Here is a 72,089-nt window from a genome sequence, read left to right on the forward strand (position 1 = left end):
TTGGGGGTGCTGATGCACAAGAAGCTCAACATGAGCTCTTAGTGTGCACTTGCAGCCTGCAAAGCCAATCAGATCCTGGGCCGCATCAGGAGAAGTGTGGCCAGCAGGTCAAGGGAGGTGATCCTCCCCCTCTACTCAGCTCTGGTGAGACCCCACCTGGAGTACTGCCTCCAGTTCTGGAGCCCCTATTACAAGAGGGATATGGACATGCTGGAAGGTGTCCAGAGAAGGGCCACGAGGATGATCAGAGGGCTGGAGCACCTCTCCTATGAGGACAGACTGAAGGAGTTGGGGCTGTTCAGTCTGGAGAAGAGAAGGCTCCGAGGTGACCTAATTGTGGCCTTCCAGTATCTGAAGGGGGCTACAGGAAGGCTGGGGAAGGACTTCTCAGGATCTCAGGTAGTGATAGGACTAGGGGGAATGGAATGAAGCTGGAGGTGGGGAGATTCAGGCTGGATGTGAGGAGGAAGTTCTTCACCATGAGAGTGGTGAAGCCCTGGAATGGGTTGTCCAGGGAGGTGGTTGAGGCCCCATCCCTGGGGGTGTTTAAGCCCAGGCTGGATGAGGCTCTGGCCAGGCTGATCTAGTGTGGGGTGTCCCTGCCCATGGCAGGGGGGTTGGAACTAGATGATCCTTGTGGTCCCTTCCAACCCTGACTGATACTATGATACTATGATACTAAGGTGACTTTAGCATTGAGAAGACTGTGGACTATGCCATTTTGCCAGGAAACACTCAAGTATAGAGAGAATGTGGAACAGAACAAACCCTTTATTTTGTGCAAAAAACCACATACAGAAGAGCCCAAGATATTCCAGACCTACCTTGGAATTAATTTTGAATCTATCTTTCACAGAAGCCAAGCCATGCAAAATATGCTACATCTTGCTAGTGATGCAAAGAGCTTGTGAACAATGGCTAAAGTCAGGACAGACAAGGATGAGGTCACTTGCCTGAGCTGCAAGAGAAGATGGTTGCCTTGGCAGGGGGCCAACTGAAAAAGACAGAGCTCAGTAATTTTGAGGGTAATACCATTTCCAGTAGGTCACAAGTAATCTGGAAAAGCTTCTGCTGAAAGCTAAAAACAGGACAGCATCCACTCTGTCCAGACTTGACAGACTGCAGTCTGTCATGGAGTCCATGACAGACTTCACCTCTCATGGACACTTTCTGTCTGTGCTAAGGAAGTAGTTTGTGACTTCTCAGAGACCCATTTCAGTGCCTTCTGTAGTGAAAAGGGAAAGTTGTTCCACCCTGTTCCATGCCCTGGTGGCTTCTGAGAATCTGGGATACTGTTTACTTTTGTTTACCAGTGGTGGTCAGTCTATGCCTCTAGCATGACTGCATGATGACATGAATCATTTGATTTGGACCATAATGCAACATAGAATCAACCACAGAATCATAGAATGCACTGCTTCTAGAAGTTATAACATTTAAGGTTTATAGTTAGTACCAAGACTTTGGGTGCAAAACAGTTGTCACTTATACTCACTCCTATATAGACCAAAGTCACTGCTAAATCTTGTGTGCCAACATCATCTCTTAAAACCGTCCTTCCCTGTAAGTAAGAAGGATGTAAGGACAGCTCTCCTCATGCTTCTTTGCTATCAACAGGCTGTCCTGCATCACTTCATGCTGATGACCTCTGGCTCTAGATCAAGTTTGCCGATATTGCACCTTAAGTGAGGGTGTCAGTGTCTTAGGTCCCAAGCACAAAGATATAATGGACTCAGTGTACCCCAGGATCTTTGAAAAGTATACATGACTTCTCCTACTTGAAAGCAATTGAATATGACAACCCATTGGAAGAGATGCTGTACACACATCCTGTATAGACTGCCACACATCACAGAATCACAGGATCACAGAATGCTAGGGGTTGGAAGGGACCTCAGAAGATCATTTAGTCCAACATCCCTGCCAAAGCAGGATCACCTAGAGTAGGTCACACAGGAACGTATCCAAGCGGGTTTTGAATGCCTCCAGAGGAGACTCCACAAACTGTTTGGGCAGCCCATTTTCAGTGCTCTGTCTCCCTCACAGCAAACCCTCTGTGCCCCAGTTTGCACCCATTGCCCCTCATCCTATCACTGGACATCACTGAGAAGAGCTTGGCTCTGTCCTCCTGACACTCACCCTTTACATATTCATAAACATTAATGGGGTCACCCCTCAATCTCTTCTGAGTTAAACCTTTTCAAGCAGTTCTGGATACAATATTCCAGATGCGGCCTCACCAGTGCTCATGCACTGGCCTGGAAACCATGCTGCAGAAAACTAATAGTCAGAAACCAGCCCTTCTCTCCTATCCCCCTTCCCTTACACACCTTCAAGCCATGATGTTATGACCTGAGCTAGGTAGAGTTTGTTACACATACTCTTGCAGGATCACAGAGTGCATGCTACAGAGCAGACTGGGACACAGCAAGAAGCAGAAGAACTTTGCTGGAGATGTCAGTCCAGTGTAGTTTACTCTGTTTCACAACCTTTAAGATTTTGGGGTCACTACACACAATTCTTGTATCTGTGTCATCAGCCTGCTTGGAAGTCTCACGACACCCTGTCCTAAACCAGAGAACAGAGGCATTCCACTTAGTATGCTGCTCAGGTGACTGAAGTACCAGGGCTTTACAAAACAGCTTATTCAGGATCAAATTATGTATTTGTTGCTGCTCTCTGCAGTAAACAGAGGAAGTTTTATAGTGTGCTTGATAAAAAACTCCATTTTGAGTTAGTCTCTCTTATAGCATTTAACTAAAATTTTATGTTCGTGATTCTTTCTACAACACACAATGCAAATGAAATGTGGGGGAAATTCACCTCTAGCACCACAAAAACACAGGAAAGAAAAAAGGGAAAAAATAAAAAGGCTCTGCAAATAAAACAGATGGTTGGCACCTGGTGGTTATGCAGAGCCCTAGGTGAGAGTTAAGCTGTTCCTATGTTTGGGAGAAAGGAAAAAGGGAAGGGAAATATGCTTGTATCACTGTTGCACTTGCACTGTCTTAGGGCTCTTAGTTTTGTGGGGGTCTGGGGTTACAAGCTGTGCCTAAACTAAACGTTCGTCTGGTTCAACTGTCTACATCCCTCAATGCTGTCTTATTCCTACAGCCTAGAAAACATGCATGCAGTCACCATTACCACCATCAGGCATGTCTAGGGATCAGGAACCCTGAGCATACCATGGCACTTGTCACCTCCAAGCAAAGTCAGAACACCACAGCAGCCTTTGCTGCTCTGTCTTGCAGGCAGTTTCTCAGGAGTGCTGACAAGCACCCTTCTTGCTTCCGAAACACATCTAATGTAGATCCATGCAAGGTCACTGCATTAAATATAGCTCTCTGAGCAAGGGGACACCCTGCACAAAGGACCACAAAGGCTCCTCTGTGGAGAAATAATGTTGCAACTCCGTCTCCAGTGGTCTAGACCTCTTGTAAGGTTGTATGGCCATATGCAGTGTCAGAAACAGGAGGTCAGAGCTGTCATTCAGCTACAATTCATCTTTTCCACAAAGCTATTGAGTGTGACAGCAAACACTCATCTTGAGCTAAGCTCATTTTGAAAAATTACTTGAAGGCAAGTTCTTGAAAAACAGGCTGTTTCAGATGGGAACACTGAGACCAGTGCCTGCTTTCATTTGCCTTAGGTTTGGATACAAGGTCACACAGGAGGAGAAAGGAGGAGAGGAAAAAACCATATGCTGTATAATTATCCTAACAAAATTGCTCATTGTCATCTCTTATTCACAGATACTCATTCAGCCAGCCTGGAACGCTACCTCCTCCCTCCACAGGTGTCTTTAGCTTGCATTGGCACTTGGTAATGTGTATACCACATATAGGAAGTTAACTTCTCTGTCCAACTCCCAAGTAAGTATTACACTGAGCAAAGCAGGGGAAGGACAGGAGCTGGCACCACTTCTCTTGCCAGTGCTGTCTTAGGAAATAGGCTGGTTGCAATTAGCCTGCAAAGAGGATGCATTCACCCTCAAAAGACACCTGCAGCAAAGGAGCAACAGAGATCCAGATAAAGGAGCGATGCAGTAAGATTTGATAAGAAATTCCTGTGCCAGAAGTACGACCTAGAGGTGTTTAAGAGACTGGATGAGGCACTTTAGTTGATTAGATAGGGTGGGGTGATTGGCTGGACTTGATGATCTTGGAGGCCTCTTCCAACCTGGCTGATTCTGTGATTTTAGGAAAGCATCAAAATTTCAAAAGTGAATTGCTCCTTTAGTCTATTTCAGAAGAACTAATCCTGCTTCAGAGCACACATCAGGCTGCACACTCAAAAATTCTTCAAGGTTCATGAGTGAAGAATGGTCCAAAAGCACTGTGAAAATTATTTCACACACAATAAACATGCTCAGAAAAATCCATTAATTTGGGGGGGTAATAATGTCAGAAAAGATGCATCTGATCTCACATGCTCTCTCTTTGTATTTTTCTCTCTTAAACAGAGAAAAAAATCCCATACACTGCAATTCCAGACTCTTTCCTCTCCCAGTAGAGGACAGGATTGCCCAGAATTTGTTCTATTTTTAAATTCCCAAAGAATTTTCATACAAATCAAGTCAATTAGGGACTGGAAAACCAGGTAACTACAGATAGACAACGTTGGAAGTAACACTTCAGCAATCTCAAGAATAGCATTTTGTTAAAATAAGACGCTTTTAAATACAGTTTTAACTGATTATTGATAGTCAACTCCAGGTGTTTGCAGGGAAAACATTTTGTATGAATAATTATATGATTTGTTAATAAAAGAAAGATCCAGTCATATTTGTTTCTAACTGTGCAGTTTATTCAGTTTCAAATTAGGAAAAGACTTCTAAGTATTTGACAATTCACATGCATAAACTCAAAACATTTCAGCCCCAAGAAGTATTGATTTCCCTCATTCTTGTGTAAAGGTGTTCAGGAAATTCACCCAGGCAGACAAGTATCTGGATTGTTTTTAAAAAAGCACCAAGATAGAGAGACAAGCTATAACTCAGTTTTATTTCTGTTGACAAACACAATCAAAGCGAGTCCTGGTAGTATGCAGTTGCAGTCTTTTATCTTTTCACACTTGTGCACAGCTGATAGGAGTGAAAGTGATTGGGGGAAATTTCCTTCAACACTGTCTTGATTTGGAGTGCTGAATAAGCCATTGTAATGTTATGTCTGCCAGGACAGATAAAACAGTGAAAAACTCAACAGGCTGCTGGTAGGGATAACAGAACACCAGGTTAATACATTAAAAAACAGCCCCCCCCCAAAAAAAATAAAACCAACCCAGAAACCACAAGTTCTCATTCATATCCAATTAAAGATTTAGCACCTCAGACTCCAAGTGGGATATTTTCCTCTTTTAAAAATTGTTCTTAAATCATGTGCATTTTGTATTCCTGAAATATGATGACTGACATCAAATTCTCCAAGTTACAGATGAAGAACTGTTAAAAAGGCAAAGATTTAGGGTGACCATGAAATGAAGCGTGAAATTCAGACTGGAATGACATGTAGTGTGAAAGTGAAGCAAAACAAAAACTCAGCCAGAAGGAAAGAAAAGGGCAAACATCTGACAAAGCATTAAGGTGTCATTTAGGTAGGCTGTAGGAGTCCAAGGTTTCTGAAAGACATGCAACACTAGACTAAAATTTCATCGCTGGAATTGGTAACCCTCCTGATACAATGTGATAGATTGGTCTGAAAAGTGCAGCAGTTCACAAACTGATTCATGAGCAGATGAGATATCTTTTCCTCAAGGCAGTAACATCTGTCAGGGAGGTAGGAAGGATATCAGGGGTCTGCAAGAGCTCTAGCCCTCACATTTAAGTGTGTTGCTGTATCTGTCCCAGTTTCAAGACACCGTTCTATTAATATTGTAGCCAACCAGCTCAGGCACTGAGATGCAGACAAAAGCATCCCACGGCAGCTAAACCAAACCTAGTAACTGTTTACTTATCTTCCACCACCTCTCAGGACACAGAAACTGGCAGCCTTACACCTCCACCTCCTGATAAACGGAATCATAGGATGGTCTGGACCAGAAGGGACCTCCAAAGGTCATCCAGTCCAACCTCCCTGCAGTCAGCAGACACATCCCCAACTATACCAGGTTGCCCAAGGCTTCATTGAGACTTATCTTGAATATCTTCAAGGAAGGCATCTTCAACCACCTCCCTGGGCAACCTGCTCCAGTGTTCCACCACCCTCATAGTAAAGAACTCATTCCTGATATCCAATCTAAATCTGCTCTTCTCTAGTTTGAAGGCATTGCCCCTTGTCCTGTCACCACAGGCCTTTGTAAACAGTCCCTCTGCAGCCTCCTTGGAGCCCCCTTCAGGTACTGGAAGGCTTCTCAAGGTCTCCCTCAAAACATGGCACACAGTGCTCCAGTATGCCTGCACAGATGTATGCTGTTCTGCATTAATGATCATTCTTCTCTTTGTTTTCCCACTTGCAATTTTAGCATGCTTTCTTTGCATGCTTTTCTCCACCAGGTCATCCATATAATGAACCAGGATCAAACTCCATTTTGCTTAGGATTGTTTCAGAAATTAAACTGTTTTTACCAGTTTCTAATCACAAGTCAAAATACCACTTTTGAGATCCTTCACTGCTATCAATTTGATGAAGATCAATCACTGTATTTCTAAAACTTCAACCACCTTTTCTGCCCTTTACCTGTCTTGCCTTCCTTACCCCTTAGCTCTGAAAGTCTTACCTTCCTCAGTGTAACAGCATGTTCTGTGTATATTTCCCTCACTTGGAGATAACCATGGCACCTCAAGCTGCAGCAAACCTAGGCTCTGGCCTCCTTCAAACCAACATGCCCAAGATGAGTACACCATTTTTTGAGATAAGCCCTCACTGCTTAACATGTCCCCACGCATAGCTGGCATCTCACCCAGCCTCCTGAAAATCAGGTGTCATGGCATAATTTCCTCAAGAACTCCACTACCTGGTCCTCTCTTCCCAGGATGGAAATGTCCCCCACTGCTGGGAGCAACTAGCTTTCCTCTGATTCCTGCTCCCACTGTTTCTCATTCAGCTGAACCCACAGAGCTGCCCTGTTCTTCTAACAAGTCTGGCTTCATCAAGAACCAGGTATCAATATCTGCCCATGCTGTATCCCTCCCATCCAGCACCACTTGTCTTAGCAACTCAGCATGCAGGGAAAAAGGGTGGCACAGAGGCAGCAAGGCCCTAGGTAACTGCTGCTGCTTCACCCCTTTCTCTTGCTCTGTAAAGGGAAGGGGAGAACACAGAGGGAAGAGGGAAAAGAAAGTGGAAGAAAGAGAAGTAAGAGAGAGAGGAAAGGGCAAAATGAAAAGACAGATGGAAGCCTTCATGGGGCTTTTATAGGTCCTCACTGACTTCAGGATACACTTTTTGTACCCCAGGACAAAAGCATTAGTCCCTGAGTTTGAAGAATGTTACCATTCAGCCGCATGCATATAAGGCCTGATGTCAAAGTATAATCACCAAATTTTTAAAGTACCATCCTACAACTGGAAGGCCTTCATATCTAATTATTAGTTTTGCAAAAATAACACAGCTTTTGTGAAAGACTCAGTCAGTCTGGTTTTGAAAGGCTTTTCCAAGGCCCCTATCAAATTAATTTCTTAACTTTTCATGGAAGCAAATAATTCTTTAGGTGACTTCTAAATTAAACAAAATGCTATGTTAAAATAAAAAAATTCAGTATTTTCAACGAGTTCTTTCAAAGTAAATTAAGATTTTCAGTTATGTATTGGAGTTAGATGTTCAAGTATCATTAATCTTTTAACTTCTGATCTAAAGTACAAAGTACATACTGATGATGCTGTAAGAAGAAACAGCTTACCAATGTTATCCTTCTCTTTACAGGAAATGGAATAGCAACAGATTTCTCTGTCTTGAATAGCTGAGAGGTTTCTACAGAATCAAAAACAGTAAAATAATTAATTCTTCTGCTTTTTACTCTGTGGATTCAATTCTACCCTCAGGTATTTTTTCACATGCACCTCTCCTCACACACAATCTTTATTACTTAAAACTACTTAAAGATTAAAACATTGTACAGACATTTCAAAACAATTTAAATCTCTCATTAAGTCAGTGTAATAGTGAACAATAAAACCAGAGAAATTAATTCATTGAAAATTACATTTTGTAGTGGCAACCAAGTAACACTACCATGTCTTAGCATTGATCTTTTACTCTGTTCACTTAGAATTCAGAGTTTTGATCTCCAACAACGGTTATTATCAAGTAATGGTACTCAAATGATCACATCATTTATCTTTGGGATATTTATTATATCATATGTCAGTATGTCAAAACTGACTCATACTTAAAAGAATGCCTCTACATCTAGGAAGAAATTGATCCTTAACTAATTTCTGTTTCTTTCTGGGAATGTTCCAGTTCTGAGCATTTTGTGATTTTTGTCATTTATTTATCCTCGCTCATGTGACATGCAGGAAACTGACTATGTTCCTGGAGCAGATGGAGAGTGGAGGCACTAAGAAGGAAAGATTCTTGAGATCACACAAGAGATTCTAATTAAGGAGAGAACTAAATAGTGACCTCCCTGGACTTCAGGAGAGCGGACTGGGCATCTTCAGGGATCAGCCTGGAAGAGGCCTTGAGATAAGGCCACGTAGAGAGAATAACCCAAGAAAGCTGTTTAATATTCAAGGATTGACATCAAGAGCAGCCTCATCCTAAGAAGTCCAGATAAAAAAAAAAAAAAAAACAGGAGGCATAAGTAGATGGGCAACAAACTCCTGGCAAAACCCAGTTACAAAAAGGAAAGCATACAGATGGCAGAGCAGGTAACCTGGGAGGAATACAGAAACACTGTCCAATTACGCAGAAACTCACAATAGCCAAAGCCCAAAAGAAATTGTATCTTGTGAGAGATGTCAAAGGCAAGAAGAAGGGCTTCTACCTATACCTACATGACAAATAGAAGACTAGAGAAAAATGTGGGCCCACTGCTCAGTGACACAAGGGACCTGGTCCTGTGGGACATGGAAAAGTGAGAAGTACTAAATGCCACCTTTGCTAGCAAGATTGGCCTGCAGGAATCCTGAGAGCCATAGACCAAGGGGAAAGTCATAAGCAAACTGCACATTAAGCAGTCCATAAGCACCTAGTGGTTGCATAAAAGCAAAATCATGCTTGACTAACTCAAAGGTCTTCTGCAATGAAAATTACATCTTGGTAGATGAGGAAACAGCAGTGTACACTGTGTACCTTGAGTTCAGTAGGGATTTAGACACTGTATCCCATACTATCCTCATAGGCAAGTTGAGGAAGCATGGTCTGAATGAGTAGATGTTGGTATGAACTGAAAATTGGTTCAACAATCAGGCCCAGAGGGTGCCAAATCAGTGGCACGAAGGCTAGTGGGAGGCAGTAACTAGACATGTACCCCAGGGTTAGATACATGGTCCAATCCTATTGCACATCTTCACTGATGATCTGGATGATGGGGCAGAGTGGTACCCTCAGCAAGTTAGCTGATGACACAAAACTGGGATGAGTGGCTGATACACCTGCAGGTTGTGCTGCCATCTAGAGAGGCCTCCACAGGCTGAAGAAATGGGTTAACTGGCACATCGTGCAGTTCACCATAAGGAAGCACAAAGCCCTTACCTTGGAGATGAACAACCCCAGGTACCAGTATGTGCCAGTGGCAGACTGTTTGGAGAAAAACTTCAGCAAAGGACTTGGCAGTCTTGGTGTAAACCAAGTTGGCTGTGGCCTCTCAAGAGAAGAGGGCTAAGGAGAATCTTCTAAGGTTCCACAAGGCAAAGTGCAAGGTCTGGTACCTAGGTCAGGGCAACTGACAGCAATACAGGCTGGGGGATAATGAGATTGAAAGCAGTGCTACAGAAAAGGACTTGGGGACATTAGTGGATGAGAAGCTGGACATGAACCAACAATGTGCATTTGCAGCCCAGAAGGCAAATTGCATCCTGGCTGCATCAAAAGACACATGGCCAACAGATCAAGAGAGGCAGTTCTTCCACTCTGCTCTGGTGAGACCAACACAGGAAGGACATGGATCCACTGGAGGGGGTCCAGAGGAGGGCCACGAGAATGACCAGAAGGCTGCAGCACCTCTCCTACAAAGACAGGCCGAAAAAATTGGGGTTGGGCAGCCTGGAGAGGTGAAGGCTCTGGGGAAAACTTACAGCTGCATTTAATTATCTGAGAGGGACCTATGGAAAGGCTGGGGAAGGACTGTTTAGAAGGGCTTGTGGGATAGGACAAGGGGAAATGATTTTAAACTGCAGCAGGGTAGATTTAGGCTGGACCTAAGGAGGAAAATCTTTACAGTCTCCACCCATGGAGACATTAAAGGTCAAACTTGTTGGGACCCTGAGAAACCTGACCCAGTTGGGGTTGTACAAGGTGACCTCTGAAGGCCCCTTCTAGCCTGATGTATTCTGTGATTCTGTTTCCCTTGGGAAAACATACTAAAAAATAAGAGCCTTAGACTAACAGTAGTCCATCAGAGAGAAAGTTCATCTGGACAATACTTGGTCTAGAAAGTAGCTAACCATTAGTTTCTCATGGAGAGTATATGAGCAGCGCATGTCTGCTTCTATCAGGGTCCTGGGCTGCTCACAGGTCTCAATGTCTAGGACCAGCATCCCCTGGGACTTGCACTCCCCACCATCTGCTGCCAAAGGCCCAGCAGCCTGAGGCCTTCAGTCCCTGCCTGAGTAATGCTGCATGCCCATACTGTATGTCCATGCCTGGTCCCTGCCCCACTCTCCTGGACACGGTTGGGGCCTGTACTGCAGAGAGCTGCTATCTGGATCCTGGATGAAGATACCAGACCTAGGTCAGTGCTTGTAACACAAAACTCTAGGCACAGGGTAGACCAACTGTTCCATTCTATTCCATTTCAAGCAGTCACCATGAGTTAGAAAATTATGAGATTGTTATTTATTTGAAATGCCAGGAGGTTTTCAGCCCCAAAAACACTTTCAAGGACACAGAACACAAAGGTTACAAGTAGAAATAAGACTATGTTTTCCTGAATCTCTTTGAGAGCTGATACACAAATCCCGAATGTAGCCAGGAGAAAGCTGATGTGCTCTTCAGTTTAGCCTGGAAAAACACCCTTGGTAGTCTGGCAAAGGAAAGCCACAGAAAGTAGCAACAGGCACACAGGCCAAGTAGTCCCTGCTTCCTGAAGAGTAACAGCTTTGAAGAATGAGGATTGGAATCCACCACACACAAAAGATGAAGAGGAGGGGTGTCTTCCTAAGTATGATGTGACAATGACAAGTAGCAGACTTTTTGTCTTCCAAAATGTGCTCTGCTGCTGTGCTTCTCAGAGAAGACCATGGCACATGAAAAGTACTCTGTGCGTGCGCTTTGCTTGTGTTGCAGGCAGGGAGAGCTGGGAAACAGGCAGCTCCTGATAGAGCAGCATGTCTTGAGCCCTCCCAAATACAGGTTCCAGTGTTCAAGCAAGAACCATTGTGGAAATGGAGCCAAGGCAACAGCAGAGCTCGCTCCTACTGCAAGCTTGCACTGGGCAAGAGGGCCTGAGAGAGCCAGGGCACAAATTGTGTCTTGGAGGTGCCAGAGCAGCAGGAAGAACAGAGCCAAAAGGGCCTGAAGAAGCCCCGACAAGGGGCTGTGCTCAGTGCTACACAGAGGAAAAGAAGCAGGAATTCACAGGGAAGCCAAGAATGCATCCCTATACTAGAAGTCTAGAAAGCTTCCTCCTCACAGATGTGGGGCACGAGGGCCATTGTTATGGAGCATGAGCACAGGTTGCCCAGAGAAGCTGCAGAGTCTCCATCCTTGAGGTACTCAAAAGCCAGGACAATCAGTTCTAGGTGGCTCTGTTTGAGCTTGGGTGGACAAGTTGATCTCCAGGAGCACAGGAACCCAGAGCTGGCAGATGATAAGGTGTTAACCAGCTTTCAGACTTGTATGGGAGATGGACGGGAGTGTGGTAATAACAGAATGTCATATCACTGGAATGTGTGAGAAACAGGCATAGAAAGCCATCTGTGAGAGTGTAAGATAAGTGTAATTAACAAAGAGATGAATCTGAAGGTTGGCAGAATGTGGAAATGAAGTAAAGCATGTAAAAATCTCACTATAAATTGGCACTTGCCCACAGTACAGGGCCATTTGCCTGTCGGCAGCAGGTGACCACCTCTCCAAGAACTTGTGTCAGTGAGTTTGTATTCAGGCATGTTATCTTGGGCCGAGCCAGCTGGGCTTGTAACCCACAGAGACATGGCTTGTAACCCTTCCAATCTCAGCCATTTTGTGGTTCTGCATTTCCTGAGTCCCAGTTTAGTGGCTTACCCCTTGAACCATCCTTCCAACAGTGAAACTTCACTTCTTCACTTATTTAATGTCATTAGAGCATTAAACTGCCACTACAATGTACTCTGAAAAGTTTAAGTGAGACTCTTACTATCTATAACAGTTGGATCTTCAGTGATGGGAAAACAGGATTACCTGGAACAACTTTGTACAACCAAAATAATAATCAAAAGAAGTTCAAATCTAATGCAGTCAGTTACCAGCATAGATAACAATTTAAACTGCCAACAGAGGTCAAAGCAGAGTATCTAAGAATGTAAAAAGGAATGTCATAAATGGTTATTGCCACAGACTATTTTCTCTTACATATTGGATTTCACAGTGTTTCAGCTTTTTACACAGACTAGCTACTTACAATTTCTCAATTAACTGCTTTTCATCCAGTGCACCTGGGAGGTCTCTTTTATTTCCAAGGACTAACACCTGAAAGAAATAATTCATATTTTTGTTAAATCCATGACCAACAGAAGTTTATTTTTATCTTTAACCATTTGCTCACACTATTTTGGATCTTGCAGCAAAATGTTTAGAGTGAAATAATGCACATACTCAAAGAGAGAAATGACTGTAGGAGCATTATGGAAATCCATCTCCTCAGCCACTATAAAATGCTGAATGCAAATCCTCTGAAAGCTGGATCCAATTATTTCTGGGTGTATCCATATCAAAAGTGTCCTCTGGAAGTGCATCTGTCCATTCCAGATGGTATTATGGGAGGGTGTTGTATTGTGCTAGGTGAATTCATTTTGCATGCAACTAAATCTGGAGGAGAGCAGGAACCAGGTCCACTTAAGCCACCAACACACATTCAATCAGCAGTACCAGACAAAAGTTAAACAGAAGTAGGGCCCCAGAAGCACAGGCTGTGTCCTCAAGACTCAGACATGATTCTCTCTAGTTTTGCTCCCCTGCTTATTAATGTGGATGTTAAGTAAACAGCCATGCAGCCAAACTATGTATCACCCAAGCACCAGCCAAATGACTGGTACTGGTATCCACAGTAGAAATCAGAGTGTAGAAAATTCACTGAATAGATGTTGGAACTTGAGAGTTTCTATGCAATACTTCAGGCTTCAAGTATAAGTTAAGAACAGATGAATGGGTTGAGCACATTCAAGATCAAGTAAGTAGTGGAAAGTGTTTCTAATTTTGACTGCACTATTCTTTTCCAGATGTGCTACAATTCTGAGTCAAGAATGTCCTAGTATTTCCCTTGAACCTGGAACACATTAAAACTCAGTTGCAGTCTTAGATTAATAAAGCTACCTTAAAATCTATAATGCCAAAGCCTGAGTACAATAAATTGAAGGAAGTTCAATACTAGTTACTACTTATAAAAGAAGTAAACAATATATTACTGCAACTTGAAAATGACTCTGCTGGTCAGGCTAGGCAATTGGAATGGGGTATTACAACATATAAAAAGAAAAGAACTTAATTAAATACTTCTGGAGATGAGAGACTTATAATTTCAGGAAGGAAAAGTATGAAGAAAAACAGGATGTGAAGGCAGTACCAAGGACAGACAATGTCACTCACCATGAACAGCATGACTAGATTTCTAAGGGATTTGTTCAATATATACTTATCACAACAAATGGAAATAATAATAGCAAACCTCATAAAAAAAGATTGAGAGTCACTTGAAAAATTCTCCTTTGAGAACTGGTGTGTGAGAATGTTATTCTCACAATGATTTCGTGTTGGCTGTCTGTTTAGTCTTCCTCAGATAACTCTGATCACTTGCAGTAGCAAAGTGTCCAAATATTTGTTTGCAAAAAGAGGGTCCAAGCAAGAACCATCAATCAATTTGTGAGGAAATTCTTCCTGATTTTTACATGCAATTGCTTTCTTTCTTATGATCAAAGGTATGAGCTTGGTGCTGTCAGCATCAAAGATCAGTTCTAACCAATTGATTCCTGCTAGCTCTAAATTAGCAGATTACTTTTAATTAAACAACTTTAGTCTCTACCTCCATAATTCCTCATGAAACTTCATCCAAATATACTATTCTTTGACACTTCCTACTGGAGAACAGCTGCATACATGCGTTTAGTTTGAAAGACAAAATAACAGCTAAGTGAAAGACAAAGTCAAGCTCCTCCACTATCTCTTGAAGCAGAAGACGCTATTTGATCTTAGTGTCTGCCAGTCTTCAGAAAGACAAATCTCGCATGCCTAAAGATACTGCAAGAAACATATCTGGGTCACTGGTTCAAATCCAGCCAACAAGGAGACTGACTGGAAGTAATTACTGTCTGAGAATGCCACATGTGAAAATTATTATTTTCCCAAATCTATTCTGACCTTTAGACTAGAAAGCATGCAAACACACTGAAGCACTGAGAAGATGCTGAGTCCTCTGAAAAAATGTCACAGTAATTTCTGTAAACTGCTCCATGTATCAAGGCTGAATCATATTTAAGCTAGTATTTTCAAGAGTCCAAACAAAATCAATTCATGAGGAGGCAGGCTACATCATCTGCATTCAGGTAAGAATAACAAACAAATTACTTACTGGTATTCCATGCAGCTGTGGTTTATCTATCAAACTGTGTAGCTCATTCTTTGAAGCTTCTACTTTTTCCAAGTCTGCTGCATCCACCATGTAACTGCAATGAAAACATAGTTATTTATGGTATTCTCCATTATTCGAAGAAAGTTGCATTAAAAAAATCTGAAATGTGACAAATATATTTACATTGTCAACGACATCAGAACAAGCCTCAAGTTGTGTAAGTCCTGTATTTATCAGTCCAGGGAAATACAGGCTGGGGGCGGAGTGGCTGGAGAGCAGCCAAATAGAAAGGGACCTCGGGGTACTGACTGACAGCTGGCTGAACATGAGCCAGCAGTGTGCCCAGGTGGCCAAGAAGTCCAGTGACATCCTGGCATGCATCAAGAATAGTGTGGCCAGCAGGAGCAAAGAAGTCATTGTGCCCCTGTACTCAGCACTGGTTAGGCCACACCTTGAGTACTGTGTCCAGTTCTGGGCCCCTCAATTTAAGAAGGGCATTGAGACTCTTGAACATGTCCAGAGAAAGGCAACAAGGCTGGTGAAGAGGACTCAAGCACAAGCCCTACGAGGAGAGTCTGAGGGAGCTGGGGATTGTTTAACCTGGAGAAGAGGAGGCACAGGGGAGACCTTATTGCTGTCTACAACTACCTGAAGGGAGGTTGTAGCCAGGAGGTGGTTGGTCTCTTCTCCCAGGCAATCAGCACCAGAACAAGCAGACACAGTTTCAAGCTGTGCCAGGGGAAGTTTAGGCTTGAGGTGAGGAGAAAGTTCTTCACAGAGAGAGTTGTTAGCCATTGGAATGTGCTGCCCAGGGAGGTGGTGGAGTCACCATCCCTGGAGGTGTTCAAGAGGGCATTGGACATGGCACTTGGTGCCATGGTTTAGTAGTCATGAGGTCTTGGGTGACAGGTTGGACTTGATGATCTTTGAGGTCTCTTCCAATCTTATTGATTCTATGAAATATAGAAATAAGCACAGACTCTATGGGGCAAAATAGCCTGGAACATGCAATTGCTTATATGCCTTGGCTGCTGGATGTGTAACTCACACTACTTTTATCATGTTGGGTTTTATGTAAATGAGGTAACTTAGAGAAAAGTGCATCTATATTAATAACGTATACATATATTTTTATTTATTTTAAATACACAAGAAAACTTACACAACTGCATTGACTCCTCTGCAGTAACGCTCCCACATGCTTCGAAACCTTGGTTGTCCTCCAATGTCCCATACCTGGAAAAGGTAAAAAAACCCCAACCCCAGAATATTTTTGAACTACGCAGTACTAACAGAACCCTTACATGGTGCATGCAGGTTCTATTGACAATGCCTAGATGCAAGCATTTTTTTTTAAAGTGACCTTTCTCAAAAGACTGGTCTTCTCAGGCCCTTCCAGTCAATGGAGGTACATTCACAGGGGAAATTAGTCCTGTAACCACAGCAGTTCCAAATGTCCACCTGGAGAACTTGACTCACTGTATGAAAATAGGTATGATGTTGTGCCTTTGGGGACGTTAGGGAGACATGAATTAAGAGCATACGAGACCTTCAACAGGATAAAGACAGATATTAAGTAAATAATGAGTTGGTCAGAGAGCAGACTGAGTCCACAGACTCAATATATCCAAGGATGACATACTCTCAGGAGCTCACACACTTTCACAGCTTTCCCATTTGTTTATCAAATGTGCTTTAAAAGACATATGGATTAACTGATCAGAACCAGAAAAGAAACAGTGGTGTAGAGTAGGTCCTGAAGTGATTAATCAGTAAATCTTAAGGAAAGCAAGCTCAAATTCTGCTTGGGATTTTATAAAGCTCCAATCCTCTAAATACTTATGCATGCCATTAGTGTCTGACAATCTCACTGAATTCCTTATTGTTAAAAGACTAGCACATTATTTTCCTGTACAGGAGATACTTATTCTGCTTTGCTTGCAAAAAATCAGTATTTTTGGTGGATGACAATAATCTTGTTTCAAGAATGTTTCCAAGATCAATACCCCAGGGAAAAGATCTAAACCGTGTGGGGAAGGATTACGTAATGATGCAGCTGTTGTAGCTAGATCCAAAGACAACTGTGTTAAGAGAGACACACACCAATTAAAATAGTGATGAACATCAAAAGAAAAATAAATAAAAGGAATGGATTTGTTCCTATGTCAAGAACAAAAGGTAGTAATTATTTAGTATTTTAATCAGGTTCAGCTAGCAAAACAATATGCACTGTTTATTAGATCTAGAAGGCATATCCTCTACAGCGCAAAAGAAGTTTGAATGTAGCATACACAGAAGCAAATTTTCTTAAGTGCTGTTTTCATATTTGTACTTTCTAAATCCAGACATATTACATTTTCAGTGACTACAAAGCCTTGCACAGAAGACCAAGACTTAACAGATCTTTGAGATAAGTCCTTTTTCAACTAATGTGAACTATATTTTTAATTTCACAATCCATAAATCATATTTATATACAATTTTCTCTATAATTTTCAACACTCTATTTTCCTGTTTTTTAAAATAATTATTTCCCAGGTCACCATTTAAAATAATTCCTTGACTGGCACCTTACTGGTCCTTCTGTCATGAACGTAGTGTATTACCTACAGGTAGATTGCCTTTGACTCCCTTTATAAGATCAAGAGTTTTTCACCATGAAGAGAATTGAGTGAACTTCTGATCATAAACTGGGTATCAATTATCACCTGCTCTGACATTTGAAGTGCTGGTTCAAAAGCCTCAGTGAAATAAATAAAATATGCCTTTTATTTTGAAAGCTTGAAAGAGATGAGTACACAGTTCAGTATTATATTTAGATAACAAGCCTCACACCAACACTAATTATTCCAATAACTCATCAGGACCTTGAAACTATCCGTAACCATCTGGTGCACATCTGTGTGTCTGGAAAAAGAAACCAAATTATCTTCTTGATAGATCACAAAAGCAAGAAGGGGAAAGAGGACAGCAAAGACCAGTAGTAATATTAGACTTGGGGAGATGGACAGCAATTATTGCTGGTAGCCAGGAAAAAAATATATATATATACAAAATATATACAAGATTATGTAGCATGGAAAAATCAAAAACTAAGAAAAAGAACTTAAAGACAGACTGATTTTCACCTTGCCTGATGACACACTATAACTACACTATATTCAATTGCACTGCAGAACAGGTATTGACATTAGAAGAGTCACCTTGAAACAATGGAAAGTAATTTCCAGTCAGTTTCCCAAATAAGGCTTACAGCTATTCATTAAAGTACAAGGTGAAGGACACAAGATAGACTACATGTTTTAATAGTACATGGGAATCTACTTTACATCAATAAACTGTTACAACTACCTGAAATGGGGAAAGAAAATAAATGCATTAAATAAGAAAGCACTCACCCCTTTGCCTATAAAACAGTGCTACTAGTAACTTTCTAATACTCTTTTATTATATTGAATAGCCAATGACAGAATTAACTACTTCATTCAAAACACAAATCTCTGCCCCAAACCATTTCAGCTGTAAATACAGGCTCAGAACTGGGGGAATACAAGAGGCACACAGGAAGGAAAGAAGTCTTAAAGAAGTTTTGTCACCTTATGTGGTTTGTATGTTACCTGGCTTTGTATTCCAGTATTTAATATACAGGTAAAATGTACACTTTAGGTGTGAGCAATGAGAAGCAGGAGACTACACCTCAGCAGAACATACAGCTAGCTAGAAACATTCTGGTTGGTTTGTGTCTTAAAAAGTCTGGACTTCAGATTGCTCTCATGGCTTTTGTTGGGCCCCTCGATAATAAATTTTCAGCAATATTTAAGAGGTAATTTTATCCCTAGATCACCAGATGATCTTAAGAATCAGAAAATGCATGCAGCATGAACAAACCAAACAGAAAAAAAGAAAAAAAAAGCTTCTTTGATGGCCAGTACCATTGCCTCAGTGATTAAAATCTCAAGGTTTTTTTATGCTGAATCTCAAAGGCATGCATCTTATACCTACTGCTTGCTTTTGTCTGCTGTAAACTAGCAATTCTCATTGTGCTTGCAAGGTTACACTCTCATAAAACAATGCAGTGTTTTAATTTATAAACTATTTACCACACCTGTTAAATTCTCCTAAATCAAGAAACTCGATGGATGTGTCTCTTGCTCAGTTTCCAAACTTTGCATGGCTCTAAGGCTCCTTAAGACTGCAGCTATCAGCGACATTTTACTTTTGTACAAAGGTATCAAGAAGCTTTTAGTTACAGGAAGGTTCATTAACATTCCAGTTGGTTTTCTTTAGATTAGCTTATATTGTAGGAGGGCTTAACAGTTAGTAAGAATGGTGCAGGAAGGGAAAAGCAGGATTTTCTAGATGTCAGTTATATGTGGCCTTGTTTTTTTTCAGATATGTTTGGCATGGACTTGAGGGATGTACCACTTGATGGATAAGGAACTGGCTGGCTGGTCGCACTCGGATAGTTGCCGTCAATGGCTCAACATCCAAATGGAGGCAGCAACGAGTAGCGTACCTCAAGGGTCATTACTGGGACTGGTGTTGTTTAACATCTTTGCCAGTGATATGGACAGTGGAACAGCATGCACCTCCAGCAAGTCTGCAGATGACACCCAGCTGTGTGGGCCAGTTGACACACTGGAGGGAAGGGATGTCATCCAGAGAAATTTGGACAAGCTTCAGAGGTAAGAGCAAGCCAGCCTTGTGAAGTTCAACAAAGTCAAATGCAAGGTGCTTCACCTGGGTCAGGGCAATCCCAAGTACAAATATAGGCTGGGCAAGGAGTGGCTTGAGAGCAGTTTTGAGGTGAAATACTTGGGAATGTCAGTTGACAAAAAAAATCAACATAAGCTAGCAATGTGCACTTGCAGCCAAGAAGGCCAACCATGTCCTGGGCTGCATCAAAAGAAGCTTGACCAGCAGGATAAGGGAGATGATTCTCACCCTCTACCTTGCTCTTATGAGACTCCACCTGGAGTACTGAATCCAGTACTGGTGTTCCCAGCGTAAGAAGAACATCAAATTGCCGGAGTGGATCCAGAGGACGCCCACAAAGATGATCAGAGGGCTGAAGCACCTCTCCTATGAAGACAGGCTGTAAGAGTTGGGGCTGTTCAGCCTGGAGACAGAAAGGCTCCAAGGAGACCTCATAGCAACCTCCCAGTACCTCAAACAAGGCTACAGGAAAGTCAGGAAGAGATTTTTTTACAAGGGCTTGGTGATAGGATGAGAGGGAATGGATTTAAGCTTGAGGAGAGTAGACTTAGACTGAATATTAGAAATAAATTCTTTACAAAGCATGGTGAGACACTGTAACAGGTTGCCCAGGGAGGTTGTGGATGCCTCCTCCCTGGATGTGTTCAAGGACAGGCTGGATGAGGCCTTGAGCAATCTGCTCTAGTGGAAGGTGTCCCCATCCACATTGGGAGGATTGGAATTAGGTGACCTTTAAGCTCTCTTCCAACCCAAACCTCATGTGGAAAAGGATGTGTACAACAATATATTTGTATCTCCATGTCGATGCACGGATTCAGTACCTAACATCCCATCATAGTCAATGAAGCCTAGACAGCTATTCTCAATGAAGTCAGACACAAGTTACAATGTTGGGAGGATCAACAGATAAATTGTAAACAAGACACAAAAGCAAAGTCTGCCCTCAGAAACTTTTCTGAACCTGGCACTGCTTACCTCCACATTGTATTCTAAGGCAGGAGAGTAACAGGAACCCAGTTTTAAAGATAAGGCTGTAATCCTCTCAATCAAGACAACACCCCTCTAAAAAGACAGAATCAATCCATCCTAGCCTCGGTATTATGTCCTCCCCAAAGCAGAAAGCCCTGATTCTGCATGACTACATGCAACCCTTTACACCCTATTTTCACATGATCATGGATCAGTTTCTAGACATTAAAAGCCTAGAGATTCTGGGGAAAGTAGGCATATAGAAGTTAAAGTTGCAGACAGAACTTGCATTTAGAAGACTGAAGGCAAGGAGACCAGAGGCAAGCACACTGATAGCTCAAAACAGCCGATCAATAACTGCTGTAGTGATTATTAATTTTGCTTGTCCTTGACAAGCATATAACCTCAAAAACAAAAATGAGTATTTGCTCAATAGCAGAGAAAAGCCAGAAAGATGTACTACAGTGTGTATGCTGGTAAAAGATAACCTAATATTGTCAGATTAGACAAGAAAAAGACATTTTCCCATGACAGATTTAACCTCACAGAAAAGCTCCTTGGCACTGTCTTCACTGTCTTCCTCTCTACCTCACAAATCTCAGCAATCCTGACAGATCTCCAGCATTTGTCAATGAGGCAAAGCCTTGGAGGACAGAACTAACCACAAGCAGTATTTATGGTCCCCAGGTATCCCAAGAGAATGCTCAAATAGAACATGTATTTATATAATCTGCAGCTAACTTCAATCTGGGAGCTAAAGTATCCAGACCAAGTAAGAGGGGTGGTCTGAAATAAGGCAGCTGATTTACCACAGGCAAGTTTGGAATGCTGCATTTGAATACAGGGAACCAAATGCACCAGGGTAATAGTGCACTAGGATAATAACCAGGTAAATGTGCAAAACAAAAAAGCTTGAGCACTGAGCAGTTCACAAACTAAGTATGTGTTTCAGTAGTACTGCAGATCTTAAATCAGCAGCTACCAGCAGAGGCATACTGTGTGTAATTTTGGAAAGATGCACTCTTCTGTCCTCAGCATTGAAGGAAGCTCCTGTATCAGTTTTGAGCATCAGTCTATCTAACAAACAGAAAAACTTGCAGAAGCCCAGATGAGAAAAGGGTAAGAAAAGACTTTGAAAACATGACCTATAAAGAGGGGAGGAGCAAACCCGTAATATTTCCCAGGAAATGGCTACCAGATGTAGAAGAGAAGTAAAAAACAGCCCAACTTGTGAAGACTGCAACTCACGTGAGCTATTAGGAAGAAAATTTTCTAACAGAGTGGAAAAAGATTGCACAAAACAAACGATATTGTTGGATCTTCTTTATGGAAGAACAAATTTTAAGGAACAATTACCTAAGATACTTGGGTAAAAACCTGATTCACCTCAGAGCACAAATTTGGTTTAGCTGATTCCCTGAGATCAACTCTTAGTCTTCTTTTTTAGGACTCTGAATAGCTGGTGAGACATTCAGCACTGCCTGTCTGACACAGGACACTGGCTTCTGGCCCCGTGTGTTTGTATCAACCACTGTAGCAGTTCCTGTTTAATGCATGTTTTGTCCCATATTCTGCAGCACACAACTCCCAAGCACAGACACTCTCTCCAAGGCCTCTCTTCCCAAACTATCAGATGGGAGAGTGCTTTTATACTTTTCCTTCTTAGCTGATCATGGATTAACTTAGTTGATCTGAGTATGTTCCACACTTATTCTCTGAGCCACCCTAACCTTCATTAAACTCCTTTTACACATAGTCACAGAACCACTGAGGCTAGTGGGGACCCTTGGAGATTATATAGCCCAACTGACCTCAGTCAAAGCAAGGTTACGTAGAGCAGGCTACACCAAGGATGAAGATTCCAGAACCTGGTCAAGCTGTTCAATGTTCAATCACCCTCACAGTAAAAACGTTTTTTCTTATCATTTAAATGGAACTTCCTCATATTTCAGTTTGTGTTCATTGCCACTTGCCCTGTCACTGGGCACTACTGAGAAGCCTGGCTATATCTTCTGGCTACACTGAAGATCTCCCTGAGATCTCTCTCTGAAAGCCTTTGCTTCTCCAAGATAAACAGTCTCACATATCTCAGCATCTCCTCATAAAACAGACTATCTAGTTCCTTAACTATTTTCACAGCCTTTTGCTGGACTTCCTCCAGCAACTACACATCCTTCTTGTACTGAGGGGACCAGTACAAGAACAGAGACCAATACTCCAGGTACATTCTTGCAACAACTGAGTAAAAGGGAAGGATTGCTTACTCTGAATGGCTGTCAAAGCTGCTCCTAATGGAGCCCAGGATGCTGCTGGGATCTCCCCTGCAAAGGTACAGTGCCCATCAATGGTAAACTTGATGTCCACCAAGACTCCCAGGTCCCATTCTGAAAAGCTGCTTTCCAGCAAGGCAGCCTGTAGTGGTGCCACGGGTTGATGATTCTCAGCTGCAGGACTCTATACTTTCCTTTCTTTAACTTCCTAAGGGTCTTGTTAGCCTATTTTTCCAGGCTATCGAGGTCCCTCTGGATGGCAGCATAACCCCCTACTGCATCAGCCACTCCTCTCAGCTTTGTATTATCAGGAAACTTACTGAGGGTACAGCATGTCCCATCGTCCAGGTCAGTGATGAAGACACTAAACAACCTCTGAGGCATGTCACTAGTAACTAGCCTTCCTGTTGTGGATCAGAACTCTTCTGAATCCAGCTCTTCCTTACACATAACAATCATATATCACTGGAATAACCCACAAATGCTCTTCCTTATAGAATTAAGTATCTTGACTTGGTATCAGCCCAGACACAGCATGATCATAGCATCACAGAACCAATTTAGTTACATCAAGTCCAACTGCTAACCTAGCACTGCCAAATGCACCTCTAAACCACATCCCTAAGCACTACATCAACACATCTTTTAAATACCTCCAGGGATAGCGACTCAACTACTTCCCTGCACAGACTGTTCTAATACTCGACAATCCTTTTGGTAAAGAATTTCTTCCTAATTAATATCCAATTTAAACCTCCCCTGGTACAACTTGAGGCCATCACGTCTTATCCTATCATTTGTTACTTGGGAGAAGAGATGGACTCCCACCATGCAACAATCTGCTTTCAGGCAGCAGTAGAGAGCAGTAAATTCTCCCTTCAGCCTCCTTTTCTTCAGGCTAAAAAAATCCCAGTTCCTTCACCTGCTCCTCATACAACTTGTTCTCTGGACTCTTTGCCAGCTTTGGTGCCCGTCTCTGGACATGCTCCAGCACCTCCATGTCTTTCTTGTAGTGAGGGGAAAAAAAGTGAACACAGTAATCAAGGTGTGGCCTCACCAGTGCCTAGGACAGGGGAAATAATCACTTCCCTAATGCTGCTGGCCACACGAGTTTTCAGTGATCCAAGCCATTCAAAACAGCCACTACCTGCTGAAACACTGTTGGAGATAAACAGGCCATAGAATAGAATAGAATAAACCAGGTTGGAAGAGACCTTCAAGATCATCGCATCCAACCTATTATCCAACCTACCATAGACATAGAGGCTTATATGACTTCATGACCATGTGAGATGATAATATGACAGGTAAGATGTTTTTAAAATTATGACTATCAGGATAAGCATTATGAAGCTGAAGGATTCTGATCCTATGAGACTGTTTGGAGACTTGGAAACTCTACTATCCAGAGAAGAAAGGACTCCTGCAACGAAGGAAGCTGGAAGAGGAATGCAGAGCTGCCTCCTCCCTCTCTGCCACATCAGAGCAAATAGCAAGTAGCAAGCAGCTTAGCTTTGCCCTCCAGCAGACTGGCCTGTGGTGGCCCGTGCTGCAGCTCCCGTGGAAAGACGCTGGCCTCTAGTGGTGACAGCCGAGGTGACCACAAACCAACCTCGGCAGCTCCAGTGCCCTGAGCAGCTGCGGGCTCCAGCCTCTCAGCTGCAACATCCAGGCAGGGTGCAAAAATTGCCGGGCAGTTCTTCGAGACAATTAAGTGCAAGAGTAAGGAAAAGGAAGCTGCTGCATCGCCTGTGCATCTGCATGCCTTGTGTTGCTCTATTTCTTTTTATACCTGAGACTATCACTGTGAAAATTAAAAGTTCATTGGTTGGAGCTTCACAATCATTTAAAATAGTAGTTAAAATAATGCATGTCTTCCGATACCCTTCAAATCTAGTTTGCTAGAGTACATTTTTTAGCTTAATAAACATTAAATTTCACCAAAGCACAAAGGCTACTAATACTGTGTGGATTTAAAAAAAAAACAACAACAACAAACCATAAAAACACAACAAAACCCAGCAAAATCCCACCAAAATCAAATCACTCAGTAAAAAACAAAACTTAATTGAAATTAAACCCCCAAATTAATTCAGTTGTTTGCCAGGGAAAAAGTCACCATCATCAGTTTTGCTATGTATTTCAAAATTGTTTTAATAGATATCTAAGTTGTAGTACATGAGGTATGTTGATGCTGGAAATAATCTGTTATTTAATAGCTCAACCACAACCTCAAAATCCAGATGTAATTCATCTTGACAGGCTTTTAAAGAAACAAGCATCTATAGGTAAGGGTCATATTCACCTACACAGAGCTATCACATGCTCATTTCCTCTGTATGCTCTTGTAGCAATGAGACCATGAGAACTCATTAAGATGAATTATTTCTCCTGTGCAGACTGGCTTCCAAATCAAGTACCATTTTTGAAATTAGCATTATCCTCTTATTCTTAACAACACTGTTAGAACAACTAAATGTAACAGAACTTTTGAGATCTAAATGTGAAACAAGGCACGGTTCCACAGAAAAAAAAAAACATCACACATCTCCTTCCTGTGTGTACTTGATCTTGCAATATCATTTGTGCAGACAACTCCAGTACAAACTTATTAGCCATTTTATTCACCTACTTAAACAATCCGGGCTCAAAACATACTTTATTTGTAAGACACTGTCTACTTGTAGATTACTTTTGTTTGCCCAGTTGAATGAACCATCAACAGCTTCCTCATCTGGCAATCCTGTAACAGAATCAGCATAACACCCCAACTGTCCTTATACTTTCTCTATAGAAACTCTAAATCCTGTCCTTATTGTTCCTATACAAAAGGCAGAAAACAAGGGAACTGAAATTCCTGTTCCTGTGGATTATTTATGAAATATGGTCAAATTTAGCAACATTTTGACGGTGGCATCAATGGACTTTGAGCAGCAGCAAACCAAGACAGGTAAGGTAAGAAGTGTATGAAACTGACATTTAGGAATAATTAAAATCAAATCCTCTCCTGGCTGAATTAGGATGCATTGGTAAAGCTCCAGTGGAAGGCACTGCAATAGAAGTGTACTCTTCTGAAAGAGAATGGAAGGCTCAGGCAGGAGGACAAAGAATGCCCACCTGCCTGCAGCAATGCTGAGAAAAGAATACTTCTTTGCATAAGTGAAAATTTAGGACTTAATTGCAACTGCTTAAACTGAAACAAACAACTTTTGCTTGCGAGTCTGCTTTTGGTGCTTCATATCACAATGCAAATCACCATTTTGTCACTGGTCTCATCCTCCTACACATAAGCCACTGATGTATAAAAAGTCAAGAAAGCATGGCATGGCCTTGGTTTGCACTTGTACTAGTAAGACAATACCTCTTAAGTTGTTGTAAATACACTATTTGCTGTCACAGCTAATGTACATATTTCTGTATAATAAACAGAATCCTGGGGGAGAAAATCTATACAATTAGCACATCAGACTGCTCTTCTGATACTCACTAGCTGATCCCTGTTGACTTCTCCATAAATTCACTTCCGTAACTAATATGAATCATGAATTAATCATAAGGACTAGAAAACACTAACACCATCCAAAGTTTGTAAATCCTAACAATACAGCATTAAACATTAAATATATATATATATATATATAATATCACTGATCCATGAGCCACTGAATCCACAGGCAGTCTATGTGTGCCCATTAAACAAAGAATTCTGGCAACCTTCTAGCAACAGGCAGTTCCAGAGTGGAATTATGAAGTAAAACTTCAATTTTCTCACCAGGGAGACTGCTTTCTTCCTGTCCAGATTATGGCCTCTAAATATGATGGTTTGCAGATACCTCAACCTATCCAGGCTGCTCTCAAAATCACACAATCATCACTTTCCCTGCATCTGTATCCTACTTTCCCATATAGTGGGATGTTACCTTGTTTTCTTGCTCACCTGCTCTGTCTTGAAGAGTGAGGTCCCATTCCCTCCCAAAGTACGCTCTAATCATGTACTTATAATGATCTTGCACAAAGTCATAAAGCTGAGATTACCAAGGCAATATGATTATCCTCCATTTTACTTTTATTCCATTTCACATTTTACTCCCTTTTTCTTTTAAGTATTTTACAGTCTGTACTTTGGACCTACTTGTAAGATATTTTTGGCAGCCTACCAAAATTTCATGGGTAATGTTGAGAGCTTTTATTTCAGCTAAATCTAACATACATTTCAAGAGAGTATACAGAAAGAAGGTTTGGAATGATGAAATAATGGGGTGACATTACACTTTGCATTTCAACTGTTTTCAAAAGAGTGGCTTATTAGGGACTCTAACATGCAAGCAGTTGTAGAGGAATCTACTAATTGTTCTGCAAGCTTATTACACAAAAGTAGATACACAGGTGCAATTTACACCTGAAGACTCTACAGTCATGTGTGATTTTGAAAAAGTGTAGCAAGACAGTAAGACCAGAAACACACCATTAGTCTGTGACAATCAGTCACAGTATTTATATCACAATGCTCCTTTCAGATTTAATATTTTTCAGTTGGGTTTTAATATCTTCTAGCCAACAGAAGACAAATTATCCATTTTACTACCCTTTACCAGCTCACCAAGTAGAAACAGTAAACAGTTAACAGATGCATTTACAAATTAAATTTACAGGTCATTCATAAGTCCTCCCCAGATTCAGGAGTCACACCAAACCTGAGGTAAAAAAACATGAGTATCTTTAGAACTGAGGGAGAAAAAATTAAGGAAAAGGTGGGAAAAGTCAAGATAAAGGCAGAAACCTATATTCTCTTCTCCTAATTTTAGATAAAACTTATGAATTTGATCCCTTTATAATCAAACAACAGAGTGAGCCATAATGCTACTGGAGTGATTCACCTCTATTTTGATGCCTATGGCATGAATCACAACCAAACTGGCATCATCTATATTTCTCTATAGGCCTAAAAGATGGTTCTCTGACAACTGACTTACATTACAAATTCTATTTCCATATAGCAAACTTTGAGAGCTAAACTGCACTCTCCATTGAGATAGGCAAGTAAGGAATAAAGTTGCTTCAGATTTCACTTATGGTTGTGAGAGGAAAAGAGAGAGAAGAGAAGCACCTCTAGGATTCAACTCAGCTGTCCTTAATATATCCAAATTGTATGATCTCTCCAGCCCAAAAGAGTGTCTGTTATGTAATAAAATCAAATGCATTATAGTAACAGAGAAATACAAAACTACATGCTTTGCAAAAGTAGTTTTTTGAGCTAGAAAGGGATACACAATCCCATCATCTTAAAAGAAGTTTTCTGTGCTTTCACATTCAAAGTTGAAATCACTTTGTCTATTAGCTATTCACTCTGTATTTATTCAAACATGCACACCTACCTTTATGGTAACATTTCCTTTTGTTATTTTCCTCATATTGAAGCCTACTGTAGGAATCATATCTTCTGTGAACTGCCCCGACTGGAATACAAAATAGAAAGAAAAAAAATTAGGAAATAGTTGAAACACAGCAGGTAAGTTTCTAATTTCACAGTATCACTTAGGTTGGAAAGGACCTCGAGGATCATCGAGTCCAACCTATCAACACAGACCCCATGACTAGACCATGGCACCAAGTGCCACGTCCAATCTCCCCTTGAACGCCTCCAGGGTCGATGACTCAACCACCTCCCTGGGCAACCGGTTCCAATGACGAATGACTCGCTCGGTGAAGAACTTCCTCCTCACCTCGAGTCTAAACCTCCCCTGGCGCAGCTTGAGACTGTGTCCCCTTGTTCTGGTGCTGGTTGCCTGGGAGAAGAGACCAACCCCCTCCATGCTACAACCACCTTTCAGGTAGTTGTAGAGGGTAATGAGGTCACCCCTGAGCCTCCTCTTCTCCAGGCTAAACAATCCCAGCTCCCTCAGCCTCTCCTCATAGGGCTTGTGTTCAAGGCCTCTCCCCAGCCTTGTTGCCCTTCTCTGGACACGCTCAAGTGTTTCAATGTCCTTCTTAAACTGAGGGGCCCAGAACTGGACTCAGTACTCAAGGTGCGGCCTAACCAAAGCAGAGTACAGGGGCACAATGACCTCCCTGCTCCTGCTGGCCACACTATTCCTAATGCAGGCCAGGATGCTATTGGCCCCTCCTGGCCACCTGGGCACACTGTTGGCTCATATTCAGGTGGCTGTCGATCAGCACCCCCAGGTCCCTCTCTGTTTGGGAGCTCTCCAGCCACTCCGACCCCAGCCTATAGCTCTGCATGGGATTGCCGTAGCCAAAGTGCAGCACTCGGCACTTGGACTTGTTGAATGCCATCCCATTGGACTCTGTCCATCTGTCCAGTTGGTTGAGGTCCCTCTGCAGAGCCTTTCTACCCTCTAACTGACTAACATCTGCCCCTAACTTGGTGTCATCTGCAAACTTGCTGATGACTGACTCTACCCCTTCATCCAGATCATCGATGAATATGTTGAAGAGGACGGGGCCCAGCACTGATCCCTGGGGGACACCACTGGTGACTGGCCTCCAGCTGGATGTGGCACCATTCACGACCACTCTCTGGGCCCGGCCCTCCAGCCAGTTCCTAACCCAGCACAGAGTGTAATGGTCCAATCCACGGGCTGACAGCTTAGTCAGCAGTTTGCTGTGGGGGATGGTGTCAAAGGCCTTGCTGAAGTCCAGGTAGACCACATCCACAGGCCTCCCCACATCCACCAGACGGGTCACCTGATCATAGAAAGAGATCAGGTTGGAGAGGCAGGAACCTAAAATTTGCAACCTAAAATGTTTATTTTACACAACGGTATAAACTATCCCATTTATTTTCCGCAAGAAAACCGGCCAGCATTTCAGTTAATGCGTTGTCATGTCAAAGAAGGCTGTTCCCTTTCAGGCCCTTTAAACAACCTTTTATTCTCCACAGCAATAAAGATCATCCCAGAAACCACGAGACTTCGGATAATTCTTCATTTGATCCCGAGCAAAACAGGAAGTGACACGGTTAAAATACAGAATTGCATAATATTTTAGGCTGGAAAAGGCCTTTAAAAGTCATCTAGTCCAACCCCCAAGATAAAATATGATAAACCTGACTATACAACGTTTATTCCTTGTAGATTCTCTCTACCTTACCAATGGTTTAACTCCACATATAGTAAGTAATGAAGGAGTACTCATGTAGAGAGTCCTAAGTACAGACCCTTATGAATAGGTGACAGCAGAGGAGTGCTGCTGAGGAAGCTAAGAGAACACCACTAAACCAGAAAAATACAAAGTACTAACACAGCAGATAGTAAGTCCAAAACATAACATGAAAGTGCTGACTTCTCCCCCAGTTCAGAGAAATATTTTCACAAGACAGATGGTTGTCATCATACTAACAGGAACCTTACACACACCTACCCACTACAGAAGACGACTTTTGAGGAGAAAGGTGAAACACAAATCTAAGTAGATAGCTCATTATAAATTATTAATGACACATTTTGATAAGGAATTAATTATGTCTTCTAAGCATGGGGAATTAAGATGGTTACTTAACAGTTATGTCTATACAGAGGCCCAGGTACTCTGTGCAACATAGACAGTACTCTTAGTTTTCTAGTCATCCAGAAAGGAAAAGCAGGACATTAGGCACTTACCACCACCCTTTCACACCTATTTGCCCATTTTCCCTTCACACGCCTCATCATTCCATGTGTCCTGGGGTTTCAATGGAAGAAAATGTAGGTATATGGACAAGGAAAGAAGCAGGCATGCTCCCAAGAGGTCACTCCCATATGAGAAGTGGATGATCAGAGCTTCAGAGTATACTGGAGCAGATGCTCACTGCACACATTGCCACCCACTACCCCCAATGCTACTGCTTTTCTCAAGTTTTCTGCAACTTTTCTCTGTAGCACAGTGAGAACACACACTGTCCCCAGTTTGTGTTCACAAAGATAAATTATTTTTAATCTGGAACTTTAAAAACTATATAACCTTTGATGGTTGCCTGACTCTCTCACAGAATTCTGGGGTTTGGAATTAGATCCTTCAGGGAAGAAACAACTTCCATCAATTACCTGACTAACCTTCCCTGTGGGAACCTCCTTGCTAAATTCTGTCCTATAAATCTTACCCATCTTTTGTTTCTGAAAATCTCTTTTCTTCCTCCTCTTTCCTTGCTTCAGTGACTTGTCCACAGTAGTAGGAAAAAACAGTGAAGAAAAATGCACCTGCAGTCTGATAGAGATACATGTACCCAGCAGTGACAAAAGTTGTCTATTGAGTAGAATAAGACACAGCCAATCAGTAACCATCTCCTGTAGCAGGTACTGGCCTAATTTGTTAAAATATATAGTACATTTATTTGTGGAAGACAGACACATAAAGAGATATGAAGACATAAACCCTGAGAACATAGCACCATTACTCAAGAACAAAAATACTTGGAAATCCACTCAGTCAGCTCGGGAGGCTATTATTTAAACAAACTCATAGAAAGCCATGATTCTACTTCAGTCAGCAAATTATACATCATATGCAACATGCTAAACTGGAAAATTTTCACAAAAATCTAGAAAAAAAAATAACTGTAACTGCTCTGGAATTGGGGATCAAATGCAAAGAATTAGTGTCCCCTTTGCTGGTCTTTTAACATTCTTTCTTTTCTCACATGATGAAGAAAAGACTGTGTTGAATATTTTGACCACATTAATCCAAAGGCTTCAATTAGTGTTTTGTTTCAAGTACTGCAAGCACCATAAGGTACAAAATCTGTTCCGTTTTGCTTGCTAAGGAAGTTATACGTGATAAATTGCATATCTTGAATAGTCACAAAAGTAGGTAAACAAGTTTATTGTTATATATGGATTAAAAATGTTACATCCTGACACAGAGGAAAATAACTCATTTGTTTGCAATGTCCTTTTTAAACGTTTCAGAATTTTGAGCTGACAATACTGTCATTACCCCCTGAAATAACAACAACCATGGGCCAGATTCTACTCCATTACATCAGTGCACATGTACAGTAAAAAGCAGTGATGTTACCCAAAGTTTCCAACAGTAACAGAGGACCAAGTACAATTCAAACTCTTCGGGCAGGACATTATCTCAAAGGGTGTTTATTCAGTGTTAGCATGATAGGATCTCTGATATTACTGCAAAGTGGAAAATATATCAATTCCCTACCATTTGCTTTCATGACCCATTGCAGTTTCCATTTTCAGCAGCAAGTATTTTGTAATGATAATGCTCATCTTGTCACAGTCTAGCTACAAACACAAATGCACATAGAGTTCCCAATCCATTTTCCAACCCCCATATCAACTGCATTTGAGAGTAAGCTTATTACCCATTGCCTCATCCTAAATTGTTTACTCCCAAATTCTTCAACCACCTTCTTTTGGTGATTAGCACAGCATGTAATCTCCTGAATGAAAGACCCAAAAAGACTACAAAACCTGCAATCCATGACACTCCCCAAGTCAGAAAACGTGGATGCCTTGTAAAATATTCTTAGTACTACAACTGCTGGCAAAATCAGACCTGCTGTAACAACAGTGTTCTGGTATTCAAGGTTGGCATTGCATGTGTTTGTCTCTTATCCTAACTTACCAATGGAATAGTGAGTGTATAGCCACACACACAAAGTCTAATGCCACACACTACTGTTACAGAGGTCTTTGAACTTCAAATTCACAATCTATTTTTTTTCCCTATAATCCATAATTGTATACAAACACAAATAACAAATACCATATAGTCATGCCACCGTTGCCTCCAATCTCTTTGACTTAGGCCATTCAGCTCCCAGTTTGCAATCTCATAGTTTTTCAGGATACGGACTGAAGAACACCTGGAATCCTTTATCCCTAGGCAGGTGATGCTGCAATACCTCTAACAGCAGTGATCATCGCATAGAACAGGGTATGCACTATGCTTCATGATTACTAGTAAAAGTATTTAGTATACTAATTTTTTTCCACCTTCCAGTGGTAACTAAGTCTTCAGGATGGACCCAAATGTCAAAGGGCAGAGAGCATAGCAAAGACGAGGTACACATTTCAGCATGGTAACAAAGTGGAAAACATCACGGTATGTGTGAGCATACAGCATACACAGTAGAAAGGTTTGGCTGGGATAAAGGGAAAGCCAAAAATCAGACTTCAAAGATGTGAAAGAGCTATTAAAGAACTGCGGGAAGCCTTGATGCAACTGACTGACAGGACACTTGTGGCCTTGGAGGCTGCATGATGTATTCCTAGTTATTACGGGATATGCCGGCCACGTAAAGCCATCACCAAACCCCTGACAAGAGTCTGTGCCCAGGAAACTGCTTTGAGATAAGCACTCTTTGCAGCCAGACACAAGAGGCATTTTCATTCGCCTTCGTAAAACAATTTCACAGCTATCTGAGACTGCTGTGAAATGCTCGGGGTGCCAAAAGGTTCAGGCGCTTCCTCATGCTTCCCCCCCACCCACCGCTTCCTCTCCCTCCGCAGCGCCTCGCCGTGAGACCTCATGACAGGAGGCGGCCCCACCACTACCAGGGGAGGGGAAGCCCGCACTTGTTGCCAGGGCAAGAGGCGCGGAGCGGGCTGCTCGGGGAAAGAGAACCCTCCAGCCACGCCAGACTGCCGGGCCACCGCCCCGCGGCCGCACCACCGCCCAAAGGCGACTCCTCCCGCTTTCGCTGGCCGCCGCCCTAAGAGATCCCCCGCCCCGCCCTGCCCTGCCCTGCCCGTGTTGCCTGGCCGGCGGGTGGCCGGGCCGCGGCAGCGTACCGCTAGCACGGTGAGCAGTGTGGTCTTGCCCGAGTATTGCAGCCCCACCAAGGTGAGCTCCATCTCCTCCTTCCAGAACAGCGAGCGCAGCCACTCCAGCAGCCGCGCCACCAACGCCAGCATCCCGGCCAGCGCCCCCGACCTGCGGCAGGCACCCAGCCCCAGCGGCACCGCCTCGCTGCTAGGCATGCTTGCGCGGGGCGAGGCGAGACCGAGCCAGGCCAAGCCAGACCACGGCAGGGTCCAAAGGGAACCGGGGGTCAGCTGTGGAGAGGCTGCGTGGGGAGCCAAGCGCCAGGCAGGGCCGTCACGTGATGACGCCACCGCCCTTCTCCCGCTGCCACTTGCTGCAGACGAGGGAGGGGACTGGGTTGGTTTGGCCCGGCCGAGGGCGGGGGAATGGTGAGGGCGGTGTGCAGGGGGAGCGGGCGGAGGGGCTGTCGCAGCGGGGGCCGAGCAGGGCGTCTCCCACACGGCTTGGCAGACGGGCCCAGGCCTAAGCCCAGGCGGGGCCGGTAGATGGGTGGGTGTCCCGTCAGTCCTCAGAGCATTTGGCAGTGTCGTGGAGGTACCGCGAGCCTCATGGTGCAGGAGGATGGCTGCGAGTACCGCAATCGATAGATGGGGTACCGTGGATAGTGTGAGGTGGACAGCTGGTCCCTGGCGGGAGTGCGGCAGCACGGAGCCCGGCTTAGGTCTGCTGCTGTGGGCTGTCAGCGCTGCACTCCGTACCCAACGGGAGCGGTCCGAGGGCTCGTGTGCAGCCCTGGCTCGAGAAGATTCTTGGAAGGATCGGTTTTGTAGGGCCTTCATCTTCAGCCATAATGGTTCTCACAATCCTACAACCTCCACGCTTCCCATGACACTCTTGAATTGCTCGTTGTACAGGAAAAGGCTTTCAGATCCCGATCTTACCGTGGTTTTAATTTTGTTCTTTGATAGGTTTTTTATTGGAAACTGTGCCATGGCATGCTGCCTTGGCTTAGCAGGACATGCTTGCAGTGATGGCTCTGTATGGGACACATCACTTTATCAGGAGACTTCTGCCTGCACCAAATAAGCAACATTGACTGTGCAGTCTTGTTTTCTCCATAAATACAGAGCTATCACTTAACCTCAATCCATCTGCCAGTCTCTGTCACTGAAATTACACGATGCTAGAATTACAGGTGATGCTCCAGAAGGTTACAAAGCTGATGGTATTGGTTGATGAAGGACTTTCATAGAGGGATAAAACAAAGCACTTAAAAAACTGAGTATGGCTACTGCTGTGATTGAGATGTAGCAAATTCTTCAAAACATTCTAAGATTTGTTTTTCATCTCTTTTTAGAGATACAATTCAGCTTTTTAGAGACTGTGGTTTGGCCAAACCGCACTGGTTATGTCGGTCAGATCACAAAGACTGGAAGCTCTTTGAACTTTGCTGTCAATAGCAGTTGTTTCTGGGCTAGCTTTAAAGTGAAAAACTTTATGTTTTTTCATTGCCTGGTTGTAGATACAGTCAGAATGACTCATAGTACATTTCTAAATTTTTTGGGTTTTGTTTTTAATAGATACTAATTTATTTGCTCTTTTTAATTTAATTGAACATTTCCATACAGAAATTGGACACTGGAGCTAGCCCTGCTATCCAATGGTAATGTTGAGGAATTATTTCTTTGTAGCTTCTCTTAAGCAAATCTAGAGGAAAGGTGACAGATTTAAGTGTTGAGTCCCAGACTCTGTTCCCAGTAGCATAAGGAGCTGCCCTTGGTAGAGGTAGTCCCTTTGTCTTGATGCTGTCCCTCAGTGCTGATACTTTGGGTTAGATTCAGAATTTTGGATGCCACTCTTAAAACTGAGGCAGCGGTGGTGTCTTCAGCAATGTGAGCACATAATCAGCTGTCAAGCTCTCAAAGTTTCCTGAAAAGTGATGGCACATCGAAAGAGGAGGGACTGATCAGATCCTGCATTGGAGGAGAGCATAGCAGGACTCTGCTGTTTTACTTGCCTCTTAGTAGCAGCCAGGTGGACATTCAGTACATACCTACATCTTCCCTCCAGCTAGCAGTCACATATTTACCAGTCGGGTGCCACTTATGCTAAATATAACCAGGGAATCACTGGAGACGTGGGTAGAAAAATTGACATTGAGATGAATGGCTTATTCTGGTTGAGTAAAAGGACCAGGAAGTAATTCACAGGAAAAACACTATTGTTCTTCTGCTATGTATCCTACTTTTTAAAAGTTGTTTCAGCCAAAGCAATTACCAAATTTTGAGTGACTAGATGAACTGTTTGTGGCTGCCTTCTTCTGTCTCTGCATATTACACAGCTGACTGGAGTTTTCTACAGAGTTTTACGGGGTCAAAATATGTGGAGAAAGTCTTGAAGTGTTTGTCCAAGTTCAAAGATCTGTTACATTGTCCTAAAATCTATAGCATCTTTTACAAAACTATATGAAAGGCAATTCTCTATTTTGAAGTTTGGTAATAGAATATTGTATGTAAAATACTGCTAGCTCGCTATGATTATCAGTTCTGGAGACATTTGTTCTTGCAGCTAAAAGCCTGAGCTGGGGCATAGAAGGCCACAAGTCATTATTCCATGTAACTGTAGACAAACTCCTGAACCTTTCTGGGAAACATTTAACCATCAATAAAGTATTTCACTTTTCTGTCTTGTTTGTTGAGCTTTACCTACCTGGGGACTAATTTAGTGGTGTTACAGGGCCATATAGCGCCTAGCATATTGAGTCTTCCAAGTGGTCTCTCTGAAGTGTTAGGAAAGCAGCTTAACTGCATTGCAGAGACTTATTTGTATTACGAAAAATTATATCAGTGGATTATGGTGGTGGTGATGCTATAAAGACAAAAATTTGACCTGAACCAATACTGCATGTCTAGATACTTCCACATTTGAAGAGAAACGAGGTGTTTGGGGTTCCAAATGTCTTCTTCAGAGTACTGCCAAAGAGATCAGATGATATTTTCTGTAGTTTTAAGAATGGATCTTAGTGACAGCTGAAGATCTTCATGAGGAGAGGCTTTCAGTTGAATGGTGTTTGGGAATGGTGTTTGGGAAACAGATCTTTTCTGTTAATGAAATGCTGTATTAGTGAGGGGATAGCCATCTTTTCTGTTTGTCAGCCAGAGTCAAGAAGTTGCTTTATTAAAGAGAATGGAAAGACTGTACTGAACTTGCCAGTGAAAGCACTGTAACGTGCCAGTCTGTGTTTGTCACCCGTGCCCTCTGGTGGCTGGCACGTCAGAGACTCTTCAGAATGTATCTTAATTTTTTGTCAGTGAGGGAAGAGGTAAAAAAGGATTTCTCTAAGGATTGTAACACTGGCAGAGTGGGGCAGATCAAGGTTTTTAACTCAAGAACTCTGAGTCATAGGTACCTAAATTTGGTATATGCAGCACATACTGAGATAATGTATAGGCTATCCAGACAGCCTAAGTCTATTATTAGTCCAGTGCCCTTAATTACTAGCTGTCCCAGCAGTAAGATACTTCCTGCTGTACATTGACAATATAATTGTTATGGGACTGCGGTGTACCCTTAGTCTCCCTTTAAGTGGGTGTTAGGTCCCTGCCTCAGGAAATCATCACTTGGCAATGGCAAGATGTCCTCTTGTCCCGACCTGCTAGTAGCCTGAGGGAGCAGTGTGCTCCAGAAGGAGAGTGCCAATTTATGGTATAGTTCTTCTGCAGGATCTTGAAGTTCTGTTGAATAAATACATTTTCTGATATGAAAACAAAGGCAGAGAATTGTCTGACATCCCTATGTGTACATATATGTATTTATAGCCTAACACAATGGTGTGTAATTATATGCACAGAAACAAAATGCTGGCTGACCACATAAAGTAGTGATTCACATTAATTTTCATAAATGTCTGTTTACCAATCGATAAATACCTTATCAGTTATAAACTGAAGGTTATACAAGCCTACACTGAAAAATGTAATTAATTACTACTAGCCAAGGAGAACTATAATCAATACATGCCATGATCATGGTAACACATCAGGGAACATAATGAAATCCCATATTATTTCCTTAAGGCTGCTGATACTGATAGGTGCCCTCCTTGCCCTTTACTTTCTTATATGTAACGAGGGGACAGCAAATGCAGGAAGATTTTGCAGTCCTGGATACTACTGACAACAAAGAGGGAAAGAGCTGTGAAAGATTCAGAACATCCACACGAAAGAACTGTTCTCTAAAGACCCTGATCCTTGATAGGCATGTAGGAAAACTTATGATTGATCTTGAGTACTTCCTGGTTTTATATGACTGAAACCATAAAGAAAAATATCACAATGCTAGGTCAAATTTCAATGGAGTCTTTCTGGAATGACAGAAGGCTCTGGGATAGGCACAGCTTGGGAAACAATTAGAAATGTTAAGGGATGAAGTTAGACCAGTCTTTTTTAATCTGTTTCCAGCCACTGATACAGTGGTTTTCAGTTGCACAGGAAGAAACCCTGCCGACAAAGAACAGCAAAAAAGATACCTATTTAAGAAAGATGAAGTCATTGTTAAATAAAGCAGGGGTTTTTTTAAGCCATGCAGTAAATGTCATTTTTCTGTCTGTCTGAAATCTCAGACCCTAATTTTGCAGACTATTTTGCTTTGACAGAATGAGTACCTGCCAGTGCAAAGGGACTTGCAGAAGCAAGTGGACACAGAAGGGACTGTGAAAAATCTTTCATGTAAGTGTGAAGTGTGTGTGTTTATCTTCTTAAAAAGGTCATCAACTGCTCCATAACTGACTATGCTTTAAAATTCTATAATGGTCTTTACTCTCTTGTTTGTATCGAAAAGTGATAGATAGGTACCTGTACAAATCTAATTTATGTCTAGGAGTTTAGAGCATATTGCATAGGTCTGAAATATTCCACACAATTCTTTGCTGGTGTGTATACAACAGTGTCCCACTGTGATTCAGGGATTAAAGCAAATTTTGCTCTACTCCTTGGGATGCTGGTCACATTCTAGGCTGTCTACAAAATTTCCTTATTGGTTTGTCTCTCAAAATCTGTCTCCATGTTGTTATTTTTAATACAGAGAGCAAAAAAATTGTAAGGCAGGGAATGTGTAGACTATGATTTCGCTTCTGTTCAGATTCTGTAAGTTCCAATAGGCATTTCTCAAAAGTGCTGATATCTTTGAGCATCCCAGAATAAGCAACACAATAAATCCGATCGAGATTCATTAATAGAGAAGCAGAATTTCAATTAACATTTCTAGGCACTTAAGGAGCCCACTTGAGGTAGTCAAATGACTTTAATTTAGACCATCAAACCTATTTTAGCATTTCCCAGTTGCTAAGTGTTACCAGCCTGAATTCTGCCTAGATGGAAGAAGTACAAAATAATGAATGGCAATAAAAGGTAAATGAATGTTCTGTTAGTATTTAATGTTTTGAATAATACAAAAACATAAGAAACTGAAACTGTAAGGTTAGAGAGACAACTAATGATTACAGGAAATGCACTGAATGGAAGGTGAAGGGACCATTTTAGAAGAATACATGTTTGGCTTTGAACACCAGTAATGCAAGGCATAGCACCCCTTTTTCTTTCTCTTTCTTTTTCCTTACTTTATAGAGACTTGCTGACCCTATAGTGGCTTCTTAGCATGGAATATAGGCAAGACAAATATAATGCAGAGCAAAATAATATATTTGGAAAATACCATAATTTTGCATGGCATATAGTTGGCCTGAATCTTACTGTGGAAAGTTTGTAGGATTTAAAGCTTGAATTGCAGATGCATGTAGATAACAGATATCCCAAATGAACGTTCAAAAGGTGGTTGGCAAAGCACTGCATATCAGAGCAGAGGATAGGTAGCTATTTAGGCACGCACTTCAGGAAGACACATTTCTATGGACAGTTTATTGCAATACTCTGCTTTTCTCCTACCTTCCTTTTACCTTCCTGTAACTGACTGCTCTTAAGAAAAAAAAAAAGATGGGATCAGGTGGCTAAATCTAATTAACAAATCAATTACTGTGTTCCTTTATCTTTACAATGTGCCTCTGGAAAAGGATGTATTAACTGCCAGGTAGGTAAAAGCTGTTGAATGGGAAGAGCCTGGTCTGCCCACATTCCCCACTGTTTCACTCTTTCACTTTCTCAGTTCGCTTCATCTGGGAGGTCCTGGGTGCTCTGTCTCAACTCTTCAGTGATTTTAACTTCTCATTCCTCTTTTTCTGGTAATTTCACGCTTTCCCCAGCAGAAATGCTCCATGTGCTGTTACTTGGCTGATAGTCAGACATACTTATGACAAGATTTCTAGCTTTTGTGAACCTGTGAGCTCTGATACCAAAAAATGCCACAGATCCAGTGTCTTTCAGAGTACTAGATACAAACAAGCCTAACTTCAGGAAACTTTGCCAAACGTTTAACAAAGCAGTGCAACCTTTGAACTATAACTCTATGTGCCAGTGTAAAGTTTTACCCACGTTGAAGTGTTCTGCTGAAAAAATAAAACTTCATGTAAGCCATGTAACATGTACTGAGGCATTACCAACATTGTTTCTAGTTTTTAGAAATCCTTTGATAGTTACGACAAGTGGAGTGTGAAAGAGAGGACCCTCAGGTACAAGACTTACGATACCATGGCTCATATGCCCAGGAGCAAATAACCAGTATCAAGTATCAGTGAAAAAAAACATGTTTTTTAACAGAATTGATCAAAACTAGATGGCTTCTTTTGTGGCAGTCTGCTATGTATATGTATTTTTATTCCTGATTCTACTTGAAACATTAATGGCAGAAATAGCTTTGATTTGTGGAGTCAACATAGTAAGTGCAATGAGAAAACATTTCCTCTTGATAACTTAACTGTCCAGAAGCCATAAAACATCATTTTCCATTAAAGGCATCATCTATATTTCTGCATGTGCATTATGACTGACAACCTGAAAATTCAAAGGCAATGGATCTAATACATGTTGACTGCTAGATTAAGGCACATATTTTTTTGTAAGTAGAGGGCAAATATATTGGAACTCAAGTACTTCCATTAGTGAGGCAGATGGTAACTGCGAGGTGGTGATTTCTTTATGCAGATCATACCTAGCTCAAGGGAGACTTTTTTAATGTATCCATGCCAGCAGCCACCTTTCACCCATTAGAAGTCCAGCCATGTATTAAGTATATGATATAACAATTTTAAAAGGTTATTTTATCAAATGAATAGCAGGTAATTGCTTCTAAATGCTTAAACTGACTATATGTAAATCATAACAAGACTCCTGACATGATACTGGAAATAATTTTCTTCTAGGTTATCTCCACTACTTTCACATTCCTTTTGGCAATGGAATAATATTAATTCTTAGTTCTGTTGCAAAGTGGATTAAAAGTGGTCCTGATCACAGGCACCAGAAGGGTAAGAAAGGGAGTTCCACATCCTGACTGTCACTCATTTTGCAGCCTCTGCTGCTGGGTTTTCCTAGGGAACAAACTGGGTTTTGCCAAAGACACAGCTTGGGAAATAGGTGCAAAGAAAATCCCATGCTCAAAGGCTCTTGTCCAAAGAAGTTCTTTGCTATGATGGTAGTGCAACACTGGAACAGGTTGTACAGGGAGGTGGTGGCGGCCCCATCCCTGGAGATGCTCAAGGTCAGGCTTGATGAGGCTCCGACTAAAGTCATCTTGTTGGCGATGGCTCTGCTTACTGCAGAGGCTTGGACTAGATGACCTTTAAAGGCCCCTTTCAATCCAAACTATTCTATGATTCTATGAAATGGAACAGGTAGTCATATCCAGTTGCTAGGACTGGCTGGACAGAGAAACTAGATCTGGTGACCAGTGCTGATAGGGAGTGCAGAGGCAGATCACATGAGTTGTGATAACTGGCCAGACATAAAAACTGAACACTAGGAGGGGACATCTGAAATAAGTGGGAGGGCTTGGGTGAAGAGGAGAAGACAGAAAGACAGAAAGGAAGAAAGAAAGGAAGAAAGAAGGGAAGGAAGGAAGGAAGGGAAGGAAGGAAGGAAGGGAAGGAGGGAAGGGAAGGAAGGAAGGAAGGAAAACTGCTACAGCTGAAATTTTAAATGAAGAAGTTGTAATATTTGAAGTCAACATTTAAACTGAAGTTTGAACCCCTTGAAGAGTTAGGAACATATTTAATTGACAAGAAATAACCCACAATGTCCCTATGGATGTTGTTTAAAAGAGGAGAGACATTACATTAGTCAGACAAGTTTTGCGCTGCAAAGTGCCACAGATTTAAAATTCAACCAAATAATTTTAAGAGCTAATTTTCATATGGAATGAAATTAATTCTTACATAGTGCATCAAATCTGTTGACTACTGAGACTCAAATTAAATCCAAGTTGAGATGTATTTAAATAGCTTAGCTTGAAACATAGAAAACATCATTATCAATTTTTTTTCTTCTTTTTTTTTCCCCCTCCCTCATATGTAACTGTTAAAATGTCAACTGTAAAAAAAAAAAATGTTCCCTAGTCTGGATTATCATTTCATATGGTATAATCATTATATACAGAGCAGTATGTCTTTGGCACCAACAGTAGTTTATAGAACTAAACTGAAGAAATACATTCAGGCTGAAGTGTCACGTGTAGAATGGAAAAGGTTACCTGATACAGATAAGATTATATGCCTTCCAGGAATTAGATTTTCTTTGAAAATAAAATCTTCAGAATTTCAAACATAGGGAAAAGAATGTTCTTACTTAGTGAATCATTAATGTTAAGGATCTCAAAATTAAGATTAAACAAAACAGACTAAACATCCGTATCTTACAGGATGAAGAACTACTGAAAGTACGAGTATCGTTTGCTTCTAAATCATATCTAGAGGCAGCTGTGACAGTGTTATATTCTGCAGTTGTTTTATTGAGTATGTTATTTCCAAAGGTGGATTGCAAATCATCTGTTTCAGGATGTGTGGACATCACCTCACTCTGAGGGGTAAATGAAAATACAGTTCTGTTAGACGGGATCTTTTCATCAGAGGCTTCTACATTAGAAAGCGAATTTGAAGATATCTGAATGCAAATATCTTTTGAAATGCAAGCATGGAGGTAATGGATGTCATTTATATCAGCTGTAGGTTCACAACTGTGCCCTGCGTAACAGTGGCAATCAAATTTTTCTATGAATGTTTGCAGATCCTGAAATGCTGGTTGCCCTTGTAGGGTGTATTTTCCATCCTTTGTCATTTGAATGACAATATTCTTAGGGTTCAAGTGAAGATAGTCACTGGAATTCCACTTTTTCCGTGCACAAGCACCAGAGTCTTGGCATAACACTTGGCTACAGATTCTGGCTGCCATCGTGACATTGATGAGATATGGGGTCAGAGTCTTCCTGAGATAGTTGTCCAGTGTTCTACAGGTATTCTGTGAAAAGAACATCAAATCTGCATAGTTTAGTATGGAAACCATTAAGATGCTGTCATTCTAATAAGAGTACTGTAGTGGATATCTATGAATGTTTCTGCTGAGGTTTTGGTAATAGTTACTGGTTGTTGGAAGTTTATCTGAAAAGTTAGTGTAGTTCAAGGATCACAGCAGATTTATCTTGGATAGTTGCTGGAGACGTTACGAAAAGTGCTTCTGTGAGATAGCAATGACTTTAAGATTTTATTTTATCTACATTTCATGTACCATTTTGAATCAGATACAATTGAAAAAGTTATATGAAGAATCCAAGTTCTTTATTTATGTGTGGAATGGTTTGAAGGGATCTTGAAAACAAAAAAAGAAAGGCAAACAAAACTAACAAGCAAACAAAACCTCTCTTCTTCAGCCTAAAGAAGTAACTTTTCTGTCAAACCATTTTCCTCTGACCTGAATAGCTAGGCTGCAGAAGTAGGGAGCTTTCATGGAATTTTAAATGGAAAGCATTTTGGGAGGGTGGTCAAATTTAAATTATGTCAGGAGAACTGCTCATCATAATTGATCATGAAGTTGGCATATAGTCTATGTATTCTTGGAGCCACTTAATAACCAGTAGCTTTGGGAACTCTTGTTTTTGACTTCTTTTTTCCTTAAGGCATTTACCTAATACTGCATATTGATTCAGCTAATATTCACACCCATTGAGATCACTTCATTGAATCCAAGATATATGTAGTTATTTTGTTTTTATTTTATTTATAGATTAAAAAACCCTGCCTATAAATTTTCGTGGATCAATCCTTGCAAACAAAGTCTGACTGGGCTTTGGGAAGTCCTGTTTGCTCATGGGCATCTCACAATTCACGCAGTAAAAATTATTGGGCAAAAATTCTTTGGGTGCAACTGATAGCCTTTCTCAAAGGCAGGTATGTAGAAAAAAAAAAAGTTCTTGGCATGATTTTGAGGATTTGACTCTTTCAAATCCATGCAGGTTTATTTAGCTGTACCTTCCATGGTAGGAGGCCCAGCACTGCTGAAGAGTTTCTGTTCTTTGCCCTTAGAAGAGTTCAGAAGTCTTCCCTTGTAGTAGTTTGTTATACCTAGCTTGCCTGGGTATGAAAGATTTATTTAAACTCTTTTGTAACGTTGTTCCTCAAACTACATATTTGACCTTCCTAAAATAAATTGGGTTTTTTTTCACCTCTTCTGACTCAGATCTTTGTTACAGTAAGATTAATCAAAGTAATACGTACACGTAACAGGCTAGAGCTGAAATTTCACAGACTGACACCTCCTAGTGCATTAAATAGTATTGCTAAGTGCACAACTTCAAAAAGCAGAAGAGTCTTTTGAAAATTGTTCTGGGGAAGCACAAGTATTTTTTTCTGTACTTTATGTCTGGAGTGTAACATTACATTAATTGGTACTTGCCTACATTTATCATGGTTCCTTGTCTGGTTACTCAGAGCAAATACTGCTACTTTGAAAGATTGAACTGTTATACTGTGTAGTCAGTTACAGTCTTCATGTAATAATTAAGCTGGCATACCTTACTTTGTGTTAAATTCATATCACCCCAGATCACAATTCCAGAAGCACCCAGTGCAGCAGATTCTCCAATGGTATTTACCAGGTCATCCTGAGGGCAAATGTGCAAAGAATGTAAGTAAACTAAAATAAGGGCAAAAGGTATTATGCATATAGTAAATTACATATCCAAAATAATAACTTTGAAGACAGCAAGCAATTATACATGATGCAAACATTCTGCTCTGAATTACATTATTTTGTTCTGGGATTGGGTTGCACAGGCAATGCCAGAAAATGTTGCCAACTATATCCAATTTATATATGTCATCTGGTTAGGAAAAACAAGGCAGTGGTTAGGCATATGACATAGCCTCCTCCAACCACTGTAAGTTTTGTTATGCTTCATTGCCTCCTGGCTTCTCAGAGTTGGTAATACCTGGTTTCACTCGTGCTGCCTGAAGCAGGGGTTAGAAAACAGATTTACTTCTTTGTTTTTTCCTTTTAGCTTTTTTCCCCTTTTTTTTTTTTTTTTAGTTACCAAAAAGTGCTCTAAGTGCTAAAGCAGGAAAATAGCAAGAGAAAGAGTTTTTATCCACAGGATTTTTTTTTTTCTCCAGAGAATTAGTCTTGCTTTTTACAGAGATTGATGTGGTAAATTTGGTTTTATTCAGTTCTCTGTTTAGGGTCAGCTATTTCCCCAGCCCTAACAAAATCTTTAAGCCCATCTGGGATGGGAGAGGACTATGGGTAGAAAAAGAACAAGATAAAATCAACTGCTGGGCACAACACATGAAAAGGAAGAATGTCAGGATTACAGGATTTAAATTATTAACTAGGAGCCAGGCAGGGACCATGTCAGCAATCCTTGCTCCTTGAAGGCATCTATAGAGCTGGAGACAATGTCTGGTGATGCTCCATCAGAGCATCTCCATCCCCAGATTGGTAGTATCTTTGATAGGGTGGGTGTTTATAAAAACATGAAGGGGAAAGCGTAGTCAGAACTGCAATTATAGAATTAGACCTTAATGAGAATCTAACCTTGACTAACCCATGTGGTGCTGAAACACCATTTAGAAAACTACTCAGGTACACTGAGGATGGAATTTCTCACTACCTTTTAAACCCTTTTTTAAGGAAAGAAAGGCTCCCCCCTCCCTTTTTTCTTTATAATCTAAAAAGCAGCTATTAAAGGCAGCCCAGTTGTACTAACTTTCTTTGTAAGAGGTTACTCATATTTCTTTCCTCTGTCTTAATGTACTCAATATGCTTTCTAACTTTGTAATATTTTGCTATATTTGAAGACTACTCAGAGAATAAAACGCTATTTGATAAACAACATGAGGAAGGTTTGAAAATAGACCTATTAGTGTTGTGTTTGGTCAGAATTCTCTGATGGGTTAACTTAATTTTGAATATAAAAACTACACACTTTTTTTTCCTGATACAAGTTAGAATATTTCCTAAGTTGTGTACCTGGTAATTTCTCTCCATTTAAATTTTAAATATTCAAGGTCTAGCTCCACTCACCTGGGAGAGATATTCCTCATTGACATCTGTGAATACTGGACGTGTATATACAAAAACTGGAAGGGGATGAGTAGAATTAGAGACCCTTGAAATTCTAATGGCTTCTTGAACTCTGTTGCGAACAAAGAGCTGGGCATTTCTGGAAGATCTTAAGGCAGTCTCTAGATAGACAGATGGATAAAGTGCTGTGCTTTTCTCCCACAACCAATTAAGCTCATTATTTCTTTCTATTTCAATATCTAAACAGATTCCGGTATAGTTATGCGGGTTTTGTTTGTAATCATAGTTATAACAGTCTGGATAAAGGTAATAACCCCACAGACGATTTGGCTTCATTTTTATGCCCAGCTTTAAAGATTCCAGCATAATGGATTTTGCTGCAGCTTCAAATTCCATTTTTGCTATAGTCTTGGCTTCAGCTTCTGATAGACTGAGGTCTCTCTGCTGAACCAGTTCAATGGATTCCTGTCTATAAATGTCTTTTGATCCCCAGTTCCTTATCCACACAGGTCTCCAGTTTTCCCAGTCAATGACAGCCAATCCAACCTGTTCATCTGAAGGAATATAGAACTGAATGTCTTCTTTGGCTTTCTTTAAATGATTGTCCAGCAGTGAATGCTGAGGGAGTCCTCCGTTGAATGACTCTCCTGTGACTTCATTTTTGTAAGGATAGTAGCCAAGCCTGTCTGGATAGAAGAGAGTGATATTTTGCCCAATGGATGTCTTCAGTGTGCTTCCAATGAGAGAAAAAAAATTCATGTCCAGCTGCACTCCAGTCCTTTCAGTACAAAGTTCTGTAGGAGCATTCCATATAGAAAGGAAAGGTGAATTAGAAACAAGTGGACGAGCTCTTATGTTCAAAGATGAGCAACGAGAAACTAGAAGCATGGTGAACACCATACCAGATGCTAGCAGATACGTACAAGTAACACAGATTCCAAAGCTTTGTATTTGTCTTAGAGTTTCCATTGTAGTGTGTGCAGCAACATTAAATGTTTCTTATCGGTCAAAAATTAAATGCTCTCTGGACATTCAGAAGGTTGGTAGTCTGTCAAATGTTTTATCATGCAATATATTTCTTCAGATTAATGCCTATTAAGCAATATTCCTTATTTGTAAAACAGGGATGTCCTTTATTAAAAGCTCTCTGTCATTTCAGGCTGCAGGGAACCTTTCAACAGCTTCTGATACCTAATGCAAAAGGGAGAGACAAAAGTGAGTAAAGAGATTAATGATATTTCATTTCTACCCATAACACAAATACCATTTGTAATTTATTAATATATTGTAGTCTTTGAATAAAATTCCCCTTTGGAAGAAAAGCACAAGGGACAGTCACAGAGGAAATAAACTGCTTGTATATAAAAAGATATATGTAATATATATATATATATATACACACACACACCCCTATATACAAAGTAGATGTGAGACTGACAGTGGAATTGTATGCAACAAGTCATGGTTCAGAATGAGTATGCTCAGTAGTAGTCCTGATTGTGCTAGTGATTGATGTCTGTAAACATAATGCCTTCTCTTAATCAATAGTAACATATATGCTATATTTCTCACCTATCTGGAAAAAGTAAAATAAAAATCTAGCTCTTAAATCATTAATTTTACAGAGCATTTAAGGGAAGATACAAGGTTACAAAAAACTGGAACCTGGACTGTTGTACACATGTGAGAAAATAATCCATGTAAACTCATTTAAGTCAGTGAGGTATGTGAAATATTACAAGCACTCTGTCTTCTATCCAGAGCTCCTTTAAACAGACTCAAAAGCTACCTATCATTTTGGTACATATCCCTCTGTGTGTTGCTTGAGGCAATGTGAGATCTACAGATTAAGTGACTCCAAGCTAAGGTGTGCCCCACAGTGTAATTCATAAGGAAAGCCGAGAATGACCATGCACCCACAGTGAGCAGTCACACTTACTTTTATTCAAGAACACAATAGTGTTAGTAATCATGGTATGATTATCATGTTTTAGTAGCCTAGTGCTAAAGTATTCCTCTGTGCAGTAATTTGCTCAAGTCCACTTTCCTCCTGATTTTGAAATGGTTCAAACCTGCATCTGTTCCTTTCCATAGAATCTTCATGATAATGCCATACAGTATGTAAGAGTGTGCATGAAAATACAGAAGTCACTATGCAGTGGGCCGTAGGGTGGCTGGCAGTGTAAAATCTGTGAGAACAGATTAATAAAAGCAAATAAGATGGTTTGCATTTATGGAATTCAGCTGGGAGTAAAAACTGCAAATCTCTGGTTCCTACCCTAGAATTATCTCTCTCCTGTTCAGCTATAGCTACTTGGTGTAAAATTTATAAGCTGTACAAACACCAAATCATAGATCTCTCTTCCCCCAACAGTGCATACAGACACAACAGGTTGCAGTTATCCAGTTGTAGCTTTTTTATCATTCCTCTGGCTGTATGATTATATTTTAAACTTGTTTTGATTAAAAGGCAGAATGCCTCCATCCATAATATTGTTGCATGCCACAGAAGTTGGACAGTATAATGAGAGGCTGATAGAGACTAGAACCTTCCTAGATCTAGTTTCAAGCCACATTCACAGCAGAGATTGTGTAGTAGTGTTGCAGTGAGACTCTCTCGGTGTGTTCACTCAGTTTGATCACGTCTGAATGTGCTGAAAACTCCAGATTGTGAAAGGCCATGTGCATGAAATCCTTATGGAGGAGGGCAGAGGTAGAACAGTGTGGCTGAAATCTAGCTTCTTGTGGGGTCAAAACAATGGAGAAACCTATGTCAATAAATAGTGTAATTCCTGCTGCGTTCAGTGACATCACCCTCCCTAGAGATGATGCTTTAATTCTTCATTCAAAGAAAATTTACCTGTTCTGAGGACTAGGAGAAAATGAAGGACAAATAGAAAAGTTGTACTGAAGGAGGAGATGTCTGTTAGTTTCCCAGAGGAGGGGTCTTGTGTTACAGATCTCACCAACAAGTGCCCAAACTCAGACACTTAGGTTTCCAGATTAGCACATTTTATTTTGCAGACCCCACTTTGCACCTTCCTCCTGCATCACTTTTAATGCCAAAACACTACAGGGATATTTCCCCTTGTATTCTTTTTCCTCAAGGGTATGCTGTCAGCTCTTGCTAATTGTCTTACTGGAGATACATAATGCTGCCAGCCATTCTCTTTGCTGGATCCAACCTATCTGTGGAGGGAACAATAACCAGTACAGTCTTCTTTGCTTAGAGGTGCCAGCACACATGAATGAAACCAACTACTCCAAGACACAAGCATGCACAGCTGAAAAACTGGCAAACAAGCATGAATAGCAAAGATTCTTGGAAGAGGGTTTGGCAGCAGAGGAGAGGAGTTGTTCAAAAACAAGTTTATAATCTTGGAGTAGGAAGTGCAACTAGAAGGAGCAGGAAGTACACCTACTCAGTATCAGACATCCCTTCAGAACTTACCTGCAGATATATGAAAGGCAGATAAGGAAGGGAAGTAAAACATAGCATAGGTGGTGAGGTGCAATGTACAACAAAGCTAGAACAGCGATAGCTTCCTCCCACCAGCCATGACAGCATCTCTGTCTTCTCAGCAGCACTGCCTCCAAATCTTTAGAGCCCAATTTTTGATCATAGGCCAGGGAACCTGGAGCATGTTCTACATTCTCTGCCAGGTTATCAGCACCTCTCTTCCAAAGACCAGCATGAACATTCAGCTAGGATTTCAGCCCTGTCATCTTCCTTCTCTCAACATAACACAAATGGCTTTTGCACCACACCGAGTGCCCCAGGCGCTATGCATTTTATCTGCAAAGAGTTCTCTGTTTCCTTTCAGAAGCAGCTGAGCTCTGCTGTAATGCAGTTCTGCACTTGTGTTGAGTTTAACTACTTTTTCTTTTCTTCTTAATCCTTCATAGCACATCTTTTTCTTCCTTCAGCGGACAAGATTTCATCAATGTTTTGTTAAAAATGGAAACCAATTATTTAAAGGCTAAAGTACCAATCAGAAAGGCCAAGAGCTGTAAAGGAAAAGTGAAACCACAGATACTCAAGAACACTGGGATCAGGAGAGATGTATAATGACTGGTTATTGCTTTCATATTAATTAAAAAAAAAAAAAAAAAAAGTGGGATTCTATTTCATAATCAAGCTCTTTGATTTTCTTGGGATAATGAACAAGCAGCGGTAGACAGGTGTTCTCACAGCTCTTCAATTGTTTAACTTTTATCTTACAAAGGCCTTGTCAGTCACAGGAGGCAAACAAGTTGTTGGTATAGAAGCAGCAGATGGACTGAACTCTAAACATCCATATGGATATTTCATCATTCCACAGCTGCTGATGTGGTAAAGAAATACTGCCAAGAAGCACTTTTATAAGGTAGGCTCAGATCATAGGTCCAATCACCAGGAAAAGTATGGCTCTCTTCATGGAAATTGCTGCACAAGAGCATCTTGTGCCAATACATCTGCTTGATGAGACTCGTAGAAAATAGGACTTCATACACTTCCTCCAGCTGCCCAGAGATGACAGCAGGAAAATGCCATCTCTCCTGAACTAAACAATCTCAGCTTTCTCAGCCTCTTCATGTATGATAAATTCTATTATCCCTTATTCATCTTTGTAGTAATTTGCTGGACTTGCTCCACTACCTCCATTTCTTCCTCATACATGGGAGCCAAGGGGGTGGACACAGCACTCCATGTGTGCTAAACAGAGGGGCATAAACACATTCCTTGACCTGTTAGTGATAGTTTCTCCTGTTAATGCCACTCAGAAACCTATCACTCTTTGTTGTTGAAAGCCTTGCTGAAAAATCAAAATCAACACTATGCACTGCTCTCCTCTTGTCCACCAAGACAGTCAGATATCTCCTTCTAGATCATTGTCAGCTTGGGTAGGTATAATCTTTGTTAATCCATGCCAACTACTTCCAATCACATTCTTAATGCTTTGAAACGTTTTCCAGAATTATTTACTCTGACAACCTCCCAGGGATTAAGGTGAGGCTGGGCTAACCAGCCTATAGTTTCTTGCCCCCCCCCCCCTTTTTTGTTTTTTTAACCTTTTTAAGATAGGGCTGACCTTTGCTTTCTTCCAGTCCTCAGAACCCTCCTCCGGTCACCATGACCTTTCAAAAATGATCAAGAGTGGCTTTACAATGGCATCACCCAGCTGCTTCATCACATACAGCTCTTTGCAGACGCATACCATTGTGGCCTGTAGATTTGTGCGTGTTCAGTTTGTTTAAGTGTTCCCTAACCTGATCTTCCCTCACTGAAGGTAACTCTTCCTTCCTCCATTCTTTCCCACGGATCTAAGGAGCCTGAGATCCCAAGAAGCTAATATTTCCAGTAAAGACTGAGGTAGAAAAGCTGCTGAGTACCTCTGCCTATTCCACATCCTTTGTTACTGGATCTCTTGCCTTCCCGATTCAGCACTGGGCCCACATTTTCCCTTGTCTTCTGCTAGACCTGTAGAAGCCTTTCACATTACCCTTCACATCTCTTACCAGATTCAAGTCTAAGTGGGCTTTGGCTTTCTTAACCCCATCCTTATGCCTCAGACAGTGTCTCTGTATTAATTCACTTGATCTTGGAAAAAGTAATTCTTGAAAAATAGCCCCTGGACCTGTCTTCACTCCAGAGCTGTCTTCCATGTGATTCTTTCAAGCCGATGTGGGAAGACACCAGAGCTCTCCTGAAGTCAGTGGTTGTGATCCTGCCACTTGCCTTTTCCAAGATCCTGAACTCCACTGCAGCTGAGACTGCCTCCAACCTTCACCTTCTGGGATATTTGTTACCATGAGGTCCCACAGGGCATATCCTCTTGCTGCATTAACCTAAGAGGCATTTTCTGAGGTGATACAGACTTGAGACTTTCAGGACAAACTAGAAGAATTCTGTACAGAAGTTCTGAGGGGAAATATTTTCCATTTGTGCAAATAAAGGTTATTGAAATGAAAAAAGTTATCACACACACAGCTGAGATGTATAAAGGGTCACTGTCCTAGAGCGTAATTGGTTTTGTCATAACAAAGTCAAATCAGCTTAGAAAGGAGCTGTACAAATAGTTCAGCTTTTACTATGCTTCTAACTCTGGTTATGAAAGATGTCTTGCCCCAAAGTCAGAAAACTACAGGACACATTCTTTGTTCCTGTAAGCTTTTTTTATAAGTGGATTTCAGCAGTAGGCTGATTTGATGTAAAGGAAAAGGGGAAAGTCTTGTTTTGAATACTATATACATGATTCAGCTGGATCTCATTTATTATCAGTTAATCTTGTAGTTTGATTTAACTAATTGTTGGGACATGATTCTCTTCCAAATCTTGATGTAATATACTCTGCTGTGTATGAGTTAATAGATTATTTTATGTGATAGCTTCCAGTTAAAAGGATTGCCTTCCACCCAACCTATCAGTGACAGCTCTGATAAATGGTACTCTTTCCAGTCTCCTTGAATGTTGGTTTAAGTGAGCAGAGTCATAAAGCTGCCCTAGTATTTGTCAAAAAGTCAATATCTTTACAATATATTAACACTAATTGCTCTAGGGCTACCCAATTAGAAGTACATACTGATGGATCTAAATGCCCTTCAGCTAAGGAAATAGCTTATGCTTTAGATTTTCCTGAATTTGGCATTTGTGAAGGCTATGTATTAGAGGAAATTATGTGAATTTTCTTGGTTGAATTTTTTAATCATTTTTAAATGATTCAATCATTTTCATTAAATGCACTGCAGAATCATACATGCTTGAAAAACAAGTGTGCTCCTGTATTTTGGTAGCTACATAATTGTGCATCGGGACCATACCCTGTGACCATGAGACCAAAGACAAAAGTCAAAGGGAAGAGAGTACTTCATGTATTCTCACACTTCACACTAGTGTTATTCACCACAACCAGATGACATGTCCCATCAAAAATCATTGATTATGCTGTTTGGCTTATATTCAAGAAGTGTCATTAAATGTTAAAATTCAGCTTTGGGCTTTTTATGAAAATCAGACATGAGAGCCCATATTTAGCTTTGAAATAATTGGACATTACTTAGTCAAGTCAAGTCTGCTAGTATTAAAAATAAATGTAAGGCCTTTTGTACGTACCTGACAGCCTTTTTTGAGTCTTAACCACACTTGTGAGCTTTGTGGACTTTGTCTCAAAATTTCATACTTCCCTCATTTCAGTTTGACCACTGAGAAGGCAGAAGGGTGCTCTTCATGACTTCTAGGGAAGAAGATGAGTGTTACCAAGGCATGGTATCTGGTTGAACAGCAGCATGTAGGAATACTTCTAAGCCTGAGATCATCAGTATAATTACTGGTTTAGAGTATAGATGACAAAGTTTTCAAGTGTTTATTAATTGTTTCTGGTATTGCAAACAATGTGTGTGGTACTGCCTATTATGAAAGATAATAACAGGAAATGATGTAAAAATTGGCTGGTGTTTGTGCTGAGAAAAATACAGATACAGAGGTTTTCATGTGGAACTGCAGAAGAGCAAGATATGTGGTCAAATACAGAGATGGGACTAGACTATTGAAGATTTTTATCCCTATTCTTTCATTTTCATACAAACAGTAGCTACATTAGTGTAAAAATAAATAACTTGCAATGCTACAGGCAAAAATATGGTACTAAACAATGTAACTAACTTCTTGGGACAAGTTGATTTATATCTTCTTTTAACTGAACACTGAAAATACAAAGTTATCTGAAGACTCCACTCTACCTTCTGGGAAGAGATCACCATGAACTAAGTTCTACAGCAAACCAAGATAGACGCCTAAGGAGCAGATGACCAGACTAAGAATATGTTTAATCAAGTTTTAATATTTAAGCTTGGAACCTGAAGTAGAATCCAAACCAATTTTTAATAAAGGACCAGCAGCAATATTGATACAGCCCATAGACTTAGTTTCTCTAAATAGGATCAAAGCAGCCCCACTACTAGCAAAGAGCCTTCTGAGGCCAACTTTTCTATTTTTCACGGATCAATGGAAAATACTGTGTCTGACATCCCTCCTGCCCTGTCCCTGGGTGCCACAGGTGGTGCTGCTGCTGTGAAAAATGGCCCCATTTACTTCTATTCTGGACGAAGGGGACAGTATCACTGCTGGAACTTCAACTTAGAGTGGATTTAAACCCTCCTCTTTCTTTCAGAGAAGCATGTCATGCATTAGAAGCTATTTGTTCATTACTAATAGGAGTCAGAATTATGAAACAGCCACAAAAGAAAGAGAAGAGTAACCTTGTAGTTATATTGCTTTCTCCATTTTGGCATTTCTAAAAGAAGGCAACAATAATCAGTTAACACAAACACATGCAAGTGTTGCGAGATTAACATGTATGAGCAACAGGAAGCTCTTCAGAAAGAAAGTCCACCTGTGGAAGTATGAACCATCTGTGCTGCACAGCTGAATGCAATTTAACCAGCTCAAACTTTAAGGTTGAAGAATGGTCTTTGCATAACATGAGGTAGCCCTGTTGTTATAAATCATTAAGCTGCACTTGTCTGTAAAGTCAATTTGGTAAATTGCTTGTTTTGACTGTTTTCTAAAACTACACCCTTCAGTATAGTCTTCTCAGTTGAGCTAGGACAACTGTCTATAGGCCACATGAGGAATTGTTCAGGTTAAATATACCTCAGCCCAAAGAAAAGAGAGGAAAGGACTTTTTATGATTAAGTACACAAACCAGAAAAACTGGCTAGTTTAGCCAGCAGGTCTGATTTAAGAAATGTTTGTCAAACACCACCCCAGTTCTGTGGTTGTCCTTATCAAGAATTGCCAAACTATCTCTTTCATCATTGTTCACTCCTGTTCTAGAGTTCTGTTTCAGAGTAAAGGGCAATGGGTACATGAGGAAATGAAGCCTGAAAAAGCCTCTAAATGAGTTTCTATGCTGGCGTTCCTGATTGTTGCCTCTGGAAGAAATCAAAATATGCCAATTAGGTACAGCTCAGGCGGTAAGCATCCAGGTTGTAGTCAGCCTCCCATTAAAACAAATGCAAAAGGACTTAGTCAAACTACTGTTCAATTATTTAAATGCAAATCCACTACATGTTTTTACTAGTATGGCTCAATTATTTGTTATAGTCTTACAATATTTACTGTGGTCTTCCATGACTGATTTGAGATGTTAGGAAAACTATCCTGTTCATTCTCTTCTGCCCCCCCCCCCCCCCCAATTCCAATTCTGAATTTTCTAAAAACCTCTCAATATCTTGACAACCTTTTTCTGATGTTCTAAGTTTTTGGGGTTTTTTTAGACCGCCAAATATATTGTTTGAATACATTTCCAGGAGTACTTGGAAGACTTCCTTGCTGTATTGTGTATAATTCGGCTTGGCAGAACTCAGATTCTCTAATGACAATTTCCATTGTGGAGGAATTGGGGACAAGACAAGAGTCTGTCAGGTGTCACTTTGCAGAGTAATCCATGTTGCTGAGGTTATTCTACAAAATGTTCAGTCTGCTGAATCTCCAGTGCTTTTTTGCAAGACAAGTCCAAACGTTATCTCTATAGCAAGAAACACACAGTATTAGTCAATAGAATCAATAAGGTTGGAAAAGACCTCAAAGATCATCAAGTCCAACCTGTCACCCAAAACCTCATGACTACTAAAGCATTAAAAAAAATACATCTAATCATAAATCTACCACTATTTATTAGTATTCAACTAATTAAAGCACAGATCAGTCTGGGAATATATATGCACATTTCTGTATTACACTTTCTAGAATGTTGGGCAAATCACAGCCTAATTTTTATAAGCAGCTAGTGGTTTTCTTGGTTTTGTTTTCAGTCAAGTACTTTTCACTGTATTTTACTGAACCCTCTTGAATTATCCTAATTAGAAGCCTTAAAATAAACACACCCACAAAAAAAGAAAACTTCAATTTTCTTTGCTTTAGCTTGTATATTCAACCTGTCCTCGTGACTACTTGACAGAGTTGTAGCTAAAGTTTTCATAACATCACAGAATGCAGCAGTGTCTTGTGTTCCAGTATCATTTTTACTCTTTTGAACAGCAGTTTATACAAAGAGTTGTAATACAGGTGACTGTGCACTTGGAGTTGCAGTACAAGAACAGGCTTCCTAAGTAGTTTACTGGATCTTCCCAGTGAACTCTTCCAGACAAGACACTGCTGTACCTACAAGTGCATAGACAAAAGTGTCAGAAGGGAGCCCATAAGATGGAGGATTATGATGTGCTATGAATATATATGTATGGTCATTGTCTCCCTGTGGTAGTTTTTGGCTATGCCTTTAAAATTTTTCACAGACCTTGAGCAGTTAAGTAGTAAAATGTAAATAAATCACTACAGGGTGTAAAAAGGAAAATAAAGATAATTCTAAACAATTCCATTGAAGAGGTATCTACCATAAGACCAGAAAAAGGAGAAGCTAGTAGCTTACCCTGGTCCTTGACCAGGGCTGTTCTTGTACTGTTTGTTAATTGTAAGTATCTGTAAATATTGTAAATACTGTATAGTTTGTACATATTCATTACATTCCATTGTAGATTGTAGTTTTGCTTGTAAATAAAGCTTTCATTTGCTTCCACCTGAGCTGGTCTGGCAAAGTTAATGTTGTGTCCCTTTTGAAGTGGGAGAACCTCTCTTCACGTGCTGGACACATTCTTCTTAATGCACCCCAGGATTCCGTTGGCCTTCTTGGCTGCAATGGCATGTTGTTGTCCCATGGATTACTTATTGTCCCTCAGAACTCTAAGGACCTTCTCCATGGAGCTGCTTTTCAGCAAGTCAACCCCTAATCTGTACTGATGGATGGTGTTCTTCCTCAGGTCTAGGACTCTACACTTATTTTTGTTGAACCCCCTTAGTTTCCCCTTTGTCCAGCTGTCCAGATCTCGATGAATGGCCACACAGCCTTCTGGTGTACGAGCCAATCCTCCCAGTTTGGTATCATCAGCAAACTTGCTAAGAATAAACTTTATCCTCTCATCTTAAGGTCGTCGTTAAAGATATTGAATAAGACTGGACCCAGTACTGACCCCTGGGAAACACCACTGGTTACAGATCTCTAACTGGACTCTGCACCATTGATCACAACACTCTGAGTTCTGTTGTTCAGCCAGTTCACAATTCATCTCACCATCCAGTCTTCTAACCCAGACTTCCTGAGTTTGCCTAGGAGAATGTTATGTGAGAGCATCAAAAAACTCGCTAAAGTCAAGGTAAACATCCCCTGCTCTCCCTGTATCTGCCCATTCAGTCCACCATCACAGAAGGCTATCAGGTAAGTCAAACATGATTTCCCCGTAGTAAATCCATGTTAGCTGCTTCCGATAACCTTCTTTCCTTCCATATGCTTAGAGATAACCTCCAGAACGAGCTACTCCATCACCTTTCTAGGGATGAGGTGAGAATGACTGGTCTGTGGTTTCCTGGATCTTCCTTCTCGCCGTTTTTGAAGGCTGGAGTGACACTGCCTTTCTTTCAGTCATCAGGCACCTCAACCATGATATACCACTGAGTAAATCCAACCTGTGTGGATTAAATTGGTCCTGGGTTTTCAGTAGCAACACTTCATAGCTAGAGCAACAGGAGATAGGAGTGTCCTCAAAAGGAATTGTCCTTGTAAAGAAATATGTTATTATTAACCCCAGTACCACTTTATATATTAACATCTGCCTTCACAGTATGCAGTTTCAAGTTCTCTTGTGCTGTACTTGAATGCTCTTTTTAAACTCCCTCTCCTGGGACTGTAGTTCATTCCATATTCCCTTCTCCCACATGATGGTGTATAAATAAATACAATCTGAGGAAAATTCGAAACTGCAGTTAAGAAATGAGCCTTCCCCCAAGAATAATTTCACTTTCCTGGTGTGTCCTTTTTCACCTGCTGTTTCTCCACAATCCTCATAGTCTTTTGTTATTTTGATAAGCCTGCTAATACCGAGGAGCCACACTAATCTCTCAGCCATCCCCGGAGATAAGCGAGAGAGATGGGTAGGCAGGTGTCAAAGTCTCGAAACAAAGGCGAGTACAAAGCTATGCAAAACACTGGTGATTTATAAAGGAGGCATTAGCATTATCGAGCGCTGTTTGGGGAAACGGTTATGCAAAGAATCAACAGTTTCAACTGAAAAGAAAAAACGAGCGCAGTTAGACCTGCCCGAGCAGGCACATTAGCATAACCCTTGGAGAAAGCCTAAGGAAAAAGATTTGCAGAGGAAGCTGAAAGCAGGAGCTGATGTCTTTGAGCAAACAGCAGTTTCTGTTTGTTTGGACCTGCCACTGCTGGGGAGGCAAAACTGGTGCAGTCCTTAGGCACAAACAGCCAGGATACCCAACATCATCACCGTGTCCTCTTGTGACTGCAATAACCTGCAAACCCTCGCAAATTTTCTCCAAACAGTGAAGCTGAGAGACACGGTGAAGTCTGCTGTTAGTCTGCTATTCAGGATAAGAGATCTTAATGTCTAGCATGTTACAAGAGCAAGTTTGGACCATTTTCTGTGGGAGCTGAGGCTCACATTTCTCCTCCTTGGAGGCTTCAATAGAGACACATGCCAACCCACACTTGTGCACAGACTGCCCAGCATACACTTAATCGTTTATAACAAACTCTGACTCAAACCTCAGATATTTTGTGGATCGCCTTGTCCATCTGGTTTCATATAAAAATAGCTATCGCGCTGCAACATGTCATTTACCAGAGTTGAAAGGCTGAGAACATCCAGGTGATTGTTTTCTTTCACCCTGATTTCTAGGGGCATTCACAAAAGATAAGCAACTCCTTCTTAAATTGCCCCAAGCATTATAGTAGACTCCTAAAGAAGCAAAACTCCCTTAGCCTACTCTTACCTGTAAATTACACCTATTCCCACCCCTCCACCTCCCTCCAAAAAATTGCCCAGACTTAAAATTTAACCTAAAAATTTTGAAACAAGTGTTACTTAAAGTAAAATGGGTTTAACAAGGTTTTTTATGGTACGGAGACATAGGTGTTGCTCAATACTCATGAAGATATATATCGGCAGTTTATAAGTAATCTTTTGTATTCTAGTTCAGTGGATCACTTGCTCTGAAAAAGAAGTCAAAACACACTGAGGGAAAGAAACAGATGATAGCATCACACACACTTCATGACACTGGTTATTACACCTCATAATTCCTGACAATCAGTCTGAAAAGTTTTACCAAAATTCAGCTTCCCTCTCATAGATTTAGCTTTCAAAATAGAAAAAAAAACAATAAAAACTGAGCAACGTAGAAATAGGCAGAAAACACTCACCTATGTGATTCCACAGGTCAAAACTTGCTGAAGTGAAAGAACAGGTGAGTGGACAAAATAATTAGCCTTGTCTGGAAAGGCAGGGCTCTGGCCCAGCCAATTGGGATTTGTCATTTGGTAAAAACCTTAGCATAATTACAGGGTAGTTGGTTAAAGCTGTCTCCTGTCACAGCTGATTGCAGTAAGTAGTGTAACAACACATTATCTGTCAGAGGTCTTACACCAGGTTTTGTTGTCTACTGAACAAATACTTTGAAAAGAGTTGTGGGGTTTGGGTTTTTTTTCTAAAGTAGGAAATATTTTATAGTTTTACTTAATTATGCTTTTTGCTGCAGAAATGGTTTGACAAATAGAGGTAAAAGTTTTTTTTCATGGCTATGCAGAAAAGGGGTAGAGAGAAGCAAAACTGCATTCTGCATTGCCCCCAGGCAGCGTATCCATGCTGGGCAGGAATCAAGGTCACAGAAGTAGATCATCCACTGGTGAGGAGATGCCAAGGTTGCACTTTGAGATCACTGAACTAAGCCGTATGTTTGGCCCTCTGACTTGCCTCACAGAGGTTCAGGCAGGACAACTGGAGCATTCATAGCAGATGTAGAATATGTTAAGACCTACATAAAGATAATTAACCTTCCACTTTCTGCCAGTAAACTCCTTGCTCTGATTATGTTCACACTTTACTTCATGAGAAGGGCTTCCCTCAGCTGTATTATGGCAGACAGTGCCACAGGTTAGAGCCCTTAGTGAAGGGGGGCACAAAGCTGAGCTGAGGATGTGGTAGTTCCTTTCCCTTTTCTCCACACATATCTTGTTCTCCTGCCAGTCTGATTCCACTGATATGAATCTCACCTTCCTGGCCTTTCATCTGTCAGCAGAGAAGGGCATTAAAGCTTTGGAAAACTATGGCTAACTCCAACCAGGCTCCCTATCTGATACAGGGTCCAGCTCCCCACAGAGATGGGCCTTCATGGCTTGCACTCTCTTTTGCTTAAAGGAGCTACTTTAGTTGCTAGTGAAACTCTGTTCTGGGCCTGAGGTCTGCGTGAGATCAAATCAACAAGCATGTACTATGGAAATCCCCAAATCTTACTCTCTGAGCATGTGTGTCAGCGAGCTGACTTAAATTACCATAGTCTGGCCTCTGTCACCAGGTTTTCTTACTGTATAACCAGGGCTCTAGGGAAGAGACACTCCCATGCTTTGCCCTAGGATGTAGGTTAAACACATACCAGAACAAGGAAGCTTGGAAACATGATGTCATTTAGCCTGAAAGAATATTTTCCTTCCTATGCATGCATAAACTTTCCAAGTGGAAGTATGCCCTGAATACACGAGACCCTTAGTGTGTTAGAGCAGTTCAAGTAATTCTGAAGATTCCTGCTGTTCGTTGTGGCACTTGGCTACCCTGTGGGTATGACTGTATTATGTAATGGAGCCCAAAAAAGAGTTTCCTCTAATTTCCAAACGAAGAAGTTTACAATACACAGAATCACAGAATCATGCTGGGGTTAGAGAGGACCTCTAGAGGTCATTGAGTCCAACCCCCCTGCCAAAGCAGGATCAGCTAGGGCAGGCCACACGGGAGCACATCCAGGCAGTTTGGAAAGTCTCCAGAGAAGGAGACTCCACAACCTCTCTGGGCAGCCTGCTCCAGGGCTCTGTCACCTTCAGTGTAAAGAAGCTTCTTCTTGTCTTGGGGTGGAACCTCTTGTGTTCCAGCTTGTACCCATTGTCCTTTGTCTTCTCAGTGCAGTGCACAATGCAATACACAAAATGGTGCACAGTACAATGAAATGCAGACACCAGCCTGGATCTTGAAAGTGGTAAAACATAAAAAACTGCAGTGTATCTATTTGGCACAGCTCACTTATAGTTTGTCTGAACTACTTTCATGGCCTGAGCTGGTAAACGTGGTGTATTTCTGTACTTCACCTTCTAAGCCTCAAGGCCCACATGGATCAAACTGGCAGATTTTGGTCTCATGCTCTGTTCTGCAGAGCAGCTGCGCTCTTGCTGTCTCTGCAGAGCTTTTAGTTTGGACACAGTATTACACTCCTGCAGTGATGATTTTTCCTGTTCTGGCACATTAGCATATGCAAGGCTACGTCTCCCTTGTGCTCCTTTGTGCAGGCTGAAGAAATCCTGTGATGGGCAGCACAGCTTTCCTCTGGGAGCACTCCTACAATGTGGTTGGCGCTCAGAGCCGTCCAGGACTCAGATCGAAGGTTTTAAAGTTAATATAGATGGCTCTTTTGCCCTATTTTTTCCCCTACAATTTTGAATAACTCATTTTCGTTTTGAGAATGACAGATCTAATTTATATTTAAATCTTTCTAATCCCTTGCCAAGCTGCCATGACAATGGGCACTGTAAAAATTAGTAAATAATAATTTTCTTATTTACCTGATTGCCTTTCATGTCTCATTGTCTTTTATGTCAATCTGTGCCAGGGAACTTCCAGCTCACATCTTAAATGTGAAAGCTAAAAGCAATCTGAGCAAAATGGTTTTATATTAAGAAAGAGATATTCCTACGTGTCATGAGTACATACTGAAAACAGCAGCTTTAGTAAAGGATGAAAGAAAGAGACACCCTTCCCTCACCCAGCCCAAGTGCAAAAAGGTTTAGGAAAATAAATTCCAACTTAAACCAACAGCAGTAGCACAGGATGCTTCTGAAGCTTATCTAGTCCAAAACTGGTACCAATGAGATTGTGTCTTTAGCAAGAGTAAACCCACTGTAATCCATGTGCACTGATGTGGATGTCTAGAAAAAGAATCCTTCCCACATGATTCAGACTGCACGTGGGGAGAAGAGAGAAGCACACATCCTGCCCACAGTAGTAAAGGAACTAAACCACCCTGCATCCTTGCCATTGTAAATACTGGAGAGTGCAACGAGTGCTTACCAGTCTTCCCTGTACTCCTAAGTTATTGCCGGTTAGGATACCAAGACAACTGGATCCCAGTAAATCCTGCTTCTTGTTCTCAGCTGCCAGAATTTACTTTTTGATTGGTTGGGTTTTTGTTTGGGCTTTTTTGGTGGTGATGTTTTTTTTTGGTTTTGGCATTGGCTGTGGGGTTTTTGGGCCAGAATATATCTATGGGCCAGAACCTTTTTTTTATCATAGAATGGCTTAGGTTGGAAGGGACCTCTTAAGATCTAGTCTAAACCTTCTCCCCCTCAGCTTAAAAACACTCCCCCTAGTCCTGTGGCTAGACATCCTTATGAAGAGTTACTCTCCAGCTTTCCTGTAGGATGTTTTCAGGTATTGGAAAGCAACTGTAAGGCCCCTTCGCCAGAGTCTTCTCCGGGCTGAACAACTGCAGCTCCCTCAGCCTATCCTCACAGCAGAGGTGCTCCAGCCCTTCAATCATCCTTGAGGCACTCCTATGGACTTGCATAACTTACATTATAGAAATGTAATTCACCTGGATGTCATTCATGTGATTGACATGTAAAATCCATGTAAATGTTCTATACCCACAATTTTCTAATACTGATTTTTTTATTAACCACTGTTACTAAGAATAACACAGAGTTAAAAATATGACGTATGATACTGAGTAGGAATAAACTATCTTTGGTAAGTAATTTTTGACCTTCACCTCAAATAAAGATACATATCACTGCCCCAAGCAAAGATACATGTGAGGCTCATTGCTTTGCAATACTTTGTTTGAAAGAAGGCAGATGAGGTGGGAAAGGGAGTGTCTGGACATCAGCTCTTGCAACTCTAGCTGAGGTAACTGAAGTTGTGACAGTACTTTCCTGTCTCTCTACATGTGCAGCAGAGGCAAAGTAATGCAGATGTAGGCAGTGTTCCTCAGGCAAAATAACCTTTATCTCTATCTTACCTGAATGCAGCAGATCCTGGCCTGCAGCAGCCAGGAGAAGGCTGGCCAGTGCCTCTTCTGCTGCAACTATGCAATTCCAAATATAAGTAACAGTATTTGACTAGTCAGTGTGGATTTACATGAAAATCTTTGAGATATGTAAATTCCCTGCTGATTTATGTTTGGTCATTTGCTTTTTTCTTTTCAACAAATTGACATTTGCTATCAAAAAAATAGTTTTATCAAACAGTTCCCATCCAGTAGTTCTTCACAACGAGTTTGATTGCTAGGGTTTTGTTCTCTTCATCTTTGCATGTATTTGACTCGATTTGGACTTTCATCTCAAGAATTTTCTTCTGAGACCTCCTTGCAGTTAAATTAGCCTTTTTTCCCCCTGAGCATTCAAAACTCTGCTGTGTCTGCTTTTTAACCCCACCTTGCTTGTGAAGTCAAGGAGAGTAAAAACTCGTAGCAGCTTTGCCATAAGTATTTGTTCACTGGAAGTTCTGAAATGTACGTTCTAAATGCTTATGATTGGTGTTTGCCCTGTTTTACAAGAAGTTCAGGGGCTGCAGAGTCCTCTCGGTTTTGTTTTGGGGTTTTTTCTGACTTGTTGCTGGCTTGCATATAATTTCTGCAGAGATCACAAACACATCAGTACCTTTTTCTAATTGGATCTATCTAGATATAGTCTGTCCCTCTTGTGCTAACTACCAGAAGCTGTTCCTTATTTGTTTCTGCCAGAGTGGTAGGGGAATCAGACCAAGGGAATTTTGCTTGTGATTTCCTTATTAAGAACAATGATACAAATAATTGTAAATCCAGTTTAACAAAGTCTTTATGCATTTCTAAAATCACTTTTAAAACCCTGGATTATTCAAATAAATATGATTCTCTGTTTGTACTTGAAGAAACAGATCCCACTGTCTGTTACCTTAAAAAAATAATTAAAAAATCCTATTTACTAAGTGATAATTAGAGCATGCTGTGTGAAGATGACTACCTGAATTTGAATTAAAAAAACCCACAACAAACAAACAAAAAACCCCAAACAAACAAAACTACCCAAAGCTTTTTACAGGGGCTAGGGTAGGAGTTTGCTTACAAGCTAGCTGCCTTACCAGGGAGTATCCACACCAAACACAGCTGGAATGTGGCCTTAAAGAAAATCTGCATTGTAAACTACCTCTGAACTGCTTCACCTGCTTGCGAAATGAATTTAAATGACTTCTGAAAGCTGCAGAGGTAGCAGTTCATTTGGATTGCAAAGCAGTAGAGAAAAGGTAAGTATCTTCCCAGACTAGCAATCTACATATTAAAGACTTAAGAAAAACTACTTAGGGTCATAAAGAGCAGTGCCAAAATAAATTCGGGAAGACCCATGGCAAGTAAAATGATAATTCTGGGCTGCAGTGTTCATGGGTTATTGGGTTCATATGTTATTTATCTCACATAGTCTTAAAATGTTTGTGTACATTATAAAAATTACACTGCACATCAACGTGGCAATATCCAGTATCTTTAGGCCCTAAAGAAACAGCTCTGGGAAATGGCAATTTCCATGAGAATTTCATGTCTAGATGACATTTGATTTTCAATAGTTTAGTTCTTTGCAATATAGAAATAGAATTTCTGGAGGGTATTTTTTTATACTCTTCAGCTAGTCATTTGAGAACCATTACAACTTATTCTATGCTTGACTATTTGGAAACTGTCTATATAAAGATGATATATGAACTTGTGGAATGCCTGTGCAGAACAGAGTGAACTGTTTATTTCCATTTCTGTCTTTCAGGCCCCAGCTACAGGTACTTGAACTTGCTAGCAAAACCATTTGTAATTGGATAATTATGAAATGAACAGAATGTGAAAATGAAATAGAGATGTAAAGGTTCAAAAGCTTTATGTAGGATTTTTTTAGATGGCGGTATTTTTTGCTTTTTTTTTAATTTGCTTTTATGTTGAGTAAACAGAGTAAAGCATCTAGGATGGGTGTTTCTCTGAATGTAAAGGAAATTATCAGTTTACTGGAAAGGGAAAAAAAAATCAAGCCAGCTGGGAAAATCTTAGAAATTCTGGGAATTATTCTATCAGCATCTCTTCCTCTTGTCATATCACTTCTGAATTCACATGCTTCCAGATAAAAGAGGCACTTAATAATGGATTAGACAACAGAGTCTTCTATTCCTTAACATGGGATTTTATAATATTTTTTTTTTAAGGAAAGCTTAGGGAAATAGTAATTAATTTTCAAAATCAAATTTCAGAGAAATTAATCACTTCCAATTAGCAGGATACACAGACATTTTGTAACCATATTTAGGAGATCAGCTTTTATTTGCTACTTAAACCAGTTTTGTAACACACACTTATCTATAAACTACTTCTGGGTATCTCAGGAATACATTTAGAGTCATTTAATGCACATCTTGCTCACATCCTGCCCTAAATATCTGATTCAGCTTTGCACAGGAGGAAATATTTACATGATTAATGGTAAAGCACGCAACACCTATCCACAGCACGGACAGAAAGCTGAGCCTTGCCTCATGGTTGTTTTACAAGAACTTGTCTAGAGCTACTGATTAACTTTTTGTACACTCGGTCTGTGTCACCTTCTTTGGGCCAGAGTAATTGCCACGAATCCAAAACATGCCACTCATTTGAATTGTGAGATTATTAATGTATAGCTTTCTTATGGCATAAAACAGCTTCTTCCTTGCTTGTAAGTATTTTTGTACTGGTTAGATATGAGCAGAAAGATTACACTGGAGCAATTTGCTGCCCAAAAAAAAAATCAGTAAAATTATCAGGAAAATACACTGGTATTAAAAAAAAAAAAAAAAAAAAAAAAAAGGAGAAATCCTCAAAATGGAACTGCCTAACTGCCTAATTGTTGAATTGCTCTTGTTTGTGAGAGACATGTAGCAATAGGACTCTTCATTGGCGTGATACAGAATCACAAAATCACCAAGGTTGGAAGAGACCTCAAAGATCAAGTCCAACCTGTCACCACAGACCTCATGACTAGACCATGGCACCAAGTGCCACATCCAATCCCCTCTTGAACACCTCCAGGGATGGTGACTCCACCACCTCCCTGGGCAGCACATTCCAATGGCTAATGTATGCATATGCACCACTGGTAACATTCAAGAAAAACTGCACAAATGTGTAAGTGTTGATGTACACTAAAATTGTGTGCAAGCTCAGTATGCATAGCCTCTTCAAAATCCTACTAGAGGCTTACTTTTGTCTTCATTCAAGTGCTTATTTTTTGCATAGCATGACATGGATAGCCTACATATCTACCAAAAAAAAAGTCACTAAATTCCCATATGGAAGAAATGACCAGAAAAAAAAAAGTTGGATTTAACTCAGCAGAGACTTGTGCAAAAATCTGTAGTGAGGTAGGAGAAATCTACCAAGTAGAATACCAAAGATGCAGTATAATATGAAAATCAATAGAAGTCTAGGAAATACTGCATGGTAGGACTGAAAGTCATTTCTTTAAAGGAAGTTGTTAGGAAAACATGCCAATAGTTTTTATAGTCATGAAATGAAATGGGGAAATGCTTTAAAAGGGTGAAGAGAATGCTTATGTTGCCCATGTCCACTAGGGGTTAGACAAGGGCTGATGAATCTCAATCACAGAACAAAGACTTGAATTGAATATTAGAATATTACTTTGTAGCAGTAGGAGCAGATAAACAGCAGGCTTCCTTGTCTAGTATAGTTGGGAAATATTTCAAGGAAGTTGTAAATCCTACCTTTAGAAAGCAAAATATAATCAGATTGGTATGAAAAAGAGATGGTCAAGACCAGAGAACATTAAAATCTTCCTTCATTCTATAATCTTTTTCCCATACTTAAACTATGCTGGCCCCTTCTCTGTCCTTTCTCTTAATGCAGTCAAAGCATCTACAGTTAAATCTGCTTTTGTCCTCTGTCATAGCATCACAACTAAGTTGCAAGTTGAGTTCCAGTCTTGGAGGTGTTCAGGAGGAGACTTGATGGGGTACTTGGTGCCATGGGTTAGCTGTTTGGGTGGATTGGATTGGTTGATGGATTGGACACGATGATCTTGAAGGTCTCTTCCAACCTGGTTTGGTTTATTCTAATAAAGGTTTATTCTATCCAGTTATATCTAAGTTACTGCTGCATCACATGAAATTGCTATAGTGACTGTTCAGCTCTGCTAAAAGTGATTGAGTTCATGGCAATGAAGACTGAGCTTTTTTCCCACTCCTCAGGAAAATCAGCCTAATAGCTATAAATGATGCTTGCAAAGAAGCTTGCATCTTACTACCTATTTTATCCCACTGGGTAAGATAAAAGATGACTATTAAGGTCCCAAATTGATTATTTTCTTTATCATTTGGGATGGAGTTCCTCTCCGCCATCTAAAAGTTAGGTCTCTGCTCTAAGGTAGTTATTCCAGACATTTTTTATCATTGACAGAAAAAGACAGAAAGCCCTAGACCATGACTTATCCCATCTATGTACAACATCAATCTAGTAGATCTATCCTTGCCAGGAGAAACCTTCTCCCTCTAATGACTGAGTAAATCATTGACACATAACTGGATCCACAGACTTAACACATGAATGGTTAAAGTTGTAAGAATTGAATGCCACCGGGCAGTTTACTCAAGTAACTTCAGGCATTTAGCTGAGGTGCCTATTTAGGAATGCAGCTGTCATTGTCTGCCTCGGTAGGAACCTCTACATTTCATCTGAGTGGTGGATGAGGGGGAAGGAGTACCCTGCAGAAGTGTCTTTGCATTGCCTGCAGATGGTACCTAATGAGAGCAGGCCTCTAATTAAGGCATGAAAGGTATGGTATGTAGATGAATTCAAGACTTAAACAGTCAATTACTCACACAGAAAATGGAAGTAATATCTCTCCCTAGGAGATGGAAGCATGTTCTGCACTATATATTGCACTTACTCAGGATGTTCTAAAGAGCAACATGAATATCCTCATACAAAATGACTCAGTCTGAGAGGTAATGCACAATCTGAAGGTGTGCTAGGGACCCACTACAGCAGCAATCTTCTAGTTTAGAGGTTTATCTATATTTTTTCCAAGATACTGCATAACTGAATGCTTGGTGTTTAGCCTAATTTTCAATCAAATTCTATAAAGTCTAACAATTACCTACTTAGAAAAACAACAACAACAAACCTACAAAAGGTAAAATGAAAACATGGGTATTGATAACTTTTCCAAAGAGCATACAGCATAAGACAGTTTCATTAAAGTATTGCCTATACTGAGTTAGCTCTAAAGATGCCCACTACACAAAAAAATTACTAGCAAATTGCTGCAGTAATACACTGGGCAAGTTATTCTTAGAAAAAACAGATATAGGACATTGGCATGACCATCAATAGGGCCGAGAGTGAATTCAGTCATGGTAACCAAAAGAAAAATGCAGACACCAGTAGCTTAAAGTGTTTATATGTACAATCACACACACACACATTCAAACCCTTTGGCTTTGTGAGTTAGAGTAGTGGGGCTAGATACCTAGTGTGGCCGGTTGACGTTGCCCCCTTAAGAAAGGGAATATGGTGGATGGAAGTTGGTAAACGGAAGGAATAGTCTAAACTATTTCATTGGTGAAGTGGGAGGAAGCACCTTCGGAACTGGGAGTGAACTGGACATTTCCAGCACTTCTCTGTCAGTCTTGCTTCCGCCTTTCTACAGTGCAGCAGCTCTGCAGCTATCTCTGTGCTGGGCTTTCTGCCAAGGCCTCGGCCTTGAAATCCAGACACCAGGCCTGTATACTAACTCCCTTCCAATTAACACGAACTGCTTCTAACTTTTTTTCCTCTCTTTTCTTTCTCTTTCTATCCCACTCTGGGGAAAAGGGGGGGAGAGAGGGGAGAGCGGAGGTGGGGGACCCCTCTGCCGAGGGGGGATTACTCTCATTTCTGTGTTGCTCTGTTGTATATCTTTGTATATATTGTAGATATTGTAAATTTGTAAATATTCCCCTGCATTCCCTACATTGCTTTGTAAATATAGCTCCACTGCTTTGCTAATTCAGCTTGCAAGTTTTTTTTTCCTTTCCCTTCAATTTTTTTTCCCTTTTACTTTACAAGGGGGAAGGGAGGAGGCTTCTTGGCCTTACCCCTTCCAAACCCACCACACCTAGTTTTAAAAAGTCAGGAGTGCTTCATGAGTGTCATCACCAAGCACTCATTCATCTTCCCATAACACAAACCAAAGAAAGGCTCAAAGTGAGTTTGTGTTACAGACTGATCACCCAAAGTTTGGCCTAAAATACTTTGCAAGCAAAGAAACCACCCTCTTAAATTCATTTACTTTCAAAAACAGATTCTGAAGCAAACCAAAGTAAAGGAAATGAAACATAGAAACCCAGTAACAGAACAGTATCCTGTTCTACACACTGTGGCTGAACTTCCACATAGCATGTGAATGAATCTATGTTTTACCAGCCAGTCATAAAATAGGTGGGAAAGCAAAAGAGCTGGCTTTTATTCTGTCTCTTCTCTGCACCACCTTAGATAAAACTGTGTCTGGGAAAAAACATCTTTGTGTAGTGCCTGTGCCCTTTCAGCAGTGCTTGAATGGAAGACTGTATCTGCAAATCATGGAGAAGAATCACTTTTTTTTTTTTTTTTTTTTCTTTCTTTTTTTTTTTTTCTTTATTATTCAAATAAGTTATTCAGATAAGTTATAAATTGCCATCTGGAAGCAAGAATCATAAAATGTAGAAAAATGGGTAATGGCAACAGACAACCTCGGGAAGAAAAATTGCTTGTACGATCCTCACTGTTGCTCCTACGTTGGGTTCCACATCCCAGAAAGGTGCAATCCATGTGGGAGCTGTGGGAGCATGCATGACTGTCTTATGGCAACTTCTTCCTTTAAATATTAACTCAGTACCCAGGATTAACACCTGGCACTTAGCAAATAGTGTCTGTGCTCTACTGATTTTGCTTCCTTTACAGTCTTCTCAGTGACTGCTCTTGAGTTAATGGTTACTTCATGCATTAGAAAGGTAGTGCTCCTCATTCATTTCCCAGCATAGTAAGCACTGCCACATGCTGGGTCCTAAGCATGTTTAAGCCAGCCAAAATCCTGTGTAATTAACTTTGGCCTAGCACATGGAAGCGTGTTTGACAGTAAGCATTATTTTCCCCATCAGTTCTGCAAAGGGAGGATGGAAGAATTCAGAGGGATGATACGAAACAACCTGGCATCTTTTTGCAGATACTAGTTGCAAGTAAATGTCTATGCATCACACTGAAGGGACTAGGGAAACTGCAGAATAAGTTGTGATACCCTAAAATCCTTCACTTCTTGTAGTTCTCAACCAAAATAATTCAGGTAATGATAATTTACATATTAAATAATTTTGTTGTATATTTTTTACAGGAACAAGGTGTCAGATTACCTTCCTTTATTGAAAGTATTAATGATATTGAGATTAATGACATTTCATTCTTGGAATAAAGCTGTCAATCTTCCAAGTGAGAAAGTTTAATAGATCACTTGATCTGTTCTTTAAAAATGTATGTATATCTCCTACTTCACATATTGTTCTCACATACTTCCCAAAGGGCAAGATAACCTTTTAACTTTCATTTCAGTCTAATATTCACCAGCCTTACCTCCTTTCCTAGGTTTAATACATTGTTTTTATTTATAACCTTTGGCATCACACAAGGTAGATATTCCCTCTTCTTGTATCCATTGTCATTTTTATTATAGTGTATGATTTTGTCCTCTTTTATTAGGAATAATTTTGTATGCAGCCATTTAAATATTTTTAATGTATACAGTGGTCTCTTAATTCCTATTTGTGCTATTTTCCCCTAGATTGTTTACAGTGCTTAACACATCTTTGATACAGGGTCCTGTTCAGATCAGTGTGCAGAAATGCTGCTTCATGATGTTCCACCACTATACAAGATTTAATTGTTTCTTTTTTCCTTTCCTTTCCTTTCCTTTCCTTTCCTTTCCTTTCCTTTCCTTTCCTTTCCTTTCCTTTCCTTTCCTTTCCTTTCCTTTCCTTTCCTTTCCTTTCCTTTCCTTTCCTTTCCTTTCCTTTCCTTTCCTTTCCTTTCCTTCCCTTCCCTTCCCTTCCCTTCCCTTCCCTTCCCTTCCCTTCCCTTCCCTTCCCTTCCCTTCCCTTCCCTTCCCTTCCCTTCCCTTCCCTTCCCTTCCCTTCCCTTCCCTTCCCTTCCGCTACTGACATTTGTTATGCTCTTTTGACATTTGTTTTCCTAGATACAACTCTTCCACTGAATAAATGCTTTATGTAACTTTTCTCCAACTGTCTTTGTTTCTTTGAAAGAGAAATATGTTTCCTTCTCTGATTGCTACCACCAAGTTTACCCTGTGCCCACTGGCCTGTGAAACTCGGGCAAACTACTGCAAGTAATTCCCTGAGAAATGCTACTGGCTCCGAAAATGTACTCTGGTTTCCAGAGTATACAGTTTACTTATTTAGTGGCTCTTCTTGTCTCCAAGGGAAAATCGAGCAGAGAAAGAGATTTTCTTGCATTGATTTGTGAATAACTCTGAGTTTGTTCATGCAAGGCAAAAACTAAAATACTGCTGAATGGAAATATGGGTTGAAAAGAATCACCACCCTCTTATACCACAAATTTTCATAATAAAGGAGAGAGAGGAAAAGAACTTAGCCTTTCATGGAAGAATTAAGGAGCAATTCAGAAATAGGATGGGAGAGTAAAAAAAGCAACAAATACTCAGAAATTATATATTGCTGAAAAAAAAAAAAAGGATCAAAGAACACAGAATAAATGTATATTGAGGACATCAAGTTAATGTATTTATTTCCTGCATTTGCATTCATTAACAGTTCTAAAAAGAAGCTGATAAAATGCCTTGCCTGAGGATCTGATCCTGTGTCATTAAAACTGACATGTTTGAGGTTTTTTTTCTCTCATAGACTGTATTATGAGTAGCACCAGGAACTTAGTGTGACCTAAAGATTTAGAATA

The 72,089-nt window shown here is 40.7% G+C and overlaps 2 protein-coding genes across 3 annotated transcripts; both read right to left on the reverse strand.

The window, feature by feature from the left end:
• Positions 1-4,784: 4,784 nt before the first annotated feature.
• On the reverse strand, positions 4,785-33,861 carry LOC137459982 (ADP-ribosylation factor-like protein 8B). The gene is made up of 7 exons (XM_068170630.1): positions 33,566-33,861; positions 28,193-28,273; positions 16,025-16,098; positions 14,863-14,956; positions 12,700-12,767; positions 7,837-7,907; positions 4,785-5,168 (listed from the first exon to the last, which is right to left on the reverse strand). The coding sequence occupies exons 1-7, from the start codon at positions 33,752-33,754 to the stop codon at positions 5,119-5,121; spliced, it is 627 nt and encodes a 208-aa protein (XP_068026731.1). The 5' UTR covers positions 33,755-33,861; the 3' UTR covers positions 4,785-5,118.
• Positions 33,862-38,974: 5,113 nt separating this feature from the next.
• On the reverse strand, positions 38,975-59,274 carry LOC137459981 (hyaluronidase PH-20-like). 2 transcript variants are annotated; one of them, XM_068170628.1, is made up of 5 exons: positions 59,251-59,265; positions 53,091-53,211; positions 45,998-47,188; positions 44,490-44,579; positions 38,975-42,940 (listed from the first exon to the last, which is right to left on the reverse strand). In XM_068170628.1, the coding sequence occupies exons 3-5, from the start codon at positions 46,964-46,966 to the stop codon at positions 42,272-42,274; spliced, it is 1,728 nt and encodes a 575-aa protein (XP_068026729.1). In that variant the 5' UTR covers positions 46,967-47,188; positions 53,091-53,211; positions 59,251-59,265; the 3' UTR covers positions 38,975-42,271. The 2 variants fall into 2 exon arrangements, with proteins under 2 accessions (XP_068026729.1, XP_068026730.1); XM_068170629.1 differs by lacking the exon at positions 53,091-53,211 and having other exon boundaries at positions 59,251-59,274.
• Between the last annotated feature and the right edge of the window lie 12,815 nt (positions 59,275-72,089).

Source organism: Melanerpes formicivorus, unplaced genomic scaffold, assembly GCF_026170545.1.
Source record: "Melanerpes formicivorus ecotype bairdi unplaced genomic scaffold, bMelFor1.0.p_v2 SCAF_477, whole genome shotgun sequence".
NCBI lineage: Eukaryota > Metazoa > Chordata > Aves > Piciformes > Picidae > Melanerpes > Melanerpes formicivorus.

Bases quoted from the DNA above. Each gene is read 5' to 3' on its own strand.
- LOC137459981 (XM_068170629.1), bottom strand. From the start codon at position 46,966: ATGGAAACTCTAAGACAAATACAAAGCTTTGGAATCTGTGTTACTTGT. The intron at 44,580-45,997 runs GTGAGTGGAGCT...ATTTGCCCTCAG, and splicing joins ATGAGGAATATCTCTCCCAG to GATGACCTGGTAAATACCAT. The intron at 42,941-44,489 runs GTATGCCAGCTT...TTCTTTTCACAG, and splicing joins TGAATTTAACACAAAGTAAG to AATACCTGTAGAACACTGGA.
- LOC137459982 (XM_068170630.1), bottom strand. From the start codon at position 33,754: ATGCCTAGCAGCGAGGCGGTGCCGCTGGGGCTGGGTGCCTGCCGCAGG. The intron at 16,099-28,192 runs GTAGGTGTGCAT...TACCTTTTCCAG, and splicing joins AAGGAAATGTTACCATAAAG to GTATGGGACATTGGAGGACA. The intron at 12,768-14,862 runs GTAAGTAATTTG...TATTTCTTTCAG, and splicing joins CACAGCTGCATGGAATACCA to GTGTTAGTCCTTGGAAATAA.